Below are 72,089 nucleotides of genomic sequence, written 5' to 3'. Positions count from 1 at the left end.
ATATTTATTCACTTGTGGTTGAAGATATTATTAATGCAGAATTTGATATTTAGGTTGTGCTATTCATGTTTGTGTTCTAATTCAACACTTTTATTTCCTTGATTTTTTTTTCTTTGAAATTCAGGTTCACTTGCATGAGGAGATTTTTTTAGTGACAAAGCAGTTTGAGGGCAAGATCTGTGATCTCTTCTGCCTCATCAAACCTGTCCTTCTTGAATTAGTTCTGCCTGGAGCACATAGTTCATCTCCCACAGTAGCATGACAGGGTTTTTATATTCGATTCTGTCATTACGCACTCAACTTCACAGGTAAGTAAGCTGGTTTTATTTTTTGTCTTTTGGGATCAGCAAGTGCTCTCTAGGTTTCTCTGGACAATCTGCATTCTCTCAACAGAATTGATCTCAGCTTCATCATTTCTTTTATTCCTATTAATTACATGCCAAGTAATAAGTAAGTTCCTGCAATTTCAGCATTATGCCACCATCACACTTTTACTCCCACATTTATTGCCTTTACTAAAAACACAAGGAAACAAGAAAACAAAAATTATTAATCTATGTGGCAAGCAAAGAGAAATCAGATTTTCTCCTGCAAACACAAAATATTGTATGCACTTGGTGGTGCCATGTACATATATACTCCTTAATGCCTACAGTATTCTCACAGTCTCTTAAAAACTTGTTCTCTATATCAGGGGTAGAGCTGGATTGTTATTTCCTACTTATTATATATCCATATTTTCTACTTCCACCCTAAAATGAAAAGGAAAGAAAATATTTTTTTAATTGAACCTAAACATGACAGTGTGCTCTTGTTCACAATTTGCACAAGAAGCTCTTAAATGAATTCAGTTGTTCACAGTGATCTTCCTAACTGGTTCACCAAACTTACAGCATAAAAAAATAAGGAACATGAATGCCCAGTACAGAACTAAATTATGACAACTTCATTAAAAATTATAAAAAATAAGATAAAATGAGATTAAATTAAAACAAATAAATTAATAAATGGAACAAAATATAGAGATTAACATAACTGCACAAATCTCTGTTAAGTTTCTAATGGTTTAACTCCAGTAAGTAACTAAGCCCTATGCAGCTGCTCAATCACTGAATCCTTCAGTGAGATGGGGAGAGATTCACAAAAGTGGGAAAAACTGCTGGGTTGAGATAAAGACAGTTTAATAGGAAAGAAAAAGCCATGCACAAGCAAAATGAAACAAGGAAACCATTCACCAATTCCCACAGGCAGGCAGGTGTTCTGCCATTCCCAGGAGAGGAGAGTTCCATCACACAAAATTGTAACTTGAGAAGACAAGCATCATCACTCTGAACTTCCTTCCTTTCTCATTTTTCCCCTACCTTTGCTGAGCATGGTGCCATATGGTCTGGAATATGCCTTTGGTCAGCTGGGGTCAGCTGTCCTGGCTTTATCCGCTCCCAGCTCCTCTGCACCCCCAACCTTCTGGCTGGTGGGGCTCTGTGAGGAGCCAAAAAGGCCTTGACACTGTGCAAACACTGCTCAGCAGGAACAGAAAGATCCCTGTTATTGATGCTCTTTTCAGAACAAACACAGAACATGGCCCCATAAGAGCTACTGTGAAGAAAATTAACTCTACCCAAACCAAAACCAGCACAACAAAAATATATTGCTAGATGTAAGTAACCTAGAATCAGAAGATGAACTCTGAGGCTTCTGCAACCTTGTTTCTAGTACATTTAGAAATAAAGGGGGAAAAATTAATAAGCAACTTGGGAGTAGATACAGAATTTTTTCTTACTTTTTGAGGAAAAAAAAAAAATCTGAAGTAAACTTCCCTCTTTTGACTTCCCTCTTTTGATTCCCAACTTTTTTTTAAGCTGTAGTCCTATCAAAAATAGAATTTTTAAGTGAAAAGAAATTTGTTTTCAATATAGTAAAATGAGTATGTGGTTATCTGAAGAGAAGGACTAACTGGTTGACTAACATATATTACTATAAATTAAAAAGTCTCACATGCAAGTTGTATGGTGGGCTGTGTCATACAGAACATCTGATGGTTATTTTGATTTTACTACTAGATTACTAAGATCTGAAGGTCTTTAGTTTTCTCTCTCCACTCAGTATCACCAGATTAACCTTGTACATTTTGAAATAGATTTTTTTACTCTCAGTTGGTTCTTTTAGACAGTGATCCATTTCTCCGTATTACTGCATGATATGATGAGCTGCTTAAAGGGGCTAACTGTGTTATTACTTATACCTCAACAATTTTTGGAAAAAAACATGCTATTAGGGCTTCTGGAGTCTTTAAATAATCTCAGTCTGTGTTATTTTTATTTATTTATTTTTATTATTTACTGTTTTTATTTAATTATTTCTGCTTTACTTCTTATGAAAGTATTTTAATCAGGCCTTTTTCTGGGCATAATTGATCCAGTTCACAAACAATTCATTTTTAACAACCTCCTTTTTATCATTCAAAGTGCGTGGAGTAATCATCTAGACAACAGAGAATTCTCCATGGTTGAATGATTGACTTTTCCAAAATTGTGAAAAATACTGATGTAATTTCAGGAAATTAGGAGACATCCCTTTGTGCAACATCATTTTACAAACAAACAAACCAATGAACAAACCAAACCCAGAATCCTAAAATTCTAAGCATTATTGTATAGTGTACTGAAAATTCTAATGCTTTTTTTCTCCATAAAAGTGTGAATTTTATTAAAACAACTGGGCTGGGGTTTTTTTATTATTTTTAATCTTTCCAGTCCTTACTGTTCTTACTAGATATGACTAATAAAGAGAATGCCAAATTTAAATGCATACAGTTTATGATGGAAATAACAATCTTTCTTCAGTTTGCTTTTGAGGTATTTATCTCAGAGAGAAGTATCAGTAATTGCTTTATATGATATATACACAGAGTGAAACTTAATTGCTAATTTAAATGTACACCAAATTGGAACGTTTTGTATCTCAATTAAAATTAATGTCTGCAATTAATTCAGGGTTATTAGTCACCATCTTGTTCCCTGTTCCAGCTGCTGATATTTTCAAGTAAATGAGACAGTGTTTGGCAAATCTATGTCACAAACAACACCATCAAGGGATGCTGTCAGCTGTTGGTTTGTCAGAAGGATGTTAAAACCTTTCTATCTGCCTTACTGTTGCCTTTGTGAGGGATCTACCAATCACAAATGCTGCCAGATCACCAACTGCATAATGTGAAAAAGGTTCCATGAGTCCTGAGATAAGCAGAGCTGCTCAACTCCTCATGTGTATTAAATTAATCTTTCTCATTAACATGTAAGGAAATAAAAAATCAGATTTGTTTGTACATATTTGTCAAGAGGACTAATATTTCCTTTTATAAAAATTACTACCATATTCTTGAGAGTAAAGGATATTACAATAAGAAATTTAAGAGTCATCTTTATTTTGTACTTTTTTCAAGAAGTCATTTGTTCAGAGCTTTTGCACATATTTTTTAAGCTATGCATTCTAACCCAAAACTAATTCAGATCCAGACAAATGTGAAATTCTTATTTGTCTGGGGAAACATCTCATTAAATATGCATTTAGTCTCACCCTTACTTTTACATGTGATTATTACACTGCATTCATTTTAAAACTGATGAAATGCAAAGCACAGACAAAATTTTACCTGAAGTCAATGGGAGAGACTTATATGAGACCCTTACTACTCATATCCCACACCCAGTGTTCTAGTGAATAAATGATATCTTCTTTCCAATTTGGACAAAAATCTACGTTTAATTTCTCACATTTACTTGGTAGTAAGATGCCTTAGGATTGTGCTGTGCAACGTGGTAAAATCTTGTAAACATCATAAAGCTGTATTTTGTCACCTTACGCTATTGTTTCATGAAGCTAAAATCTAACAAAAACTTCAACATGTAAAAAATATCCCTTTTATTTGGGCCACTGGCAAAACATCTGCCTTTAATTTCCAAAATTACGTATGCAAATAAAATTTCTCCATGTGAAATAGAGAAAGATATTAATTTGGAAAACTTCAGTAGACATGTCATGTAACATATACATTTAGGATGCACAAGGTTAGGTGCTACTAGTTTTTTAGGCATATGAGTAGAAAATACCACTTTGTTTTTTGGTGTTTTCAGACAGGCCTGAAACTGTGCTTGGCATTTCTGTTCAATTTGCAACATTACAAGCACAAAAGTCTGTAAAATCTCTGGTATTTAAGATAACTTTATCTGTATTGCCCACGACTGTCAATAGATAAAAAGTATCTTTTTGCACAGGAGATGTCTAGGTTCATACAATTTATTTCTTAAATTCAGTTTTCCATAAAATCAACACTTTTCTATCATAATTTCATTCTATGTCACAACTACAGCTACAATTTGCTTCTGTGGGTTTAGGCTGTGCTCAGTAATCAGCACAGTTGAATGATACATCACAAGAAATTGAACCAGGGCAGACCTTCTTTTAGTCCTGCAATCTATTAAAACTTCTGTTTTCTGTGAAGGGCTCCTAAATGCTTTGTGGGTGTTTGCTGTTAAGTTTATGTTTCTGTTGCTTTACAGAAACTCAGACCTGCAAAATACCTGTAACTCCCTTAACAAATGTGCAATACTGCTCCTATCACTACTTTCTGCCTGCATGCTTTTGAAACTTACAGACCCTTTCTAAATTTTGAGAAGTCCAGTAGTTGATATGATAAAATATGTTATTTTTACTTACCCACTTTATCTAGCCAAAAATCTGCGAGAAGGAAATTCTTGTAGTAGATCATGCCATGTTTCTGTAATGGATGTGTTTTCCCCATTGCACAATCAGAAGAAATCAGAAAGCAATTTTATCTCCCTTGTAGATTAGCAAAGAGAAATTTCCAGGTTTAGTGAATGAGCTCAATGGCATTTAATATCTCTTTCTTTGTCACATAGGTCAGAGTTTTTTCTATATTTTTGTTCAAGACTGTTCACAACATAGTATGTGAATGAGTACATATGGTGGCTACAGTATGATGACATATGATGCAGAGTATTGTGATTTCTGACAATTGTTATTTCTTGATTTATTTTGTTTGAAATCTTGAGATGCAACCTTGGAAACAAAGAGGTGAAAGGGTAAGAGGGGACAACCATGTGAAGAACAAATTATCAGTGTGACAGGGAGACATCCCTGATGGACAGCCTCAGAAATGGAAAGAATTTGTTCACGTGATAGTGACCTGTAAGTTTTCAATATGAGATGATGGAAAAGGAAAGCCAAATCCTTCCAGTTTAGGGCTGACTATGCAGAGACATCTCAACAGGCAGCACTTTTCTCTCAGCATTTCTTGTGGAGTAATATTTGGAATATGGGATTCAGTTCAAGAAACTATCTTTCAGATAAACATTTGTAAACTGTAGGGACTTGAGAAACAACCATGATAATTCTAGAAATTTACACATCTCTGGCTTGTCTAATGCCTGGAGTGAAACAAGAAATCAATAAGCATTTGAAGGATGAAAACCCAAAAGACAAAATTGTTATTATAAAGAATGCAAGAGAGTGTAAAAAGAAATGGTGTTGTTAGGATGTTGAATAACAATAAAGACAGTTAAACTGGTTATTTCAAAAATATCCCAAGTTCTTTTAAAGCAGCAGTATTATTTTCCTGAGGGAAATGACAAGAACATCTTGCTAAATTTAAAAAAAATATTAATACAAAAAATTTAAAGCTACTTTTTTTATATATCTTACAGAGTAAAATAAAGAAGAAAGAGAGCTCCTGGAGACCAGGGATGTCAGATTTGATTTTTCTTTTCAAAATTCTGTTTTTCTCTGTATTACACTATCTATTCTTGTATTGTTACTGGAATACATTCTCTATTTCAGTATTTCCATATATTCACCCTTTAAAGTAATTTTAAAAGTTATTTTAGTTACCTCTACTAACATGTTACTTTAGTTATTTTTGTTGCTTTAGTTACCTCTTCTTAATACCTCTCCTTTCCATGGCAAAGAAAATTAAATCATTCAATTCTGAAAATTTAGGTTAAAATCCTATTTTAATGCTTTCAAAATACAATCTGGGATTTGTTGGAAACATTTCAGCCCTCTTCAAAAATGGCTTTCCCTAGAATTGATATGCTGATTTCATTTTACATGAACATCAGAGATCATGTGTTATTAATGATTAAATCCTCATGAATACTTGAAAAATTATTGTGTTAACATGTCTTATGTTAATCAGAGAAAACAAGTTCCTTGCAATGCTGAACCGTCATTGGATACATGTCTGAGTCTGAATACACAAATTTCATTTTACAGTTAGACACTCTGGATCACTTTAATAATTGCCTTCCAAAAACGAATGAAAATAAAAGAAATACAGTACTAAAATTTGCAAAATTGAATTGTAGTTACTTACAACTTAATTATTATTGTTTCAACTGTATTATTTTTATTGTTTTTATCTTCTATTATATGAACCAAATAATTGGAATTTTTATGAAGTTTGCAATTATTCTGTATAGTTTTTAATTTCTGACACATTACAATAATTCCAAAATACAGTGATCAAATGTTGCAAAAACACTTCAAACTGAATGAAAATATTTGAGTTCATCTAACTATTGAAATTTTTTTTTCCTTCTCAGTGATGGTTGAGATCAGCTTCTCAGTGTTAGTCTTTTCTAGCAGAATTCCACTGTTTGACTAATTCTAAAAACAGCATAAATGTCACCACTGTTTAATTGGTCTGAAGTTCAGTGACAAAATATGCAGCAATTGGTAGGGGATATGAGTATTAGAAAACGTTTACTGGTGCCAGCTGAAGGTTTATTGCAATAGCTTTATCACAATGAATGAAAGTTTTTCTACAAGTATCTCTTTTGACCCACATAGTAATGTTTTTAAAACATAAAGCAGATATAATGAAAGTTAAATCTTCACCTGATAAACATCACAAAAAAGAAAACATTGTTTCTATCTGCAAAAATCTGGCTTTCCGTTTCATATTGAGTTCTCTTTGCAATAAGATGACAGATTTCTTTCTTAAAAGCAAGCACAACTCTATTTTGTATAGTTTCTATGTTTATGAATATACTACTGATGTGATGTGGCATAAATTATATCTCAAAAAGAGAAAAACAATATACCCAGAGGAGCTATAAGAAACAAATATGAGCTCTGCAGAATTCTCCAGACTAGTTATGTAAAGTTATTCCAAATAATAAAATTATAAAACTAGTTACTGGGTGCCTGTGCTTGTGGACACTGAGCTTAAGACAGAGTAAAAGTCTTACCATTGAAAGAGCAAGATGCTTTTTTTTCTTCCCCCAAAATCAGACAAGGCCCAGGTTGCTACTCATGTGTTGCATTTTACCCTGGCAATCCACAACACTTATTTCTTAAGAAAAATAAGTAGTAAGAATTTAATCTGTAAATTTTATTAGCATTTCAGAGAAGAGCTATTACTAATTGTATGTTCAATGTAGAGCAAACTCAAGCTAACACTTTAGTCAAGACATGTCAGTCTTGACCCAGAATTCATACTGAACCAGGTAGAACCTGTTTTTCTAGGTAAAACACACTTCCCATATTTAATTTTAGGGTTTATTATGGTAGAGTCCTTCGTGCAAACTAGCAACTGCACACCCAGGAAATAAGATGGACGTATATTACTGCACAAGCAATATAATTTCAGAAAACATAGTGATAGTAAGGAGAAATACATAACTTTCCTGACTTTCCTGATCGGTCAATAGGAAATCCTTCACATAATTATTATAAAAATATTTCTAGCCAATGGTTATATTGCTCTGAAAGACTCTAATTGTTCAGATGGATGTGGGGAATAGTTCTGAGGCAGGTTATTTTTAGTTTGTTACCCCACTCTTGGATCTGATTCATTTGATCTCCCAAATCCCGTGTTGCTTGAACCATTCACTGTCGAGTGGCAGTGTTGTCTCGTGAGCAGCAAATTAACATTGAGAGTGACCACAAAGAGATAAATTTGTACATCAGATCAATAACATCTTTGCTTGCAACATCAGGGAAAAAGGAAATTACCGTAACTGGTCAGATCAGGGGAATGGAAGAGTTTAAATGAGAAATTCAGAGAGGAAAACCGGAATATATCTTGACAGACAAATCTGCTGAAATGAATGTAACTTTAAAGAGAGAACAAGTATAATTATTTTTCATGCCATTATTTCCTTGCAAAACTACAAAATATTTGTCATACATAGCACATGAAAAAAGGGTACAAAGACCAATGTAATTTTTTTCACTTGCTTCTTCTTTCTATTCTGATAAAATATTTTAAAGAATTTAAGAGTACTTAAGATACACACAATTAAAAACTTCTACTGTTGGAAGAGCTGTCTTAATGAACTATGTAATTTTATATGTTTAAGTGTTATGCCTTTGAACTGTAACAAGAACAGTCAATACTAATGCCACTGAGAAACTCTAGAAGTATTGTCATGATTGGTAAAGCTGCACTTATTTTAATAAAGAAACACTAAAACTGAAGCAAGCTAAGTCAGTATTTAAATTTTTAATCATGTTTTCTAAAAATTACAGGAAACAATTAAAAGTATCTAAGGAAGCAATTAGCAAAAATGTTATTAATTTGTGATAATTAAGTTTTTTTCTAGTTTAAAATAGCATAAGAACTCTTCTGAATTTTGATTGCTTCTTATTTGCTTCAAGATTCAATTGGGAGGGGGAGGTTGTGATTTCCCCAATGTTAGTAAGCAGAAAACATAGATGTAGTTTGATAAAATGAAGTAGAAGAAGAAGAACATGAGAATGACCAGAAATTACTAATCATATTTCTCTAATTTCCCATCTTAAAGTTGTTTCCACTTTGGAATAGTAAAATTGATTCTTTCAAGAATCATTCATCAAAATCACAGTGAAATTACCAGCAACAACACATACAGTTGTCATAGGAATATCTGCCCTCCAAATAATGCTCTTCATTGGCCAAAAGTAGAGTAACAATATACAAAGTGCATAGGATTTTTTAGTGAATACACCTGTAGTTTGCATAAGAAAATGACAGAGATTCACTGTTGATAAAGGCATGCTCTGGGCCATCCCCACTCTTGGAATTTTAACATGAAGATATCCTGGAGAATTATCTGGTGGAATACATCAACAGAGTACAAAGGGTGTACAGCAAGCTCAAGAGAGAAACTGCATAGGCTAGGACAATTCTCCAGATCCATCTAAATAACAAAAAATTTCCGTAGTAATATAACATTTAGATAGAAATATTTTGATAATAATTATGTGAAGAACTGCCTGTTAACCCATCAGGAAAGTTAGAAAAGCTATGCATTCTCAAAAGCTCCAATCACATATGTCAAAACACAACTAAAAAAAAATTGTTTGTTTTATTGTAAAGGACTGCACTTATATAATAGATCATGCTCCATTTCCATGCCCTTTCTAAAGGCCTATACGTTCCTTTGAACTCAACAAAATATTACAAAGGGATTTCAGTACATAACAGCAGTTCAGAGTCAGAGGGATCATTCATGCTGTAAACTCATTTTGTGGTTAACATGATCTCAGATAAATAACATCCATGCATGTATCTCAACCATCCTCATATCACATTATAATTTCACATGTGGATCATCAGAGTTCTGCTTCTAGACTGTAGTTCTGGAGCTAGATTAGTTTTTTTCTTGTGAGTACAAAATATATGATAGCAAATGTTTACAGCGAAGTTTTTTATATTGCTAGACAAATTAACATTATTCAGAGTACAATTTTGCTGTAAGCCACTTGAGAGTCATTTTAAGAATAAAAAACCTTGTTTGAAAATGTTCAAAGAAAAGTACATCTGAACACTGAAAACCAGTAGACAAGAACTATTTCTGGTTTCAGATATTCATTAGTGTATTTTGTACAGGTGGAAGCAGATATTCTGGAAGGGAAAGTAGCACCGCTTGCTATTTTTTAGTAAGAGGAGGTATGCACATTGCTTCTCTCACTCTGGACACACTCTCTGGATTGGTCTGTGTGAAATACCTATGCAGATGTTTCCAGCTGAAGGCAAATGTTCAGGATACATTAAGCCACTCAGTGCTACCAAACAGGGGAAGATATGGAAGCAAGTTTTCTGGACTCTGGTAGTAACTCACTGACAAAATTTCAAGTGCCTACAGGTAGGTATTAGATGCCTAAAGGTTTACATTGTGGCTTTGTGTCTGATATTTAAACCCAATGCTTGCATCCATCATAAATCCTTTGCGGATTTGAGAATATAAATAAAGTAATGCCTTTCTCTTTCTGCTGTCTCTAAATGCAATCAGATGAAGATCCCACTAAGTCCCTTGACAGACTGCTATGCCCTGTTACAGAAAAATGGTGTACACATTTTTTGGAAATTCATAAAAAAATGTTTAACAAACAAACTGATATTTTTATTAGATACTGAGATGTCCAGAATCTTTCCCTTGAGATTCCCTTGACAGCCCCTTAAAAACTTTTTAATTGTGCATTTTACACCTAAATATTCAAGAAGTAGTTTTATCTTTTTTCCAACTTTGATTTAATGACCTATAACAGAAAGAGCTTCCTCCTTATTTCCTCCTTTCCCTTTTTTTTTTTCAGTGCCATCAAATTTCATTCCCATTGAGTCTTTCTTTCCTGCCACAACCTTCCTACACATTTTAAAATTAGGTCTGTGAGTTACAACTGTTGTTCTCCGTCCAGTTTCCCAAAAATCACTAACTAAAATCTGAAATCAGTTTAGCTTCAGATGAGTAGGAGTTTAAAAAAAAAATCCAAAAAAGAGAGTGCTCGAATGGGAGAACAAGCAGGCCTTGCTTGAAGGAGTTATTAAAATGGAGATTGTGCTATTTACAAAGACTTCTGTCATAATCCCCTATAGCCTCTACAGACACACCATTTTCATGCTCAGAGGAGAGAGGCAAGGCAGGAAAAAAGGCCTTATCTTTCTGTGGACTGCTGTTTTATTAAGAGAAAGCTGGTGTCAGTTAAAATGAGCAGAGATACTGCATTTCTTCAGGTGTAAGTCAGAGCATGGTTTTGGTTCAGTAAATGCCTCAGCACTAAAAATTTAAACACTCAAATGTAATTACAGAATAAAAGGGCAAGCATTCTTCAGTGATGATGAACTCAGGAAATTCTGCACAAATGTAGAAAAACACTGACTTAGTTTGTCTCATTTTGGTTTTGGAGAACACACAAAAAGTATTTTAAGACTCCTTTAATCCAAACTATAAGGGTACTAATATCAGATAACATTTTTATTAGGGCAGAAATCAGTTATGAATAAATTCTTCTCATGTATAAGGATCTACAGTGTACCTTTACTGCTGTGATAAATATTAAGTTGGAGCCATCAGAACCTGATATAATCCTTTGAAATTCAGAAAATTAACTGATAATGAAGTGGGGGAAAAAAATCACACAGTACCATCTGCCATGATCTTTCCTTAATATGGCAGATTACATTTTATGGCCAGGAAAATCTCTCCAAAATTTAAAATCTGACCTTCCAATAACACAGGTTTGTGTCAAAAAAAATGAATAGCAATAAGGTACTGCAGTGAAAGAAGCTTTAAAATCAGATAAAGGAAAAAATAAAAGAAGAAAATAAAAAGGAAACACAAAATGAAGTGCTAGCATACAATTGTAATTGTCTACTTATTATTTTTAATATAGAAGTCATTAAAAATAATGAAATCTTAGCATAATTACTATCTGTGATGCAATTTAAATGCTGTCACTATTAACATCATAACTCAAGAAAACTGTTATGATACTTCTCGGCTATTAGGGAAAAAATACACAAAAATTGATTACTTCACCATTTATATCTGTCCAGGCATCCAGAGTAACAATAATTTTCTAAATAACTTTGACATCTGAAGGTGAGGAAAAAAAATTGGGAAGAAAAAGCAGGTACACCATGTCTTCTTTAGGTTTCTTTGAAAAACTTGTGTATGAACCCGACAAAAAATATTTCGTTATTTTGTACACCACAAGATTTGTCAGTGCTTGATACCTGCAATTATCCAGTTGGTGCCTTCAGTTGCCTACACATTGTATTTCAGCCCAGAGTTCGTAGAAAGTCAGTAGTAACTATGTGCAACTTTTTCACTAGGGAGTCTCTAATCAAAAGTGAGACAAAATTTTGATTTAAAAAGTTTAAACTTTATAAAAGTTCTTTATGTGAGAATTTGTAAAGTTCTCACATTTTCCTAGTTCATTGTTGGTTCATTTCAAATTGGTAAATATTATTTCCAACATGTGTTGTGCTATCTGTAGAAACAAATTCAGTGGGAGACAATAGATGCTGTGGACTTTAAAAAAATCACTGAAAATAGGAGAAAGATTTACAGCCAGATATGGGAAAAGAAAAAAGACCTTGATGTACTGTTATGGGGAAGCTGTCATATTAATTTCAGCTGTGCTCTGAGCCTGTGGAGCATAAACCATTTCTGCTTTCAATCATGCAGCTGCATTTGTAAATGCAGATCCACTGACAGTAAGTCTACCTAAAAAATAAACTTTCAATCATGGCCATTCCTACATTTTACTATGTTCTTAACACTTTGGACCTTGGAAATGGAACTGCTTCAAAATCAAAAGGGTGATTTTCAAGCTATGGGAAGAGAAATAGCTCTCAGCAGAGCAGAGCAATCTGACCAGCAGTTACAGCTGGAAAAAAAAAAAAGGTATTATATATATATAAAGCTGGTGACTATCTGGCTTCTATCTGTCTTGGCTAATGCAGTTCATCTCTGGAGTAAGGGAAACAGGTATCTGGAGATGAGAAAAAACTGCTTCAACTGCAAAAAAATCTTAATGATTTTCAAGATGTCACCAGGATTCTGTCATTCCCTGTACAGGCACACACTGGATTTTTTTATGAACTAGTAGCTAGAATAATGTAGACACATTTAAGATACAGTTACTAGACATGATGCATTTACAAATGTTCATTTATATGTGCCTGTGACTACTGAATGCACAGAATATTAATATTGAAATAGTTCTAAGTTCAAATTTAATATCTAACTAGAGGTCAATGACAACACACTATGCACTAAAGTTTATTTCAGAAGAAATGCAATTTTAAAATATTAAGTAAGTTTTATTTACTTATCATAAACCTTTCCAAAAGGCTGTGTAAAATTTCCTTTTTATACACAGTGCAATTTCAAATGTTTTACATTTGACGCAGTTGCACAAAGATCACAGTTGAAGATGTTTTTATTAATTCTAATTATTTTTCCATGTTTCTAGATAATTATCATTATACATAAATGATATAGATCAATCTTTTTTCCAGAACATATAATCCCATGTATTTAATGACAACAAAATTATTTGTGACACAACACTTCAAGGAAGGAGAAAATACAAGCAGTATCACAGAGCATGCACACATTTAAAAATCCCTGATGTTTTATTAGATTCATGAGCATGATAAGTTTGAATATACAATACTAAACTTGAGAGTTCAGATTTTGACCTTACTTAAAATGTATTCCCCTAAAAAATTAAAACTGCAACTATGACAACTTGAGTAATGTTCAACTTGCTTTATTGAAAACAACCAAAAAGCCCCCAACAAACACAAATTAAAAAAGAAACAAACAAAAAAACCTCACCAACAACCACCAAGAAAAGCCCAAAAAATCTCAAAACCAAACAAAAACCCCAAATATAAATCCTAATAAATTGAGACTTTTAACAATTTTTTATGGGCAAGTTTTGAATCAGACTTTAAGTTATTGAATAAGCTAATGTTATTTAGCGTTTGAACACTGATATGCTTTCTTTGAGACTACTGTTTAAAAGTATCCTTTAATTTCTGCAATTTCAAATAATTCTTTTAGCATAAATGCAGCTGTAACAACTATCAGTCTTACAGCAACATTAGTTTTGAAACCTTTATTTTAATTAAGGGTGCTTTAAGTTTGGGATATTTACTAGCTATGTATAGACAAATTAGCCAGATATCCATGGAGTGGATACTTGTATATGTACTTTTTTTGGTTGTGTCAGACAATGAGAATAAAATGGAAACAATTTTCGGAGGAAGAGTATTAATTTAAAGAAACTAGTGCACATAGCAGTACACAGTTTGAATGGCAAGATACAATTAGGAGGAGTCTTTTAGATGTGGTATAATATTTAATATAATGTATCAATATATATTCCAAGTTGAATTGCTTTAAACTCAAATTTCTACCCCACTCCAGTGGCCTTGCACACTGGAGATCAGATTTCATGTTATTATATATTTTAGTAGAAATTCTTTACTGAGAGGGTGGTGAAACACCAGAATAGGTTGTCCAGAGAAGTTGTGGATGCCCCATCCTTGGAAGTGTTCAAGGCAGTGTTGGATAGAGCCCTTAGTAACCTGCTCTAGTGAGTGGCATCCCTGCCCATGGGGAGATGGGGGGTTGGAATGAAATAATCTTTTAAGGGTCCTTCAAACCCTAAAAATTCTACCACTCTATTAAATTAAATTTATTTTCTAATTATATTTGAAAATCTAATCTTAAATATCATGTTGATTCCTTGTTCTAGATTCATGAGAAATTTTTTACAGTAAAGAAAAAAATGTACCACTAAAATGTCACTATATTAATCAGGTTACGTGGCTAAAATGTAGTCTGACTTCAAAATATACTGACTTCATGCACTGCCTAATTTAACAACAAAGACAGCAGAGCCTGAGTATTGAAGTCACTAACTGAACTCTAACTGACAGGCCTTCAAAAAAAGGTAGATGTTAGGATTAGTTTCCAATATGAGGTAATGGAGTACATTACCAAACTCCGCTTTAATCAACATTTCCCTCTTTTAAATATTTATGCAAATACTTTTCCACATGTGAAAATCAGTTTTATTTCATTAACCAAAAGTTGATTTCGATTGTGGCAGCCTGCCGAGACAAGTAAAAAACCGAACAGGAAAATAAACAGGATACAAATTTCTTGGCAATTGTAAAGAACATTTGAAGATTCTTTTTGAAGATGAATACTTCAGTAACCCAGTAAGCAGAAGTGTTGCTTTTTGAAGATTTTTCTTCTTAGAAAAACACAAAGCAGATTGATGGATCAGAACTAGGACACATACTACTTTCTTTCAAAGAAGGAGAGAGTGTACACTTGTGCTTATGCAAGACAAAGTTTCTGAAAACAGTTAAATGCTAATCTAGTATAATGAGAAAAATTATTGAGTGTTATTGCCTCATAATGATACAGTAATATCTCCTTTCATTCCGTGGAATTGGTTCCTCTGCAAAAAAAACTCAAGTAGGCTATATGTTTCATCTAGTCACCACAGAGAATTTTACTCTTCTTCTAGCAGTACTCAGAATTCACCCTTCTCTTTAATTTTCTTGGGGTAACTTTTACTTATGTTTTTATTTCCTTATGCTGGAACATGGAGAAACTGCTTTAATTTCAAGAAGGTGCTAATTAAAACAGCTATTTATTGAAGTTGGTAAATTTTTCACTCAGAAACAAAAGCTCATTACATCAGTTTTTGAACATCTTGATCACTGCTCTATATGAACAAAAAGTCTAACAACAACAGCCATTAGAAGGAAAAAAAATAGATTAATATTTGAAAAAGTATCATGTAGATGTAATGTTTGCTATTTTTTAGCACTTTGCTTATGCTATTTCATGTTAAAGGTATGTCTTTGGACACGTGCATAAATAAATTTTGCTTCATATTGCTGTACTAATGGCAAGTTATCACCATTACCACAAAACAAGGTTCTGTCACCTTCCATTCATCAATAAAACAGCTATGTAGCTCTATATGAAGGATTAAATTAAGCAGTTGATAGATATGTAGCTCAATATATTGTCATCAAATTTTAATATGAGCCATAAACAACAGTATGAAGAAAAAAATAACTTCCTAAACATTTGGCATTCTTCCACTGCAATTAAACTAGAATACTTTACTATGAAAACCAAAGAAAAATGAACTTCTGTGAGAGTGTAAATCAAATAAACCAAAACTTTTATAACATTTAACTAGAGCTGAAAATACAATTCTGTGTAATCTGTGATTTTATAATGTAACAAACATATCCTACTAGCAGAAAGTGTTCATTAGAGCTAAACAAAAAAATCACAATGAGTAATTTACTCAAAGACCATATTCAGCCTGCAGTGTGTCTGTGAAAAGATAATGATTTCTTTTGTTGCGTTTTGGTTTTCCAGACTTCTGACCTATTATAATTGTCTCCTGTAAGGTAACTGGTAAAAACTAATGGTCGTACTTCACACTGAAATAAATGTTCAGTCTTATAAATAATATAGCTCCTTGCATAGGTGAAGTACACAGTATGGCAGGTGTCACCAACAGATTAGTTGGCCAAAAATAAGAATTCTGGAAAATTCTTTATAAATTTATGGGGTCATTGGGTCTAGATGTAACAGTAGCATTTGAAAGTCCATGAACTCCAAAAGTGATTGGATAGCGAAAAAAGTAACAAGAAAACTTCAGACACAAAGTGAAAATATTAGGGAAATTAACATACTTTCGTCATTTTGGAGGTTATGAAGAAAAATCTCTTTGTTAGACAAGACCGGACCTGGGTCACTTAAAAGAGAATACAGAAATTGATGCATGATGATCCAGTTGCTGAAGATTTCCCAGTTTGTTTGTTTCCTCTTAATTTTGAAATTATTTCCCAGGTACTTTTAATAAAGTGGCCTTTAATGTACTAGGGTTCTGGATGTTACTGCTACCAAAGACTAGGGAGCCCATATATTATGCTCAAACAGCTATTTCAAGAATGCTGTTCAGACAGGGCACATAAATCTCTAATATTCCCAGGAGTCCATGTTTGGGAACTTGCCCCTAGCAGGCTATCAGTTTTATTTCTCTAAATTATAGGGAAAAATATGTGTGTTCAGATCCCATCCTGACAAAAGTCAGTATATAGAGTGTGCACCTGGGTCTTGGATGTGCTTGTGTTTATACAGCTTAATCGTCCTAACCAGATCACCTCACCACAATCAGACATTTTAAACGTTGTACTTTTGCAGTGTTCTTCATACCTACTGTTCAGGAGAGAAATATTAGACATGTGAAGGCAATTTTTCTAATTCTGGAAAATATTAAGAATTTTCCAGTTCACTAAACACATTGTCAGTTGATTTCCTGTGAAAGTGAAGGCAGTATACTTTAAATCTGAGCATAATCTATATTTAAACTGATAGCCCCAGTTATGAGTTGATTTGCTAATACGCAAGTGTGTAAATCTGAATTAGTGATTGACTTTTTCATTCACACTTACTACTGAACATCCTCATTTCAGAAATGCTGGCATCCATCCCCAATTGATGTGGTTAGACACTACTATGAAGTTAAGGCCTGTGTTTCACTTCTTGAAGTTGTTTTCGTCTTGCTTCTTTCAATGGCACATTTTATTTCGGCTATTTTTTTTTTCTCAGATTTCATCAGTTGTTATTCCAAGTGGGCTAATTAAATTCAAGAACTTTCCTGCTCAAATTTACTTTATATGCTATGGCTTCTATTCCCAGACATTGTTCTGTTTATTTCTAAAAGTTGTTTTTTATCCTGGCATCTCTCAAGCCTATATATTCTTCAGGCAATATATAATCACATTTCTCTAACTTGTCTCTTTCTGTGTAATTTGCTTCTCCTCTCTGAAGTTTTATCTCATAATATTCATTCGTCAATTCTTTGGTGTCTGCTGTCCAATAAGTATCAACATAAAACTACTTTTTCCTCAAGGCCCTCTCCCCATGAGTTTTCTGGTATGGTTTTGTTTTTTTTTTTTCCTTGGGCAATGAGACTACCAATGACTCATGTGAATCAGTTATAAAAGAATAAAAAGAATAAAAAAATTAGTTTTACAGAAGAACATTTCCTTTGATCAAATCTCTATGTCTAGGAGGTTTACGTTTGTGCATCCATGGCAGGAGCACCCATAAAATAATCCATATCAGACTTTGCAAAGAAAGGTGTTAACTTTTACAGGTTATGGACATTTGTTCCTTGAATACCATTGCCAGTGATCATTTTAATAGTTCTACAGCACTAAGTCTTAGTAGAGTGGAGGTTTCCAAGTAGGAGATTCTTTCAAAGAGCTTCCAGCATGTCCATACTTTCTTTACCTCAACTGCAAAGTCTTAAGAGTAGCCATTCCCACTGAAAAGGAAGAAGCAGGTCTTTATATCTTTGCATGCAGCCTAGACCTGTCTGTCAGAGTAGAGGAGGGGAAGAAAAGGAGCCTCTGGGGTGACCTTCTTGTGCCTTTTCTGTGTTTCAAGGGGCCCTGTAAGAGAGATGAAGTCTATTAGCAGGACCTGTTGTGATCGGACAAAGGGTAACAGCTTTAAGTTAGAAGAGGGTAGATTCAGATTAGATATAAGGAAGATATTTTTATACTGAGGATGGTGAATTATTGGAACAGGTAGCCTGGAGAGGCTATAGATGTGCCATCCTTGGAAACAATAAGAAGAGAGAAGCAAGCAAACTATCTTCTGTAATTGGTGGAACTCTTTTTAACATGAGGAGGAAGGAATGGACAGGGAATAGGGATTGTCTTTTCAAACAGATTGAAATCTATTGTGGGACAAAAAAGATAAACCATAAAATGTATTGCTCAAAGGAATTTATCAACATGTCTCCACTAAGGCTGCAATTATGCTACTGAGTACAAGAAGTCAGAAACTGTTCTCTGTCTATAAATCCAAATAGTAAACTTGATTTTGTCTTCATATAGTTACATACCTTCCTCTCCTACAACAGACAGACATAACTAATACATGTTGCCAGCTGGGGTGCAAGCAGAGAAACCATAGAGGGGCATGCAAAGTAGTACCCCCCCAGAGTGTTAGCCTTGCTTTCCATGGTTTAGGCATACCTGAAATGTCTGAATCTGGGGTCATTAGTCTGGTAAGGAATGAGCTGTTGAAAAAATGTAGTAACCTGGTGCAAGTATCTCATGCTGGATTCTTAAAGCTCTGTTTTCCGTAAGATCTATTATAGGGCTGTATCTCAAAGTAATGGAGCAGAAGGAATGAGAGAGTAAATATAAATGCCAGAAAGTATTCATGGTTATAGGTTTCTCTGAAATATTTAAGAGTCTGTTAGATTTCATCTCAACATATGTTCTTATGTTTTATATTGTGATTCATCTGTAATCTGAGCATTCTTGAGTCAAACATGATGAATCTTCAAATGAGAGACCAATGCCTTTTTTTGCTCAGAACATGATGATTGTGATCTACACTATAGACATTCTAGCTCATTTTTCAAAATGTTATATATGGTTCCAGTGACATATTCAATCCAAATTGTATTATTTTCTAACATTAGTCTATATGTTAAACAGACAAAACAACCACAAAGGACTGTCACTGTGTTGCCTACCATCTCCCAATTGAATTGCTTTTATATACATATTATCTTCACTCCAGTAATTTTGTTGTTGTTGTTGTTAAGGAGATTTAAATTAATTGAAACCTGAGCCTTACCTTCATTTTTCTTGTAGTTGTGGTGTCCACCATACTCTGTGAACTGATGGAATAGCACTTTAAAGAGCATAGATAGCTTTAGAAAAGGTAGACACTAAACACATGGACATGAATGGGATGTTAGCGAGGAACCAGCTTTGAGGTATGGGTATAAAATGTTCACAAGAACCGATGTTGCTAATTAACCAAAGTCCTGAAATAGGTTTGAAAATAAATGATCAGCCATTTCATATTTCACTAAAGCAAAATTGACTCATTTTGTGAATAAGCAGAGTTGAAATTATACTTATTCAATACCTCTGAAAGTATTATGTTTAGAACAGTAGTACAACTGGAGTCTGTTTGCGGGAAATAAGCAATAATAACTGTAAAGTAAGCAACAGTTACATCACATAAAACTAAGATTACAATTATGGATGTTCTTATTAGTTGCTAAATGTTTATTCTTTGATTTTTGTTCACTCTCAGAGGAAATGAATCTAGGATTGTGACACTGAAGAAATAAATTTTTTTATTAACAGCTGCTCCATACACTCACTGCCAAACTACAGATGAAGCTTAATAATGACAATGGAAAATGCTGCATGCATAAAGATAAATGTCCTCCAGTCAGTGTACAGTTTGTTCAGAAGGCTGAAAGCTATAAGACGGTGCATCAAAATGAACATTCACATTTTACTCAACAAAAATATTCTAGTTTTTTGTAAAGTGTCACATTCAACAACATGATAGAACATACTCAAATATGGGAATAAAAGTGCTAATTAAAAATTCTTTTCCTTCAGTCTCACTATTGTCTCATTAGTTTACCCTCAATCCCTTATAACACCAAATGCCCTTCAACACAATTAAACAATTAAAACATTCACAGTAGGAACTTTTGAACAAAAGTTATTTCAATTCACAATAGCATACTAAATTAATAAGAGAGCTTTTTCTCACAACACACTTTAAAGGTTGTATTCACATTATAACTTGAGACACTAAAACTGGGAAACATTGAAATTTGTACCAAGAGTACAAATTGCAATTCATAGGCTTCTGGAGATCTGTAACCGTGAATATTGTCAATTACATGCAACTCAGTTATAGAAAGTTAGGGAATATCATGTGTCTTTCAAAGGTGTGAAAAATACTCATGTGCAGACTAGCCAACTCATCCCATCTTCACCTCTTATTTCAAGATGATCTAGATGCTCTTTAAAATGCAAGAATGAGAAAACTCACAGATCTGTTTAATTGGAAAAATCCTATGTCCTTGTAATCTTCTGTATGGTTTTAGAAATAGTTAATAGAATCAAAATATTTTGACTAATATAGCCCAGTTCTTTCACAGCAGACTGATCAGAAATAATAGAAAGAAGAAACTTCATTACAGTAAGTGTTTGATTTGATTTGATTTGATTTGATTTGATTTGGTTTGGTTTTACTTTTTACCACACTTAGGTGGTTTCTCAATAATACTAAAATCAATGTGCACAGACTTCTTGCAAAGAATTTATCTTATATGTCCAACTGGTATAACAGACATACAAGATACATGTATTGTAAATACTTCATTGCTTATCAGTGTCTTTCAATTATGCTTCCTTTTTGTCTCACTGGCTTCACTGGTTTTAGTGTTTCTCAGGATAGCATAGGCCACTTCCCCACAAAGAACAGAAGAGATGGAGGAAATAACTTTTGACTCTCAAAAAGCAACATTTGTTTTCATAACATTGAAATAGATTCTACTCATGGTTAAGTAACATCAGTGTTGAAGGCATAACTAACCTTTTTCTGCACAAGTAGGATAAACAGGATGTATAGAAAAATGAGACCTCCAGGAAGATTTTGTAAGGTGTTCAATTTTGCACAATTGAATTAATAATGATTTTTTTTTATTTAAAAAATATAGTGGGAGAAAAGTGCTTGCAACAAAAATTGCACATTAGATATTTATTCACTGCCTCCAAATTTGTTCAACCAGCAGGAGTTATGTAGGCAGTAATTCACTTTATAAAGCACGTGAACATTTTCAGAAATGAAGCCATCAACAACTTTGACAAGATCCAGAAAAAAAAAAAAATTGTTACAGCTGTAGGAAGAAAATTGTTTTTATAATAAAACTTTCATTTGTCTAAAGTCTGGGCGAAAGAACATGGGGTAGATACAATTCAACTTCACACATCTACCAATTTGAAAATCTAAAAAGGTGGATAGTCTAAAGTGGTTTGTGAAATATGACATTTAATAAAACTTGAGAAAGTGGATTTTCAGTATCAATAAATAATTGATAATGAGAAAGGTAGAAAAAACAGAAAAAATTGCAAATTCAAAGGAGTTTGAAGATGGAGTAAAATGGTAAATTTTTGAAATTCTAGCCACTGTTGCAAAATTCTAATTGAATATTATGTGTCATATTTTTAATAAACTATCTTCTAAGACTTTGTCTAATACTATAAATGTTTTTTTTATTCCATTGGAATACTTTACAGTCTCAACATCAAAAATCAAAGAATGAAAAATGTGCTACAAGTAAAATGTTCTGCTCAAAGTCCAAAAGAATGTAAAACATGAACTATCTCAGTTTGTCCCCAAAAAAGTCTACATAGAACTCCTAATTAAAAAAAAGAAAAGAAAAGGAAAAAAAAAATTAACTGTTGCAACAATAGGTTTGTCTCAACTTTCAGGAATATAATTTTACAGTAGGACCATTGCTATTTTATATCAAAACCCTAAATTTTACTGAGCTTATTGATTCTTGCACTAGGAAACAAATGGTAAGTCTAAAATACAATGAGAAATATATTCAACACAGGAACAAAACTCCTTGATATTATATAGCTTTTTATATTGCGTATTTTGGATATTAATTTATGTCTTTACTGATAATAAAAGACTTGGAAGAGATGAAGACCTTTGATACTTTTTTATCTGTAAGAAATTGATATTTGCTTTCAGTGAACTTAAACATTGCTTCTCCTCATTATGCTACATTGTTTCATTATTTTTCACTACCAAATACATTAAATGAGAAAAAAATGTTTTTCTTATGAGAAAAGGTACTTCTTCCAGAAAATTTTGGTATTGTCTTTGGTATTTTGGTTAGAAAGGGAGTTGTTCTTCCAAAGCTACAGCATTAGAAATATGAAGTTACACCAAATGCTGCAACTTTGTTCTTCCTCATGACCCTTCACTTAAAAATTTATTCCTAATTTTTAGCATGGACCCACAGATGCCACCTGAATATTTCAAACTCCCATATTCCTTTCATTTACCCCTTCTTATCAGTTAAAAATATCAGGTGGCCCTCTCCAAAGTGGTGTGTTGAGTTTCTTAATAGCCTATCACTTAGTAACTGGAGACTTTAATGTTTGACCATGTATCCTTTATCCCTGTTTTTCTAAGCTTGTATCTCTGTATGATTGTGGTTATCACCTCCCTCTTTACTTGTTGCCTTTGGCACTACAAAAGGTGCTTGATTGGACAGAGATAGTGGAGAAGCAGCTTACCCTCACATCATGTTCTTCACCCTATGAATAAAATAGTAACAGGTATATAGATTTAATTTTTCCTTCTTTCTTTTTTTTGTCAGAACTTTGCATTCCATTCATATATCATTGGGAATACTACAGTTAAAACATAAAGGTAGCTTGATGAACCACCCTTAAAAATGTTTAATCATTATTCGTGCTTGAGTATTGATTGGATTGGAGAAGCCCTTGGATCCCACTCTCAAATTGTCTCCCAGCTCTTAACTGTGTGCAGGTTAAGTAAATTTAGCCATATATTTATAAAAACATTCACACAAATATGTTAACTACAAAGGCATGCTATTGGCCCAAATTGCCAACACATCAATGCAACAAAGGGTGGAAAGTCATTTGAGAGAGGTTACGTGCCCTCCAGAGGTTGAATGGATGTCTAAACCCCCTTATCCTGACAAGATTTTTTTTTGGTTTTCATTTTTCTTCTTGGTCTCTTCTTTCTTGAAATATACAAAAGGAAATAGTTGAGATAAACAAGAATGAGTCCCAAAGATGGCCATCTGAACACCTAAAATTCTAAGAACTTGAAATAACTCAAACCAGATGCATGAGTAGACGGATCTAGGTCAATTTCTAATAGATGAAAATGTAAATTCTGAGGGGTTGTCTTAACAAATTCTATTTGTTAGTAGTAATTGTTAATATTAATGTCTAACTAATCAAAATACTCAAATTATTATCTTAAATATTTAAAATACTATACAGAATAACTAAACAAAACTTCTTGAGGAATGTTTTGGAAATCACCTAAAATAAAAACAAAAGACATTAATTCTGTTTTCTTTAGGATCTTTATAAATGCAAGAAGTGTACCAAAATTGGAGTCTCTCTCTACATGTCTTCATGACTCAGAATGAGATTTTGGTGTATAAATGCAAGTGAGTTTTGTCATTAAATTTCACAGTAGACCTCACTTACATAATAAACATGCAATATATGCTTCTACTTCAAGGAAGAAACCATACCTTTTCATATTTCACGTCATAGATACTTTTGTAAGTTTAAGATATTGCCATCTATCAACAAGAATACAATAAACAGTTTGAATTATTTGACCCCTTAGACCATCACAACTTTAGGATCAATCTCATTTGGCACATATTTATCGAAGTTTCTATTAAAAATTGAAAGAAATGTTAATCAAGAGAAATTCAGCCATTATTTCCTAGGTTGCAGTTTGACTCACAGTCAGTTTCTCTGAAGTTGTGAACTTCTCTTTAAGGTATGATGGAAAACACCTCACAGGAATTTAGCTATTAAAGATTAGGAGCTTTCCAAGGGACATCTCATAACAGACCCAGTAATCAAGCTGGTAAATAAATGGGCAAATGTCAGAGACCAAATGAAGAGAAAAGGAGGCATTTTTCTTAAATTATAGATTGTGATGTAAATGGCCTAGAATAATTTTAGAGTAAGATAGATTACATATAAAATGTATATAGAAACTTCTAAGATTAGAATAGGAATTGGAAGGGATTACAATTTCATGACTTTAAGTAAGCTTACAAAAAGAGGCAACTAGCACAAAGGAACTAGGCATTGTCTTTCTTTTTGTTTTCTTATTGCACAGAAGAAATACTGTTAGATTTCAGGTTCACAAACCAGTCTGAAATCACCAATTTTTTCTTTTCCTCTGACTGTAGCAAAATCGCCTCCAGAGCTCTGTAATGTTAGGTGTTAATTATGTGCTGCAATGCAGTACATACTGTGAAAAGCAATATTGCCTTTGTCATCTGTGACTGATTACCCAATTCTGTCTGTGTTTGAAAGAAGTTATTTCCTGAAATTTGCTTTGTAATTCAGTTTGTGTGTCTGCTCATTAGTTTCTTTCAAGCTGCATCATTTTGCATACTTTATCACACAGACAACAGAAATGTAATGCTAGGAAATGTGTTCACTGAAATACACTTGGTCAGCCTTGCTGTGTTCCCATTCAGCGCAAATACACTGTCTCTGTCTCTTAACAACAAGCTTTTCCCTGGCAACAGCTGATGTGAAGTACTGAGAATTGTATCATGAGTCCTGTTCAATGAGCAAAGCATACTTTGATTTAGCCTCAGAAATAATAATTTTTTGATCATTCCTTTTAGAGACATTAGTCTACTAGCACTGCACCCCAATGTACGTGTCTGCCTTGATTACCCACAGTGAGTTTGGTGTGGTGATTTTTCCAGCCTAGCTGTCAAAAGTAACTGATGCTCTGTCTGTAAGTAAACATGCATGTGTTTTACCTCTGCACTGAGTCTTCAGCCCTTGTTCATTAATCACATCAAGTCTAGCCATTGTTTTATACCTGTTTACTCTTTCAGGCCTATTTTAAGAAGAAAAGCCCAGCAGCATTTTTTAAACCTAAAGGTTACAATTCCCACCATGAAACTCAAAGATGATTATCTTTCATAACTTTACTCTTTACTGAACATTACTGCTGCTGTTTGTACTCCTTTAGCGCAGCAAGCTAAAGGGGTTAAACACTCACTAGAGAGTAACAAACAACGAATTTAATGGACCAGTCTGGGAATACCTGCACTACTGGAACATTAGTTAAATTAGCTAAAAATATTAGTTCAGGATTTTTGCTAAGAAAATAGCAGGGACATGAAATGCAATTCTGGAATAACTCTATGATGTCATGGAGGCCTCATGACAAGACGAGTTACTTTCTCTTGGATTATAATTTTCATTCTATTTAAGGAGAGCAAAAGGTGGCATCTCTGTGTAGGCTGCAGACACTTAATTTTGGAAAAATTAATCTACTTGTGAAATCAAGAGCTAAAACTAGTGTCATAGCTGAAGTTTTTCCCTTCAGGACTAGATAATAAACTTCTTGAGTAATGATCAAAATCTTCGATTACCTCTATTTAAGAGTTTAGATTTAATAAACCAACCAGTGTTGCACAGATTTTTTTTCTTCTATCTACTCCTCTTTGAATAACTAATATGTTTAAAGGAAAGGAGATTAAAGAGAAAGTTGTGACTTCCTACACCAAATCACATGTACCCTTAGCAAATAAAGCTAAAAATTTAGCAATGTGGCACAGTACCTTTCTACTCAGTAATACACTCTAACACAATGGCTTCTAGACTGTTTTGTATTGCAAGGTATTTTGTTATTTTATTCTAAGGTTTAACTGTAGATGTCACCCCGTAATGCAAAAGACTGATATTGTATCTATTTCCAGTATTATTTTCCACTTACTATGCTACCAAGCTCACCTGTTATAATGAGGTACTCCATAGCTCCTAGAAGGGAAACACATACAAATGTCCTATGCAAATAAGTTACGTACCTAAAACATAGAAAGAACTTCAACATGTGGATGGTCCATGTTAAAAGAGCATAGGCTACTCACGAGCAGGATTTATGCAAATTTTGATGTAATATTCAGTAGCTGTGATCAAATCTTGGCACTGAACAAGAAGCTCAGGGTACCTACTTGCTCTGTTTCCACTGACAGGTTTACTGTGTGGTCCACAGCCACAAACAGCCAAAATCAAACTTCACAATTATTATGATCAGACATATTTCTAATTAAGTCTGGGGACCCATGAACTTAACATTGGCCTGCAGCCTAAAATTGTGAAAGGAAGAAGTGTCTGCCTGCATTTGTGATGGACTAAATATGGACTGAATAAAAATTCTGCATACATAAATAAAGGACATTATACTAAGAATATTGCATACGTATTTTACAACACTCATTTGTCTATCAACACTAACCCTACTCACAAGCAAAGTATTTCAAGAGCCCCACCTCAGCCTAATGCCTTTTATATCTGCCAGAAATGAACTATTAAACACAATAATTCAATACAGCTATTATTTCTTGACCATCAATACCTTTCAACTCAAAAGATCATAAATATCATCACTTAGTGAGGGTTACAGAAGGCTGATAATTTCTAAGGGCCTTTTTTCAATGCTGCAGTAGATGCAAATGTATTTGTGAAGCTGTGTTCAACATACATGTATTTTATAAATTTAGGTAGGCCCCTATGCAGCTGTGTAATACTAGGTCCTTTCTCTCATAGAGCTGATTTGCCTTTTGTGTGAACCAATACATGCAGGTAACCAGGGTGAACACCAAGCCACAAATGGAAAGCAGAGAGTAGATTTGTTTCATTACCTTGGTAAAAATTCTGGACAGCAGAAACACTTGGGACACAGGCTCCCTTTGGCTTATTTCATCCTAGCCCTGAGCAGAGGTGGGGGACTCACTGCCTGCTCCAATATATCAAAAGGCTTCTGTGCTTTTCACAATCACTGGGCTTTTGAGCTTTCTCTCCCAGCAGGAGTCTCAAGCCTGTCTGTGAAAATGCCTCTCAAGTATCTGATAACATTTATGTTATCTCTGCAGAAATTCTACTTCTCAAAACAGACAGGATAATCAGCACTAGGCATAATACGTGTTTTCCCACACTGATATTCTTAGCACTCCCAGCTGCAAGGCCCCTTAGAATGAGACTATTCCATCCTCACCAAATCTTTCAGTTTTAACCCTTCCGTCCCAACAGTTGTATCAGTAGTAATCTGGTTACTATTGCATAGCTGATTCCACTACAATGGTACACAGGTAAATGGATACCTAGCCTTTAATTGTTCTCCAGGTACAGACCTTAATAGTAGTTGTTTATATTTAATTCTGGTTTGGTAAATTTAGAAAACTGTAACAGGCTGAAATCTGCGTATAAAAATCCCCTGCTCTTGCCTCTGAACAGTCCATGAAGAAAGAAAGCTTTTAGTTAAAAACATCATCCAAAAATAGGGGAAAAGTTCAAAAGTATGCACAGAAATAGGATAAAATTCCAGATAACCAAAACCTACATAATGTTACTATATGCCAAACATTTTGAGAACTAGTAGATATAATGGCTTTATTATCAAGCTATGAGTATTCATTGAACTTTACTCTTAGGTATTTTGCATGGATTTTAATTACTTCATTCTTTAGTGACTGAAGAGAATACAAAAGTACTATTCATGTCCTAAACACAATATTTTGCAGACCATTGCTAGAATTCCATGGAACTAATATATCTATGACTACAGATATCATTCTGTATGTAAATTTTAAGGATATAACTTTGATTTTGGATAAAAATATAAGGTTTAATAACAAATGTTTTCTGTAAATGCTGTTCTAGTTCTGTTCTTTCAGACTGTAGATACAGAAGTCACAGGAAAGTTCAGGTTGGAAATTACTTCAGGAGGTGTCTTGTCCAACCTCCTTCTCATAGGATCATCAGATCTGAGGTCAGAACATGCTGCTCAGGGCTTATCCAACTTCATATTGACATCTCCAAGGACAGACTCTCAAATACAGAGTCTCTGGAACACTTGTTTTGCCGTTTTATATCCTTGAGGAGAAAAGGTTTTCTAAGAGTCTAAAATTTACCTGTTTCTTTTAGTGCCCGCTGCTTATAATTCTCCCATCACTTACCACAGTAAAGAGCCTGACTTTATCTCTAGTGAGCTCCTTACAGGTGCTGAAAAACTGCTGTTAGGTTCTTCCTGGGGATACCTCTTCTTCAGTATGAGGAAGTCCCAGTCCCTCAGCCTCCTCTCCCAGTGAAACTGCTCCAACCCTGACCAGTTAAACTCACTCTTCCAAGCCTGATTCAGTTTACCCATGTCTTTCCTGGGAGGAGTGGGGATAGAGGTGTCAAGACTGGATGCAGTACCTAGATAGTATCTCATCGGTACCAAGTAGAGTGAAAAAAATCCTTCTAAGTGTCCTGGCTGTACCCCTGTGGGTACTATCCAGCATGCTATTTGTTGTCCATTTCTGCAGCCAGGGCCTCCCAGTCCCTTCCAGCCGAGCAGTTCTCAGACAGGCAGGCATGAGCCTGTGTTGTTGCACAGGGGCAGAACTTTCCATTTTTCACCTACTTGATAATTGTGCTATTTGTAACCTCCTCCAGGTCCCTGATAACACTGTTAAACTGGATATGTCATTTTTGTACTCTATGTGTCACCAGCATCCCTTATTTACCACTGCCCTCTGAGGCCAATAATCTATAACACTTCTTACACCTCTTACTGTCTAGCAATCCAGACCCTGCAGTGAAAACTTAGATTAAAACAATAATTGTGGGAGATGGTGTTGAAGGCTCAGCTAAAGTAAAGGGAAATTATACCTTGTGCTCCCCCCTCATCCATATACACACTTACTCTGACACAGAAGTCGGGTTAATGTCACAGCTTCTTCAAAGTGATGAAACACTCATCTAATCTTCATTCTGGTGATAAGTATGGTCAGTTTGATGTTTAGACAGTACTTGTAAATCTGGAGTAGACAAGAAGCAAATTTACAGCTCACCATGCCCTGATGTAGGCAGTGAATTAAAAAATAGCCCAAATCTGTAGGGGTTTTGTTAGGTAGGCTGTTATCTTGTTTTGTTTTGTTTTGTTTTGTTTTGTTTTGTTTTGTTTTGTTGGGTTTTTTTGACACTGCTTGTAGCAGGATACAGGAAATGTGATAGGCTAACAGAAAGGACTTGGGACTCATCAAGTTTTGCCCAGAATTTTCTGTGTCTGTCAGAAGATTTATTTTAGGCTGCATTAGCAGTTATCTAATGACCAGCTCATTATTATTTTCTTTAGGTTTTGTCTAGATTTGTATAGTTGTGTGATGTCAGGCCTATTTGTTGTCAGCAGCTATCCTGAGAAGAACAGCTATTTACAATGCCGATAAAATACAATATGGAAGAAAACCAGCATGAGATTACAGCAGGAGACCTGAATTTACAGGCATGAAGTGTCTGCAGGGTTTTAAACAATTCACCAGGAGCTAATCAATGGTAAAAGGAGGGCACCCTTGGGAGACTTGCAGCAACAGCTTCACATAAAAAACATGTCACAGATGGTCGATTTGATTATGATGTGAACTTGCACACCAATGAAGACCAAGATATTTTGTGGTAGCAAAAACAAAAATGCCCTCCATTATGTCCTGCAGTGAGAAGGAGAAACCATTAACAGCATCATCAAACTCCTCTCATGAAAAATGTAGGACCCTGAGAAAGCTCCCCCAAACTGATGGCTCCCACCTAAGTGAAATGAGCTTGAAAAGAGAGATAGGAAAATTTGCTAGAAACTTCATGTACATCTCTTTTAAACTTTACATAATTTGACCATGAAGTGATGTCATCACTGTAGCCAGACTAATAATATTTTTAACCCTTCTGTCCCAACAGCTGTCCTAAATATGTTTTTTAGGACATAATTCTTTTTTATACAGATGAGATTTTAATTCTAATGAATTTTTTTTCTGTTTGCATTGGTGCAAACAGGTTTTCTGGGTTTTTTGGGGGTTTTTTTTGGGGGGGGTTTGGTTTGGTTTTGGGTTTGTTGGGTTTTTTTTTAAGATTTTGAGTACAAAAAACTGATGATAATTCAAATAACCTACTCTAGAAGTAGAATGAACTGAATTGGCAATGCTTGTTTTTGCTTTTTTCGCCCCAACAGTGGTCTTTTACAGAAGAATGTTCTTTTTAACTGACAAAACTAAGCACACATGTGTGGCTGTAATTGCAGAGGTTTTCCATTCAAATGCAAAACAAAAGGGGGCAAACAAATCTTCTCTTTTTCTCAATGGCTGGGATACAGAATTCTGAAGTTGTATACAATTGTAGGATCAATGTAGAATGTTGACCAGTTGGATAGAAAAAAAAAATGAATGTGTTTGTTGTTTAGATGGCTATAATTTTCTACTTTTCTCCTCATTTTAATCTAGAGTACATCTGCTGCTTAAGAATTAAATTCAAAGTAAATTTCCAACATATGTAAAATCCAATGGTAAACTTAAATTATCCAAAGCTTTGAGGAAGATATACCAAGCTTTGAGAAAGTAGACTGTTGACTTCTTTGTGCAACTCATTAAACAATACAACCCATTCCAATTTAGAGTCTGTAGGCAGGATGATAAGAAACAGCAGCTCTTGTAGTTTTCATTTGTGCTGGATATCAGAGGAATGTGCAGGCTAATGTTAATGAAGGATAACTGTCCTGCACAACCAATTAGAGCTATAGATTCTAATCATCAAAGTAGCTGAATGTGAAGCTATCTGTATTAATGCTGAAGTGTCCTTCATTAGACAGGCACAACCACATTAAAGCAGAATATTTTTTGCTTGTGTTCATATCTTTTCTGCAGCACTGGCTTCAGTTTCACTGGTCAAAAGAGAATAGCTGAGCTGTTGCCAAATTCATAGTCCAGTGATACAGAAAAATATATCTATAATCTGTGCATCAAATATGTAACTGTATATTTTGTTTTTAATTGGTTTAGATGTATGATTATGATTTTATTTCTTGAGGAATACTTACAGATATATTTCAAAATATGCCTGCTTTTCTTATGTTTTAATTTGTTCTATATGTCCTTGTCAAAAAGAAATTAATTTTCTCCAGTGTATGTGCATATGCCCACTTCAGTTAGTGATAAATCTAAGTGGTATCTTTAAGAATACATAAAAGTTGCCCAGATACCAACCATTCTTCAGAACAACTTGAAACAGCTTAAGAAAATTATTCCCTATACTAAGTCATATATATTGATAACAAGACATATAGAAATATTAAATTCATCATCCTAGGCTAAAAAACCTTTTAATGATAGAAAGCACTGCAAATCCTTTAAAAACAAATATTATAAATTATTATAACATTGTATCTCTATTGTAAGTTAGACAGATAAAGCATATAGACTAATTATTTTTGCTTAATTTTTGCACTTGTGAATCCTGTCACACAGAGCTTTTCTGTAAATTTTAGTGGGTACATATACTCTTCCATATTATTTTTTTAAAAAAGAGATATTTTGCAACCACAAAAGCTGCTGTATAATTGCCCATGTTCTCTTTCATTTAGATTTTAATACTGCTCTGTAAAGACATTTTTAATTGAGATTCTTCTAGTCTCTCCCTTTTTATTCTATGTTTTCCTTGGCTGGGTTAAAAACTTGCTGGGGTGCTTGTCACAGAGAGTGGTGGTAAATGTAACTTACATCCAGTTGTGGCTGGACTTCCCCAAGGCTCAGCACTGAGGCCAGTCCTGTTAAATATCTTTATCAGTGGTCTCGATGAGGAGATCAAGTGCACCCTCAGTAAGTTCACAGATGACATAAGCTAGGCAGGAGTGTGGACCTGGTTGATGGTAGGAAGGCTTTGCAGAGGGATCTGAACAGGCTGGATATATTGGCCAAGGCCAATTGTATGAGGTACAACAAGGTGAAGTTCTGGGTCCTGAATTTGGGTCACAACAGTTCTTTCAGTGCTACAGGCTGGGGGAAGACTGACTGGAAAGTGCTCCAGTGGAATAGGACCTGGGGTTGCTGGTTTACAGCCAGCTGAATATGATCCAGCATGTGCCCAGGTGGCCAAGAAGGCCAATGGCATCCTGTCCTCTATCAGCAGCAGCGTGGCCAGCAAGACCAGGCCAGTGTCTTCCCCCTGTACTTGGCACTGGTGAGGCTGCACTTCGAATCCCATGATCACAGCAAGACAGACATTGAGGGGCTGGAGCTTCTCCAGAGAAGGGCAACAGAACTGGTGATGGGTCTAGAGGCTAAGCTTCAGAGACTGGAAAAGGTGATCTGTTTCAAGACGTCTTGGGGTCTTGGAATGTGTAGCAGAGGGTGAGTCAGATCTTGCTCTGATGAAGTGGTACCCTGTCCCCCACACCCCCCAGCCCCACAGCGTCTGTCAATCATGGCACACTTGAGGCAGCCCTAGTTTTGAACAACTCAGGCCCTGAGTGGAGAAGAGACTAGAAGTCCCTCCTGGGAGGAAGGCCAGGATGGGCCAAAAAGGTTTAAGAACTGTCACCACAAGGTGAGCATGTTGTCCTTTAACCCTACATTCATCGTGGAGTTTTACATCATTGGAAACCAGGATTTGATAGCTAAATGACTGTTTTTCTATAGCCTTGCCATCTTTCTGTTTTTATCCCTTTCTTTTTCTTCTCTCTTGTCACAGAATGTTAACATCGAATGGGTTATAATATTTTCTATGTTCAGTGGGCTCAGTCTATGCTGTAACAAGTGATGTTATGCAGTATTTATTCTTTTTCAAAAGTTCGTTAATTTTCTATAATTTGTCAGTAAAGTTTTGTGTATTTTTACCTCATGAGAATATTTGGTAGGATTTTTCTTCTTTGCACCCAGAGCAAAAGAACCTTGGTTTAGCCCTGGATTTGAGTCATGGGGATGCAACAGTAAGTCCTGTGAGGTGCGGCCAAGGGAGTTGGGTTTATTTATCTCGGAGAAAACCCAAGGCTCAGAGGGTAGTTAATCTCTCTACAGCTACCTGCAAGGAGGTTGTAACCAGCTGAGTTTCGGCACCTTGTCCCAGGCAACAAGCAACAGGACAAGAGAACACAACCTCAAGTTGCACCAAAGGAGGTTAAGGTTGGACATCAACTTCACTGGAAGGGTGGTTCAGCATTGAAATGGATTGCCCAGGGAGGTGGTGGAGTCATCATCCCTGGAGGTATTCAAGAAATGACAGTACATGGCACTAAATGGATTGTCTGGACTTAATGATTCTGCAACCCTATGATTTTACCCTTTAATGAAATCAATGGTGTGGACTTGGCAAGACATATGCAGACAATGCATAAACATACAAGCCATGCATCAGAGAATAGCTCCCCTCAGGAAATTTGCCATTGGCTGCAAATTACAATGAAAAGTGGAGAGAGAAATCTTACAGAATTCTCCAAAAGATTTTTAGTCTGTTGGAATTTTAAACACAGATTGCTAAATGCATAATTTCTAAGAAGACTGTGACTGAAATTTGGGACAGTATCTAAGAAAGAAAATAAAGAAAAACTCTAAAATTAGGGCAATAGGTGGGGTGTAAGGGTAGATGAAAAAGAGTCTGAAAGGAACACTAGTAAGAGAGAATGTGAGGTTGAAAGAAGCTGTAAAAACACATGAGAAACACAGAAACCAGGACACATGACCAAAGGTACAAAGGGGCAGCTGAAAGATTTAATAAACCACAGAAATGTGACATCAGTAAGATTCTGTAATTTAAGACAGTGTCATGAGAATGTCTGAAGATAAAGTATTAAGGAATAATAAGCGAATAAGGATTTGCATTAAGAAGGAGTTGAGAAAAATTGAGGGGACAAATGCCATTTTTTTTTTAGTGAAATAAATGAGCACATAAATATAAACAGTGGAAATGGTCAGATATGAGAATGGTACAGTGATAAAAATGCTTATTTAAGAGAATTAGTGACAAAAAGAAATAACAAATAAAATTTCTATTAAATGACCTATTAAAGGACCTATTAAAGGTCCTTAATCTTCATTTTTTCCCCACATTCCAATAACATGTTTAGCTGTGGTAGGAATTAATGCCAGAAAATGTCTATTTCTGTTGAATTGGTATTTGTAAAAGTCACCCATCAAAGTAAGCAATTTTCTATTTCAATTATTTATCTACCATATGGGAAAGACTGGATTTCTTTCATCCATATTAAAAAGTAACAAACCCAACCAACCAACAAAACCCCCAAAACCTTGCTCAGTTTTCTTGGCAGTCTAGGTTATATTGCAGAATTGCAGATAATATTGATTTATATTGATTATACTGATTATATTGATTATATTTATATGCTACAACCAATTATTTAGATTGCTAGGCTCCTATGAAGATCATAAAGTGACCATTGAGTTATTAGCTCAGTATATTCCTCCCTAGCACAGATCCAAACCTGAAAGACTAGCAGCTGACTTCAGTCCCTTTTTTTCCCCTTTTGCACCATGCCTTTCCTCAGTTACTCATGCTTAATTGCCAAATTTAATAGAGTCTACTTAATTCATGGTAATTTTCTCAAGTTATATGTTTTGTTTTGTTTTTTTGTTATGCAGAGCTACCTGTGCAAGATGTAAAAGGAAAGGATTCCTGGTCACATCTGCTGCTTAGGAAGTGATAACAATAACTCTCAGTTCCAGGAAACTTATAACACCCGAGGAAAGTCATACTTACTCTATACCTGAAATCTTCTTCCCAAGAACAGGACAGTAAGATGATACGTCCATGGAAGAGGAATGAATCATAGATGGTGAATTCCCAGACTGTATCACTAAAAGGGAAAATGGGCTCAGACACAGTCACAGAAGCAGAGACATCCAGTTTCCACCTTCTCTGGGAGAGAAAGGATAAAATATAAACCAGTACAAAAAAATATTAGATCTGCAAGAACATTTTTTATCTGGCTCATCTAAAAGCTCCTCCAAAATATAGGATCAAAAATGTACATATCAGAATGAGGGTCTAAGAGACACTGATTCTTTCCATACTATCAGCTATGCTATCATGCATGCATTATGTTATTTCCAGCTTTCTTACAGTCCTTATCTTGAGTTAAGGTTCTAACCCTTCGCCCTTCCCCTCTTAGGCATCTCTGTTTATCTCCACCCTCAAGTTGTCTCTATTATTTTCATTCTAATGTTTAATATTAAAATCATACCTATAGTGTGAGTTCATTTTTTCTAAATATTCTTACTTTTTTTTTGCAAGCAATAGTAGAAAATTCTCAGTGGGTTAATTGTGAAGAAACCAAGACTATCTATGGTACTTTTTCTTTTCTTCAAAAATGTACTTGAATGCTGTGAGAACTGAAGGTATGTGAAAAAAGGTAATTTTTTGCCGCGTAAGCTATCTTGCATTATCTACATGCACTTCTATTAACAGAAATCTTGTGATTTTTATCAAGTATTGTTTAAATGTATAAAATTCTTTACCAATGCACCAGTAGTAATTGGCCTAACATAAAACCAATATGAAGGAGGAATAGAAAAAAAAACTCAGTGATGCACAATGTTTTTCAGCAAGCCATTTAATTAAAGCTTTGAGCCATGCAGAGTGTGAAATCTGTAGTTAAGGTTGATTAGTCTTCAGATTATAAGACCCTCTTGTAATGTCAGTAAATAAGAAACAAATTTCACATGAGAGAGTGACAAATAGCTTTTTGCTGTCAAATGGAAATCCAAAGATATCTGAAAGCATAGCCACAAGGCTGAGATTCTAGTTAATTATGAGAGGGTAAAATTAATGTAAATCATGTTTGTCTTTTCAATCTTAACAATTAAAATTGACAATGGTGTTAGTAGTATTCTCATTAAATTTTGAATAAGCAAAAATCACCCAAACTACTGTAGAAACCTGATTAAAAAAAAAATCAGAGTAATCAATCCTACTAAGGAAAATCATATTTTAAGGAAAATTTTTCAAACTGGGATTTTTTTTTGGAGATGGTCTTGAGAAATTAAAAAAAAAATTGTACAGAGAGAGAACTACTATAGATGAAATTTCTCATATTATAGACATTCATAAATATGGCTAAGGCCTGGACAAAATCTAAACATAACTTTTCATTATTAGCAGATTTTTTTTTTTTGCCCTGTAAATACCCCCTTTTTGTATCCTGCATACTTCTGTGTCTTTAACTTAATGCCCTTTGCAAAAAAGATAACATTTATACTATTGCTAGGCTAAATTTTTATTTAAAACAAAAAGAATTTCCACCTTTAAAAGGCTGAAACTAAGCTGGGAAGTTAATGTCATGCCAGCAGGGCATACATTAAATGAAGGTATTATACTTACATTAATAAGCCCAGTATGTTGAAAAGTGACAACTGTTACAGTGATAGAGGAATGTTAATTTATTCATGCAAGTTTCAGGCCAGATCTGTCCTGGGATGGGTTATTTGAATGTGTAGGTGGAAGCAAAGATTTGCCTACCTGCCTTTATACTCACACCATGGAAAATCACCTAAATTGTTTCATGTTTCACTTTTGTTACATTTTTATGGAGGTTTAAGTCTGTGTGGTAAAATATAACCACACTAGTAATCTATGTATAAATGGATTAAACCTGTGTATAAATATGGTGGAAGGCTGCTCAGAAACCACGTCTTTGTACTAACACCTAGCATTGAGATATGTTGAGAACCTGAGTGATTTTGAGCAGTTCAGTTGATAGGAAATCAACTACCAGAGCAGGTGAAATCAAGAAGAACATTTATTATCTTCCTTTTTGCATTTAAAACCCAACCAACCAATCAACCATTCATAAAAAATAGAAGGTGTTTCTAAGACACCAAAGTTTCTATTGAGAGCCAGAGATGTAGTATCTCTTTGCTTGGTAAAGTATAGCTTTCCTACAGAAAAAGGAGAGACAGCTCAGGTTTTGAATAATTCATAAATGGATTTCCTTCCAGACCTCCAAATATTTCACTTACATGCATGAAACAATAGCATTTATACAGAAATAGCTATTTCAAGCTCTCCAAAGCCTCCTCTGGTCTTTGCACAGAAATTCACTGCAGGTATAGAATAAAGTGAGATGAAATATTCCCTCCAAAACTTTAACAGTAAAGTATTAATAAGAATTTCTATGTTATGGCATGATAACTTTTCATTAGAATTCTCTTGGAATGGTCTGTATTACTCACAAGTAAAACACTGAATTGTATGACTTCTGCAAACTAAGACAGAAATCATAGTGATATCTTTTGCTGCGGCAGTTCATGCATTGCATAGTATACTATAGTATCTCATGTTGTCTTAAAATTCTGATGCTCTTCATTAATTTAATCCACCATGCTTAAACTGATATTTCCTGTCTGTAAAAGGGCTGAGGGTTAATCTTGTGTTTCTCTGTATGTGCTGTTTATCAAACCATGCCTGCCTATCCATCCATTTCCCATAGTATTCATGACTGCTGATTATAATAATACCGGAAGAACACATAGGAAACTCAAAAAATAACGTCTCACATTTTTTATGGAAATAGACTACTGGACAGAAAAATGTCCATTATGGTCTTCTGTGGTGTGGAAAATCCCTTTGGTAAGTTTGGGTCACTTGTGCCCGATCAGTTATGGTGCCTCCTAGTTTCTTTTGTGCACCTTCTCAATGACAGAGCACGAGAAAAGGGGTAAAAGAGTTCTTCACAGTGGACTACTACAACTTTTCAAATATCAAGGTGACTGGTTTAATCACCTCCTCAGCTTGTTCTGTCAGGACCATGAGGTACATCTCATTGCAGCTATGGGTGCATCTCAGCAGGTGCAATGGACTTCTGCAGCATTGAGTTCCTTTAGATAGTAAAGGATCTGTTCTTCTGCAAAGTGTGTTTTTTTCATTCTTCCAATCCCTGCCTTTGCTTTCTGTGATTCAGGTAGTGTGGCTGGAGAACTTACTGGTGAATATTGAGGCAAAAAATTCATTGAGTACTTCAGCCTTGCCTATGTCCCAGGTCGCCATATCTCATGTTTTCTTTGAAAGAGGGCCTGTATTATCCCCAGTTTTCCTTTTATCGCCAGTTTAACTATAGAAGTTTTCCTTTTGTCCTTGACCTGGATGGCCAGGTTTAGTTCCATCAGGACTTTTGCTGTCCTAACCTGATCCTTGATGGCTCACACAATCTCTCTGTATTCCTCCCAGGCTATCTGTCCTTTCTTCCATTGTAGACTTCCTTTTAGTGTTTATATTTGTCCAGGAGCTCCTTGTTAATCCATGGAGGCCTCCTGGTATTTTTGTCTTTCTTCCTCTTTGCTGGAATTCATCACTCCTGAGCTTGGAGAAGGTGGTTTTTGAAGAGTAACCAGATTCCTTGGACCTCTCTTCCTTGCAGGGCTTTAGTCCACTGTACTCTACCAAACAGATCCCAAAGAGGCAATGGTCTACTCTCTTAAGTCCAAGGAGTGAGCTTGCTGTGCACTTTCCTCCCTGTCCTGAGAGTCTTGAATGCCACCATTCCACAGTCAGCTGCCCTTGAGCTTCGCACTAGTGAGAGCAAGGTCCAGCATAGCAACACTCCTTCTTGATTCCTCTGTCACTTGGAGAAGGCATTTATCTTCAGTGCATTTCAAGAAGCTCCTGGATTTCTTACGCCCTGCTGAGTTGTCCCTCCAATAGATATTGTAGTGTTTGGAGTCCCCTATGAGGACCAGAGCTTGTGAATGTGAGGTTGATTCCATCTCTCTGTAGAGGACTTTATCAACTTAATATCCCTCGTCAGGTGTCCCAGTGCAGATCCCCACCATAATGTCACCTGTCCATGTCCTCCTTTTAATCCGGACTCACAATCTCTTGGTCAGCTCCTAATCTATCCTCCAGCAGCACTATATGCACTCCAGCTGGTCATGGACAGAGATGTCAATACTACCTCCTCATCTCCATGCCTTGTCCTTCCTAAAAACCCTGCATCCTTCCAACCCAACACTCCAGTCATAAGAACCATTCCATGACATCTCAATGATGCCAGTAAAATCATGTGTACAGGCATGTACACATCTCTAACTTTTCTTGGTTTTGTCCCATGATACATTTGAATGGAAGAATTTAAGTTGAGATGAAATGACTTTTTGGATGGGGTGGCTGGAATTCTTTTACTACTGCCCTTCAGGTGTTGTCCTCCTGACCTGTGATCCCTTTCCAGGCTCTGGGCAGCACTTTCTGGCAGTAGCATCAAACTGGTGGGAGTGGGATGGATAGAGTCCACTTCATCGACTTGGCAAGCCCACGGCTGTAGCAGCTCTTCTTCTTCTCTGGCAGATGAACCCCACCAGCCTGCTGTAGACCAGATTTCTCATGGCAAGTCCTATGGTTAATAAGTCAAACTCCTGGCTGTGTTTTTTTTTTAACCATTTGTTAATGGTTAACAAACAAATGGTTAATGGTCAATTTGGTTAAACCTCATGTTTATAATGCCTTTTTGAACCCTTTCCCTCTGACCAGGAGGATTGGCACAGCCATTCAACTTATATATGACACTAAAAAAGGTTCAGAACCCAAAAATGTTGCAGAGGAATAGGGACATAAAACAAACACTCAAAAGAAATGTCTTTTAGAAGGTGACAGAGTTGTGTCTCCAGTGGAACTGCATGCAGCTACAGCTACAGCTCAAAAGGTCATGCGCCATTTTTCCACACAAGTGAATGACTGTGAAGAATTCCTATTCAAAGTCAATGAACACGTAACTTTAGAGTGTTGTTGCTGTACAAAGCATGGATTGTTAGCAGCATCTCAATTTCATAGTCTGGAAATGAATTAATGAACATTGTGACTAAAAATGCTTATTAATATATGGATTGCTAAATAAAAAATCCAAGGAGAATAATTCTTCAGTTTCTTTGTGTGGTGCAATACATGTATGTGAACAATATTTACTTTATATTTTTGGAGCTGTGTTTGGCATTTGGGTTTGCTCTTTTCTGAAGAACTAACACCAAAAATGAGGCATATAATCACATCTGTGGTTTCTGTTGGAGACCTAGTGTCTTTTTCATGGACAGGTAGCATCCTGGGTTGGCTGAAAATAAAGGATACAGACAATATTTGAGATTCTATGACTCAGACTGGTACTCAAACTTATCTGTATTAATATTAATCTAAAAGGTATGAGTATTGTGGAGAAGGCGTGACTTATAACTGTGTGTTTCTGATCTTCTGATCTAAGAACCTATAATGTACAGAAAAGACAAAAAAAGAGTAAAAGAATTAAGAATTAAGAAAATGCTTAGTATGGTTCCTGAATGAAGTAAAATTTCTTTTTAAAAACTTAATAACCTAAACATTTTGCTTTATGCTTCAAAGTGAGTGTCAGCAAGTTCCAGTAAATTACATGAAAAAATGCAAGTTGACTGCATTACTCCTTCCACCATACCGGATGAGGCAGCGTCAGTACTTGCAGATGCTTTTCTCTCCTGTTCTTAGGATGATTCATGATGGAGATGTCACTTCCCCATCACCAGGCATTTTCAGTGTTTCACTAATATTTTTTTTTCTTAATATTTTATTGACTTTGTTTTGTTGCAGCAGAAGTCCATTATTTTATGCTTCTAGCTATAGGAGATGTGGAGGATAGGCCTTTTCCTTCCCTTCCCCTTTTCATCAGCTTCAAACATGCTTGAAGACTGTTTCATCCCCTCTGTAGTCCTGTGAATCTTCATGTGCTTCTCAAGTCCTGATACTTTTTAGTGAGGTCATTGGACATTTTCCAAGGAATGTCCAAATATCTTCTTTCTCAGTGGGCAGTGCCCATTTCAGTAGTGTTTTCAGGAAAGCCTTACCAATCCAGAGCAGACCAAAAGAAATTGTACTCAGCAGTAAACGTTGCTCTGCTGTGTATGACCCCCAGACACAGTCAGGTCAGGATGAGAGTTCTGCAAAGGGGAGATTTTCTAGGCTTTTCTGAAGGGAGACAGTGTGTTGAAGGGCTCTACATATATCTCTTTTCCACAGGAGCTTTATTTAAAATTTCTTGCAGGGTATCTTTTTGTTTATTCTTTTTCATAATGCAGTCGTTGTGCCTCTTTCAATATAGCTGGCATTCATTCACCTCCTTGTGACATCTTAATTTTCTGATGTTTTTGTAAATAACTATTGCTCATTTCTGTATATGTGTTATTAATTATTCCTGTGTAAAGTACTTTGTACAGTCATCCAGTTTTCCAGGCCATTTCCTTAAGTATCCAAACCACTTTGAAATCTAATCTTGCTCTCCCCCACACCTGCAACTTTCTCCAGGTATGTTTCAACTTCAAATTTAGTGAGCGTATTTTGTATTTCATTTATATTTCAACCGGGCCATTAATGCTAATGAAAAATAATACGTGTGCAGAGAATGAATTTGACATAGCCTTCTCTTTTGACAGTGATGCCTATTAACTCGCTGGAAATTACTTATTCCAACAAGTGCTGGCTCCATGCTATAAAGCCAACTAATAGAAATTGTCCTTTCTTTAAGAACCTCCTCTGAGACACCTTCAGAAGCACTATTTAAAGTCAAGATTTGATAGGTTTATGATGGTCCAAACAACAGAAAAGGAGATTCTACAAGAGAAACTGATGAACATCTCTCTGAATTCCATTAAACCATTGCTTTGGAGACTCATCTTGGCATAAGGGAAACGGATGCTTACAAGAATGGTTTTATACATAACTTGCCGCAAGGTTCAGCTCTGTCACCCAACTGAATTATGATATATACAAATATATTCAAATAAGGAGAAAATATATTTCCTTGAAATTGCGGTTGAACAAAAGCCTCAAAAGAGATATGATCCTGGATTCTTCTGCTAATTGTGACACTACTTCAGTAACACAAATTCTATTCCAATTTAGTCATGTGAAATGTTAAAATAACTCCTTGTGTACTTGAAAAAAAAAAAAGACCCCTTTATTCCCCAGGTCTAAATATTGACATGACTTTTAATTAATCAACTATTCCTTCTCATGCTAAACTAACCTAATCTGCTGAAAGAAAATCATTATTAAAAAGCATCATATACTGCCTTTTATTCATGTGAAACACAGCCCATTTTAAAAGATGATTGAATAAACAACTTGAATGACTTGCATCATTCTAACTACTAAAAGATTATTTTTTAATTGTGAAATAAATTTACTGTCTTTTCAATGATAAGAAGGGCTTCAGAGAAAAAATTAGTGGCAAGGTCTAAAAAATTCTGTGCGTTTATTCTGCATGCTTTGTGTTGGTTTCAGAACAGCTACATCTTATGCCACAAGCTCTTTAGGTTGCAGAGGAGGGAACAGATAATTTCATAATTAATGATAAGCTCCCATCTAAAGACTTAAAACCTATTGAATTTGTCAATGCAGAAGCACTTAAGAAAGTTAATCTGAAGTAACTTTTAAAGTGGATTAATTAAATTAATTAAAGACACATATTGATCCTTTTATTCAGATTTTCAATGGCTTTAATTCAATGTAGTCTGCTTCAGACTTCAAAATTAAACTGAATTAAGTTAGGGATATTTTGATTCTGAATATGTGTCTACATTGGGACTAATGCATTTTTTCACATCTAGCATTTAACTTGCATGGGACTGCAGAAACTATAAAAAAATCCCTGCAGTGAATTACTTATTTCATGACAGCTGCCCGTGCTCACATACTTTCTCCAGAGATGGTTTAATGTAAGATATTCTCGTCTTGCAATGAGATGGGACATCCAGGTAATTTATTCATATCTTACTTTGACATGTTGGGTATGTCCCTTTTATTTCCACACTCAATTGGTTTGTACAAGCTTTCTCAAGCATGTAAGGCAAATATTTTTTTGGTGCAATTAAGTCTGAAAGAGTTCAAAGAGAAACTGACTTCCAAACACAAAATATATTATTTTGGATTTTTTTTTATTTACGTGTGTTTTTGTGCTGTTATTCTGTCAAACATGAACAGTTCATTTTTTTAAAGACCTTAGAAAGACAGTTTTGATGGAAAATTGTTCACCACCCCCGACCATGGTAATGACAATACTTGTTCTCTTTTGTGAGTATGAAAAGCATCTCAGAAACGCATTAATGAACTAACCTTACTGGACTTGTTTTGGAGAAAAATTGCTCTGTTAGGCAAGTAAGATGAAATCTGATTGTTCTTTAGTGTTTCCACTTAAGTCCTGATTTAGGAATGGTAGTCCATAATTTAGCATTCCCTCTGAAACACTCAAAACCATGCACCATTTCCCCCTCCCCCCATGGTGGGCCGGAAGGGAGGATTGGAATCACAAAAGGGAAAGATCATGGGTTGACATAATAATTTACTGTAAACAGCAATGAGTTAAGAAAATAACAGTAACAACAACCACACTAATGGCACAGTGTACAAGAAAAGAGGTGAATGATTCACATGTGATGGCTCACCTTTCCTGGAAATTCCCTGACTGCTCCCTCCTCCATGCTACCCAAGCCAGAAGAAAATTCAACATTTCCCCGTCCCCACAAAATGATGCAAGGTGGCATAAAATAACCTCTGGGTCCTGGTCATTCCCCTTACTGGATACTGCAAAACATATTCTTGTCCCAGCTGGAACCAGGACAACTCGTCAGAGAAAATTACTAACTTAGAGTTGCTAATATTTTTGTACATAATTTAGGATGGGAATCAGGAAATGATGTAAGAGAATTTAGGAGGAGGAAGAGGAGGAGAAGCAGGAAGAAGAAGCAGGAAGAAGAAGCAGCAGGAAGAAGCAGAAGAAGCAGAAGCAGAAGCAGAAGCAGAAGAAGCAGAAGCAGAAGAAGAAGAAGAAGCAGAAGCAGAAGAAGAAGAAGCAGAAGAAGCAGAAGCAGAAGAAGAAGAAGAAGAAGAAGAAGAAGAAGAAGAAGAAAAGAAGAAGAAAAGAAGAAGAAGAAGAAGAAGAAAAGAAGAAGAAAAGAAGAAGAAGAAGAAGAAGAAAAGAAGAAGAAAAGAAGAGGAAGAAGAAGAAGAAGAAGAAAAGAAGAGGAAGAGGAAGGGGAAGGGGAAGGGGAAGGGGAAGGGGAAGGGGAAGGGGAAGGGGAAGGGGAAGGGGAAGGAGAAGGAGAAGGAGAAGGAGAAGGAGAAGGAGAAGGAGAAGGAGAAGGAGAAGGAGAAGGAGAAGGAGAAGGAGAAGGAGAAGGAGAAGGAGAAGGAGAAGGAGAAGGAGAAGGAGAAGGAGAAGGAGAAGGAGAAGGAGAAGGATACACTTGTTTTTTATCACGTTTTTACTCTTTACCCTAAATGTTGCTTCTTACATCTGATATGTAACCAGTGCATTTCTAAACTTGATAAAGTAAGTTACTCTGCAGTTGGGATAAGATATTATTTTCACTAAAATGGAAGGCAAATCTGTCAAATTTTGATTTGCATACAGAGCATTAATTTACAGAAGCAGTTCAGAAATATAAACATAGCCTCAGAACCAGGCAAGACAAATTGGGGAGGAAAAAATATCAACAACTGGTATAAATAAGTATCTATTGTCATTCAGGTTTTCATATATTGGTATGTAATTTCCATTAGCAGTTGTCTGCAGCAAGTACTTCATGAAATTTACAAAGCAGAAATTGTTTAATTGCCGGTGCTTTTGAACAAAAACTGACAGGAGAGATGTCCTATAATATATACATTCTCTCAGCTATAAGATATCCTTTATCCTTGTCTAAGAGTAGGCTTGAAGTATGTATCTATTTGCGACCTTAGTCCACTAGTTAATGCAGCTTCTCTACTGCTTGTTCCTTTTGTGTAAGTCCTTCAAGAATGTGGAAAAACTTTTTCAAACAAATATGTTCAACTAAAAGTTGTCCTTTTCTTTCAAAAGCTATTGTTATATTTTCATTTCTTCCAAATAATTATGCTTTTCTGCTGTCCATCACCTCCACCTATAGATTGTTTGGCCTCATAGTGACTGATTATTTTAACAGAGATGTCATGTGCAGTAATGGAATGATTTTCCTGTGAATAGAATTTGTTCAGACAGCTGATTTGGTCAGTCAGCTTTAGATCTCTAAATAGAAGCTGTCATTTGCTGTGTCAGGATGATAGTCATAAAATGTGCTTTAATGTGACAAAAACAGACCTTTGCATTTCAGGCAAAATTTTTGTGTAGAGGCAAGAAACTTATTACTGTAAATATTTTCTCTGTGCAGTTATTTGATTTTCAAAAGGTTTGAAGCTGTGATTTTTAATAAAAAACCTGTTATAGTGTAAACTAGGAATAAAAATAGGACAGGAGCAATATTTCTCCTTCCATACTTCGAAGGCATAAGGAATCACTGAAATATCATGTTCAAAATGCAAGCAAATTCATGTTTTAATACCTTTTCTTTCCTTGGTGTTACAGGAAATTTTTCTGAAACCAAAAATAATATGTAATATAAAGGATCTAATGCAACAGCTACTGTCTTGGTTAACATACTACATGAAGAATTTCTGGAATTCAAAGTAAGACTAGATGTATGTCAGACTTAAACCCCAGCAGTTCCTTATAATAATAGTTTTTGATTGAGATTTCAGGCAAGTACAGCCATAATGGATCCCAGAGCACAAAGGAGCAGTGGGCTGTTATGGTTTTGCCCAAATTTCTGTACGGCTGAGAGTCAAGATCGTGTCTGAATGAATTCCTAGTCAAAAGGGTTTGAAAATTACATGTATAGTTAATTTCTGTTGCTGTTTTTATTAAGAGATTATTGCCACTTCTTTTTGTTGGTTATTTTTTGGTTCTACATAGATGATGGTGTTTTTAGTTACATGAAAGAAAGAAAACAAAACCACACAGGGTCAATAGCTCATAGAAAAGTTAAGGAATTTGTTTTCATTCATAAAAATTCAATAGTGAAAGGCAATAAAGAGTTTTCAGTCATAAAAATTCAACAGAGGTAAAAGGAAGAGAAAAGTCTATAAGGTTAATTTTTATCTTTCATTGGCTATTCAATGGGCAAAACAAGAAAGACAGCTCAGTGCTGTTCTATTGCAATTCTATTACAGATAGAGGAGGAAACCTAAGTTTTCTCGAAGTGAAGAAAAGACTACTCAGGGAAAGAAAGAAACAAGGAATTGTTTTCCTCAGGCATTAATATTAAAACCTTTATTAATGAAATAAAAATTTTAACATGCAAAAGCTGTAAATACTCTAAAGATTCAAGTGTGAAAGTGGATTTCTAAATGTGATCTCAGGAAAACAAACAAACAAACAAACAAAAAAACCACAACCCTTTCATTTCAGAACTTACTTTGGATAGGAGTACTAAAATGTCATCTGAAAGCCCTTAAGGTGACAGGATTTCAACTTATGAATACTTATACCTGTTATTCCTGTACTTCTGGAATGTAATAGGCAATAAAATATGCACCAGAATAGATTTTTTAAAATTTATTTAAAAATATGTTTACCATTAGAATGACTGAACTTTTCTGTTTAATGCTACAATGAAATGATTGTGTGAAACTATTTAGTTTCTGACCAACTTTTAAGGATGCTAATTGGATAAGCTTTAACATGATTTTAGCATTAGTACATTTTCTTCTGGTCTGAGGAAATAAGCAAAACAAACCTCAGCTTCCACTGAAAGAAAAAAATATTACTTGAATACAATTCAGAACTGTATTACATAATTGGTTAGAAAATTGATTTTCAGAATAGCCTACGTCAGTGTCATTTCAGGTCTGTAAACACAGCATTGCATGTTAATGGAAAGCTAAATCAAACTAACATCTGCATTATTACCTTTTCCTTATTTGAGTCAAAGTCCTCCAGCCTTCAACCTTTTCATCTTGCAAACATTTAAAGCAGTTCAGACTGTGGTACAGAAGACATAAAGTTGTTGAGATCCACTAGGAAAACCGCACATGGACCCCAAAGAGTGGACAGGCTGCAGTTTTACCAAAACAAATCAATGAATGGGCTTAGAGTGCTGGAGGAGCCAGCTGTCCTACGGGAGCTTTCATTTAAGCCATGTCCTGCCTAAAAAGTATTTGAAATCACTGAAGGAAATCCTCTGTCAGAGATAAGAGTAAACTGGAAATTTATAGAAGAAAACTCTCTTCCTAACCAATTTACAGAAGGATGGTTAGCAAAGCCAGCCTGGTTGTGAGGAGGATCATGGAAACTGTGCACGCTGGGCATTACTCAGGGGATGCTAAAGCTAAAGGAGGGAAAGAAAAAAAATTATTACTTTTTCTTTTCTTTTTTTTTTTATCTTTGTTAAGAATACTAAGTATCACAACTACACAAATTTTTTGTTCTGAATTTTCACTGATGTGCATGTTTTCACAGAGGAAAAATAAGTAATCCCTCTGGCTGAAATACAGTGCTTACTGTTTTGTGGGAATGCCTCCAGGTAAATCCTTGTGCCTGGAATTGCTAAATTTATGCTTTCAGAAATTGCAGCCTACAATCCACCTTTCTTTCATGATCTTTATAAATATAATTCTCTTGGGGTTTTTTCTACCCACATGTTATTTATGTTTGGGGATTCATATATGTCTTCTCCCATCTTATTATACATTAAAACCAAAATGGCTGTTTAAACCAAAAACACATTCAAATTTTTCTCTTGTAATTACTGATTTGTGGGATCCAGCAAGTTCGAAAATCTTCCAACATATCAAAGTAGTAAAAGCTGTTTATGCAGTTCAAGAACTTCAATTTTTAAAAATTTTATAATAATTATTTTGCTTTTATCACTGAAATACAGATAAATAATCATAATTTGATAGAAATTAGCAGACCAGTGTAATGTGTTCTCTTTTCTGATAAAAAAGATCTACCACATTTTTTTAAAGTTTGTGCTAATGTTTTCAGAACAATATCTGTGTTTTATTTACATAAATAAGTTAATCACTTTATGAAAGAAAAAAGTCTTTTATTTTAAATTAATTTAATTCTATCATTTTTCATGAAAGATTTGTGTGGTCCATTATGCTTTATCTCATCCTTTAAGTAATCTAATGGTATTTCAGATAAACTGATGAGTTCAAAATATTTTAAAGGCTTTTTAAAATTTGTTTTCTGTAATTTATTTATCCTTTGGAAATGTCAAAACTGATACAATTTTGTTACAGTTGACTTGTAATACCATCTTCTTGTATTTCTCCTATATGAACATTGTTTCTGTTTAAACAAAAGAAAATCCTAACTCCATTTTTGTCGCATGATAGTTATGAATTTTGGATTTATTCCATTTTTTAATTATTACATTTCCTCAGCTCAGATTAATGAATCGGAAACAGCTTGAGTATGTTTCACTTGCAATTTCCGCCCCCCCCCCCCCCCCCCCCCCCCCCCAGTATTTTTCTCCAAATTTAAGCTTGTTCTTTCATGTTCTCATCTTGCGCTCTTTGGAATATGAAAAGAAATAGGAGACTTAAGGTTGACCTTTCTGCCATGTTGTGGTGTGTTGACTTCAGCTGTATTCCTGGTGCCCATGAAGCTGCTCTATCAATCCTCTTCCCAGACGGAAGAGTGAAAATTAGATTAAAAACAAAATGTAGATTGAGATAAGCCAGTTTACTTAAGAAAAAGTGATCATTTGCACATGAACAATCAAAGACCAAAAGAACAGGTTTATTCTCCATTTTTCATCAGCAAGTGATGTTCAGCCACTTCTGAGGAAACTGGGCTTCACGTAGAGGTTGCTTTGAAAAGCAAACACGGTAAATAAAGAATATCCGCCCTTCCTCCTCCTTTTGTTTGCTTTTATATCTGAGCTGATACATGGTAAGGAATATCACTTTGGTTAATTTCGTCACCTGGTTAATTGCATCTCCTCCCAGGATCTTGCTCACCCCCAGCCCCTTGATTTGTGGAATGCTGAGAGACAGTGCTGATGCTGTGTCAGCACCGCTCAGCAGTACCCAAAACTCTGGTGTGTTATCAACACCTTTCCCGCCACCAATGCAGAACACAGAACTGTTTAGCGCTGACATGGGGAAAGGAGCTCCAGATCAGCCAGACCCAATGCACTGATGCATCAACATTCTACATCTAAGAGCAGTGGGAGCTCCCCACCTTCCAGCTCTGGTGCTACAATTACTGGTGTCTGTCCTGAATCACCAGAATGCACCAATGAAAGCAACCACATGAGAACAGGTTGAACCTAATGTCCAGCACCCAATATCTATTCTACTGCCTGTTGTCACTGTCATTCATGTCAGTGACACTATTCATATTCACACCAATGGAACACTAAATTTTCTGACAAAATAAGTAATTCTACTACAGGAACCACATTAATACATTTTTGGCTTTCTCTAAACTGTAGTTATGTTGTTTTTTAACTACTCCGTAAATAATTCCACTTTATCCTGTTCCTGTGAAAAAATCTCTAAGTGAAAGTAGAAAAAGAAAGCAAAGACTATGTTGCTTAGCTAAAAAAAAAAAAAAAAAAAAAAAAAAAAAAAAAAAAAAAAAAAAAAAAAAAAAAAAGTTTAAAAATGTTATCAAAAGACTGTGGGGAGGGACGTAATTCTTCAATTATTTAATATTGTATTTACCTTAACAAGTCCTGTGGACAACTTCAAGTTTGTCATCTATATTTAATTTAAAAACCATTTGAGACATAATCAAAACTTTAGCTGCTTTTTTGTGACCAAACTACTTTCATAAATGCTTCAACAAAAAAATGTAAATGTAAATGTAAATGTAAATTACATATCCCACTGCACCATATTCTCTTCTCATTCCTTCATAATTGTATTTTCTAAACAAAGCCAACGTAGAAATTCTTAGAAGGTTTTGTTTTCTTCTAAACTGCTTAAAATTACTTTGGATGAGACTTACAAAGTCTCCAGATGTATCCTGCGTGTACTGAAAAATAATTCAAAGACTCATCTGCTGATTACATTCCATTCCTTTAAAAATCTCCAAACCTGAATAAATGAACATCCCACCATTTTTATTTACACTTGCAAACACAAAGCACATGAAATGACCCAATGTTATACTATAAAGTCTGTTAATCCTTGTCAGGTTTCCTTCATACTTTTCCTTAACCCTGCAAATTCTACCCTCGGTAATTTTCCTCTTTTTAGGAAGCTTTTAGAAATGCAGACCTCCTAATCTGTTCTGAATGCCAAATGTAAGAATGACAGTGCTTTCCATGGTGAGGGATTAAACTTGAAACCACTCCCTCAGCAACTTCCACTACACTGACACGACACCTTGTGGGAATACAAGCTTAAAAAATAACACCTTTGAACAGAATTGTTATAGCACCTGGGGAAAGGCTATGACCACAAAGAGTTTAAAAAGGGATTTTCACTAACTTTCATCAGTTGCCCAGTAGTGCTGATTTTTAAATTCACAGTCCAGTTCACAGAACAATGGAAACATCCAAGACAAGGGACTGCTGGATATCTGATATACAAGGACTTTTTCTAACACAAACATCTTCAGATATCTAGATAATGAATGAATAGGTAGCACAGAACTTGCAGGATAGATTTAACGGCTTTTTTTTTTTTTTTTTGAAAATGTCATTTCACAGGAAGAACTTCCTTAACTGTTGAAAATCAACATATGGATCACAGAGGTTACACAATGTTGCAAGACATAATTTAACTATGAAATATGCCAGGGATCAGAAAAGAGGGCTATAGCATTTTAGCTAAGTGCAAGTGGCCATAGAGACCTGTTTATTTGAAGCTGAGCTAAACAGTTGCATTTATATTTTTTCCAAATGTGAAAGTATCATAAACTGTACACAGACTACTTCTATGAGAATAATAGCTTTTACTATGTCTTCTAATCATCTTCTCAGTCTACAATCAATATATTACCTTTATTTATTTAAGGCAATTTCTTAATATCTGCTGAGTTCCAGTTCCTTTATCTTTGCAAAATAAGCAGATGCATCTTTTGAATGGATGAACCACCACAGTTCTTACAGGATTACAAATCACCATGCAATGAACTCTTGTCAAACTCCCACAGTCCACCTACCATTACTTCACATGAGGTAGTCAAGAGTCTTTCCAAAGATTTTTATGAGTAGCAGATGATGGTGAAAATATTAATTATTCTGGTCCTGGGAATTCTGTCTGACTGCTCCTGAACAACAGGTCTCATGGGAGAAACAAGTGCCCCTCCCAGAGGAGAGAGACAAAATGCTTAAGCAGAGATCCTACTGCGCCAAAGAAGAATATACAGGGGCTTCCAAGCGCACAGGATGGGGTTTTAGACCTAGAAAAAACAGAGAAGCATAAGAATCATCATTTAAATTTTGCAGAGCAAGGAAGCTCCTTAATCACCCTATTTCAAACCATCTTTCTGAAATTAAACAATGAGTATCTTTGGTGCTTTGTTAGAATCCTGTGGTAATGTTGCATGCTAGCATAGACCACCTTAAAAATTATGCCTTGGATAGTGTAAAGATACCAGAAGAAGAATTGTTAATATTTTCCAAATTAAATCTAGTATTATTACCTTCATTTTTCTGCTTTCAATAGCAATTTTTGGCAGATACATGTGTCTGAATCTGGAGCACAGTCTATATCACTCTGATGAGCTCAGCATGGTGTTGATACTGTGTCATTTTCCACTTTGTTTGGTTTGGTAACAAACTAAATTATCTCCTTGAAAAGAACTGTGCAGCAAGGCTTTTTTATCCCAGGTTTTCTCTCAAAAGGAGCAACAATAAAAAATCTTCACACAACTACCAGGAGCTGCACTGGTTCCAGAAAAACTAAAGCAAAGGTAGAGATATTGCAGAGTTATTAATAATGCACACATACACCCCCCTCCCAAACCTCAGTTAGGAAGGGGTTTTTTAAGTACTGTTTAAGCTTTCTCACAGAATAACTTTCAATGTCTCTGATTTACCACAGCATTCAAGATACTACAGGACAGTCAAGGGTCTTGTCCTTACCATGTGCAGCAAAATATACAAGAAGAAGTTATCTCAAATGATCACTGGTAACAACTAAAGAATTTAATTTTCTTCTGTCAGACACTTGTTATTTTAAAATAGTTTTGGGTTTATTAGTGGTGTTTTAATACTTTTACAACAGATCTCAATAATAAATAATAAATCGTAGAAACATCTAGCCTCAAAGAACCCATCTTCCCTACCAAAACAAAAACTTATACTCCAGGATGTTTCACAGTCCCATCACTCTTACTCAATATAAGAGCTCCAAGTCTCAAATATTCAGACATCCAAGTCTGAATATCCAATAATCAAGAACAAGTAAATATTAAATGGACCAATGGAAAAAAAAAAAAAAAGCTCCTGAATGACTGAAATTAATTTAAATGAAAGCTTTTAGTTCAGACTTTAATGGAAGTAAAAACATTTTTGCCTCCAAATTTGAAGAAAGAAAATCATCAGAAGTTTATTGATGAATATTTTATTGAAATTCTTGAAAGTAAAAAGAGTTCAACTGGTTGTTGAAAAGGAGAAAGGTTTCCTACTTTGATCAATAATTAGCCACTTTGAGATGTGTTTGTTCTTCACCAAAAATATTTTTATTATATAACTTCAGAAATAAATATCTAAATATTAAACCACAAAATGAGGAATAAAAGGTAAAATTACTATATACATGCATAATGCATTGCAAAATAAATAATAATCACACTAACATAGTTGTAATTTCTAAATATCCTAACCTGCCGATCTTTCATATGCTAGTCCTGTCTCTGCAATCTCTAAAAGTAGTATTACAAAGCTGTAGCATTTTTGTTAAAACTATACTATTTTAAATAAAAAAGTCTTAAGTAAAAACTTCAGCTTATTTTATATGAGGTCAGTCCAATTTTTTCTCCATTAAGAGCTCTAAAGCATTGCTTAACCCCCAATCCCTAAGGAAGAAATGAAATTGGTGAGCTTGAGAAATTGTTTAAATCTTTAATTCAAATTTAAATGACGAGTTGATCCCATTACTAGTGACATTTTAAATTAAAAAAAATATGTAAGTTCTCTTCAATAAAAAGTTAGGTAAAGGAAGATCAGATTTTGTAGCTTGTGAGTCCCTGTGGTCTAAAAAGGAACTAAAGCACAATTTCCCAAATTTAAGAAAATGTGAATATACCAATATACAAAGTGTTGAAAAAAACTGAGTTGTACTAAAGCACAATGGGTTGCACACTTAAACAGGAGGTATGCATTGGAGTAGACATTTCCTATATCACTGAATACCAGGCCCCCTGGATATTATTGCTGTTCACCCCAGCACTGCCTGAGCCACCCCCGTAATCAGAAAGGAAGGTAATGATTGTCCATACATTTGTTCAGTGTTCCTTATCACAATACCTTCTTAAAGGCTGTCAAGGTGATCGATGTTTGGGAGCACAGACAGGCTGTAACAAGGTATCACAATCAGCAAACTGTTTATGTGGACTTTGATTAATAAACTTCGGTTTACAAAACAGAAAAAAGAAAAAAATAGCTCTGGGGACTGCAGAACCTAATGTACTGTAATTTAACACATATTTTCCACACATCAGATTTCTTTATCTCTTTTCCCTTTTCCAGACATATGGACAACTACAGTTGCCTTCCATCAGGTTAAGGTTGCCTCAGGACAATATAACTGATTATTTGACTAAGGATAGGTGGTATAATATGTATTTTATCTGATTTGGGCCCTATGCAGTTTTTTTCCATTTCTCACTGCCCTGACATTAAAAATGAGAGAGTTTACATGTATTTTTCACTTGTGTTAGGATTCAAGTTTTGACTGAAATTTTACACCTTTTGTATTAGTGTCTCAGGAGTGGAACCAAATACACATATCTTGCTTTTTGTTGTCTTCCAGAAACATGTGCTGAGAAACAGTACACCCCAAATTCTGACAAAAATCAATCAGCAGACCAGTCTTAAAATGTCTGAAGTACTGCAATCACTTTGTGTCAAGGTTATTAATCACTGGCACCTGGACACTAAACTGTAAAATCAATTTAGATTTCAGAGTCTGATTTTAGCTGTATTCATATTTTGTGGGGGTTTTTTTGGTGGGTTTTTTTGTTTCTTTGTTGGGTTTTTTTTTTTTTCAGTGGCCAGACATACTCCAGAGGAATTTGTACTGCAATTTAAGGTATCCCAGGATAAAGCTGATCAGGTTAGAAATTCTCTGAAGAAGAAGAAGAATACAAAAATCAGTCCACATTAAAGTTTTCATAATGAAGGTTTTAGAATTCAGCAAATGTTGAAGCTATTCGGAGCTAAAAAATATGTATCATATGAGGGTGTCTAGAAAGCAGATCCACATGTGCAGTCTGTACCACCCAATATCAATTAATGCAAGACAATCTTTTTCATGTCAGAGGACAATATCACTGCCATAGCCATCTGGACCACATCCTCAGGTAAATTTCAGGCAGCTACAACCTCTATGAGTGTGATTTTTTTTCTACCTCTCATCTCTTTCCAAGATTTTATCTGTGCTATGGTGCATAACTAACACATCTTTCCAAAATGCACTGCCAAATATCAAAGTTGAATATAACTTTAAAAGTCTCCAAGTGGAAAAGAGTTTTCCTTAGTCACAACTATCCATATGGGTGAGAAGGTGTTAGTTGTTTTTCTTTCCAAAGCACATTACCACATCTTACATGGGTGTTTCTGTAATTTCTGCCCATCAGAACGTCATAAAACCTCTGAATTTCTTGTAGTCAGTAATTCAAAGCTGGAGCAAAGGTTATGCCAGAAATAACATCATATTTTTTGTAGCTTTTAAAAATATCTTTTAATGATGTCTAGGCTGCAGTGGCATGTCCATATAGTCATAGCCCACAAAGTTTAAGAAAAGTAGGTACTGCCCAATCAAGGCTAATTTTCCTGTGGAAAAGATGGTACTTGTTCTGATTTGAGTTTTCATGAAATGCAGTTATTGAAATACCTTTCTCATGAGCAGAAAAAAATTGTTCTCAAAAGCATTTTCTGCAACCAATATTTTGAGAGCTGGACATAACAACTATGTCTGTGAGGAAGAAAATATATTTTTAATGGGAAATTAAGACAAGGATTAAGGAGCTATTCATACAGCTAACATTGTTTTCCTTAACAAAATGGTAGGACTGGGGATCGTATTAGTGAGTAGCAAGTCAGTACAGGTAGACTTTTACTCCAGCACTGTCCAGTCTGGCTCTAGGGCCAGAATTCCTCAGAATACTAACATCAAGAAATATAGACAGCTCTTAAGTCACCAGACATCATCGTCAATATGGATGGGTGGAAAGGGGAAAATGGATATACACATTGGGCTGAATACTATGGCTATAAATTATTTCAACAGTTAACAGACAGAAAGCCTTCAGAAGAGAGGTACTTCAGTGGCACTTAATCCACTACCACAATACAGACCTTTCTGGTGACAGCTGCTGCTTAGCAACAACTCTTCTATCACCCCTGCTCCCAAAAGAAGAGTAGAGGTGTGCTAGGAATACAACACAGAAAAGAGTACTGCTTGTCTTGTTTAGAATGAGTACATTTTCAGAAGATCACACTAGGTTTAGTTTACTTGAGTTTGTGTTTGAGCAAAACAGAATGCAGGCATGTTAATTCTCACATGCATACCTACCTCTTAAGGAGCAGGAATACCGCCATTTGGAAACCTATTTAATCCTGCATCAGGTAACACATGAACTGAAAAAAAAAAAAAAATGGTGTAAAAACTTCCTGTCTTGTAGTCTCTTTGCTCCCCCTCTTGGCCTGTCTTGAAGAGGATGAGGTATTTGCTTTTGACCAGCCATCACAAAAAGTTTACATTACATGTAAACTTTTAAGCAGCAGGAGCCTCACATCAACCTTGGTGAGCTCTGCCAGCATCTCATTTGGTCCCATAGGTGTATGTTCAACTTGCTTGGTACTCTATCCCTTTCTCCTGCTTCTCTGAGGAGTATTGCATTCTCACAGCTTCTGTCAAATGGCTCTGACCAGCCAGCCTGAGAGTACAATTTTCCTGTGAAAATGAAGGCAAAGAAATCAACCAGCATCTAAGCCCTTTCCATTTCCTTTGTCCCTAGGTCCCTGACCTCATGAGCAGAGGGTAAAAATTTTAGCTATTGCAAAATGCACTGGGTAATACAATACCTAATGTCCTAAAGTCTGCCACTGAGTGAGGGATCTTATTAACCCTTACTTCAGCTGTTAAGCATCAAATGGTCCATGATAACTCATGAACTTCTAACAAAATAAAGTATGCTCTTTGATAGTGTGATAGTTTAATTTTTTTACCAAAGTAATGACAAAGACAGAACTGTGCTATTTCTTTTGTTCACCCATCCATTCCAGCCCAGGAAAAGAAAACTGAACATCCTGGTATATAGAATGAAATGGTATTTTCATGTAACATTTCAAGACTGCAGCTGCTTCTACAAGGATGAGGAAGGATATTCTTCTTCCCATCTTCTACATTTGAAGTTTTCCTATTGACTTAGTCAAACGAGTAGGGGAAGATTAGAGAAATCAGTCCTTGTCTTCTTGTGAAGGAAAGGGTTTTTAGCGCAGTTGGATAAAGGACCAGGAAATGACATGCAGGTGCTCTGAGATATTAGTAGGTCTGAGGCATAGGACTTGTAGTAATACCTCTCACAGTGTCTTTCTCCATGAGAGCCTGTAGTGGTTTGAAAGCAAAACAAATGAGAGGCTCCAAGTCAGACATACAATTTAATAGGAAGAAAGGAAAGAAAGTAAAATAAAATAGATGCAATAATACAAAAGACCACTGACAGAGTCAGAATACAACCTGAGCAGAGTGATGGAAGCAGTCTAGATGAGGTGGTCTTCCTGAAGCAGTGATCCTGTAGAAAGGTCTGGTAGCTCTGGTCCTCTGGGAATCCAGTGGGTAAGGGCTCCCCGTACTGTCCCAAACCCCAGATTATATCCAGGTGAGAATGCTTGGTTCCTCCCCCTGGGTGGAGCATCTCACAATCGGATGATGAGTCATGCAGGGGGTCCTTGATGGCCCATTAAACAGAAATAGTTCGGCCTAGAGGGAGGGGGTCTGGGAAAACACTGCCCCGCCTGGATTCAACAGTTCATGAAGATGGTGATAGAATACTTTGTGCACATACTATACTACAACCCAGGACAGAGCCTGAACAACAGCTTTGGAGACAGGGAAGAATTTTTCTCTAGTTTAAATGAAAATCACTGAGAGCCATGAAGACTTTTCAGCTTTCAAAGAATCATGGAATGGTCTGAGTTCAAACAGACTTCAAAGATATCTAATTCCAACCCCCTCTTCTGTGGACAGGGACACCTTCTGCTATACCCAGTTGCTCAAAGCCCTATCCAGCCTGACCTTGAACACTTCTAGAGATGAGGATTCCACAACTTCTCTCAAAAACCTGTTCCAGTGGCTCACCAACCTCACAGAAAAAAACTTCTTCCTAATATCCAATCTCCATTGTCCCTCCTTCAGCTAAAGGTCATTTCCTCTTCTCCTATCACTATGTGCCCTTGTGGAAAGTCCATATTCAGCCTCCTTGTAAGCTTCTTTCACTGAAAGATCATGCTGGAGCTGCTCAGTATTTCTTCTTGGATCTGTCTCATTTAACATATTTGTTACTCTTGCTGATACTGGAGATGTCTGTCCTTCCTCTTCTTTAATCTATTGTCAAAAGCACAAGGCTTCTGAAATGCTCTGGAACATGGAGTTTCATGCTAGCCTCATTGCTAGCATTGCTTAGGTCAATGAAACACATCCTTAACTGGGTGAACTGTGATTTTCGGTCATCAGTAGGGAGACACATTCACAGCTGCCAAGTAGCGTTGAACTCTCCCTGGGAGTGAAAATTTCTGCACAAGATGGAATAAACTGAAAATTGCAAAAAAGTAACTGGAAGGCATGTGCTGAGCAAGTAGAAAATGGAAGATGCCAAGCTATCTAGGAGGCTTGGTACATGTCACTGAGAGCACTATCATCTTGAAGTAATAGCAGAGAAACATGAAATTTGGTTTATGACTCAGATGTGTATCTAAAAATATAACAGTAAGGCCAGCAGGAAGTAAATATTACTTCATTTTGCTGGCAGGAAAGAAAATTCTGGAAAGTACTCAATTCTTTGTCAAAGAGCAACTTAACACAGAGTTTGAGAAAGCTACTTCTTACTAAAAAATATCAAAAGAATATAGCCCTTAAAAGGAGTTCAGGGAGAAAGAGACACTTTTTTAAGTCAGCGTTAAGATCCGAATATTTTCTAAATCACACATGGTCACCTCTTCAACCTAACTAGACAGTGCTTATTCACATACTTCACATTTTCCTGCTGTCTCTCACTCCTCTCAGAGCTGGTGCAGTTAGCTTTGGCTGAGATCTTCCCAGAGTGTGGATGAGATGAAGTTCTGAAGTAAATTCATATTGAGGTGTCTGTGGCATCTCATTAGGTAACCAAATAGAAAACCAGCAAAAATGGAAGGGAAAAAAAAAAAAAAAAAAAAAAAAAAAAAAAAAAAAAAAAAAAAAAAAAAAAAAAAAAGTAGGTAACTTAAAACTGAAATAAAGCCCTAAAATTAAACACATAATGTGTCTTAATTCAGATACCAATCTGTAAGAAAATGTCCATTTGTCTCCCTTCTACTGCAGAGAAATAAAATGACATCTACTAAAGAGCATGTTATATACATACCTCATATAATACACCTTGCCTTATTCCTTCTTTATAATGTGCCCATTTACAGTGAAAGGTGTCACAGGAAAGAAAAGCTCAAGGTTTGAAATATAAATTTAATACTGTAGTGAGGGAAATGTTCCTTTTTGTTTATAAGTTATTATACACAGAAGAGTAGAGAAAAACTGTTAATGTGGATGGTTGCTTTCCAACAGTTTTGTACCCTAAAATACTTATTCTTGAAGAACACTTTAGTAAAATCCAGGTAAATTACATCCAAAGCCTTTCTCTCATCCACTGTGTGGGAGACATAAGTCATCCAAGGGTGACGGTGGTAGTGCTAGGTTGACGGTCAAATTGGATGAACTTGAAGGTTTCTTCCAACCTTGATGACTCTGTGATAGAAAAAGGTCAGAATAGTCGAGCAGCAGCTGCTTCTCATAAACCCATGCTGAGTGAACCTGATCACTTGGTTATCCTGCATGTGCCATGTGTTGGCACAGAAGATCATCTGCCATATGGCCCTCCCCAACACCAAGGTCACACTGACAAACCTGTAAGTCTCCATTTGTTCCAAACCCCTTGCCACGGCCAAGGATATCTTTCACTACATCAGATTGATTACAGCTCCATCCAGCCTCACCTAGAACACCTCCAAAGTAAGAAAATCCCATACATCTCTGGCAATCTCTTCAAGTGTCTCATCACTCTCATAGTCAAAACATTCTTCATTATATTCAATATAAAATTACCCTCTTTCAGTTGTGCCTTGTCCTATTAAAAAGTCTAGTAAAAAGTCCCACTTCATTTTTCATGTAAGGCTCCTTCAAGTCCTTAAAGGCTGCAATAGGTCTCCCTGGAACCTTCACTTGATCAGGCTGAAGAACTACAGCTCTCTCAGCTTTTCTTTAAAAGGTGTTCCATCCTTCTGACTATTTTTGTGGCCTTGCTCTGGACCAATTCCATCAGGTCCATGTCTTTCCTGTGCTGAGGACCCCAGAACTAGATGCAGCACTCCAGGTGGGGTCTCACATGAGAGCAAAGGGGAAAAATCACCTCCCTTGACCTACTGGCCACTTTCTTGAGGCAACCAAAATACATTTGGCTTTCTGGGCTGCAAGTGCACATTGCAGGGAGATGTCTAATTTTTCATCTACAAATATCCTCAAGTCTTTCTTCTGCACTCATTTTTTCCCACTGAATCTCAATATAAGGTGAATTATTTATAGCTAGCAGGAAAAGAAGCACCATGAAACATAATACTTTCTAGTCCTTCATCAGTTGAGATTTTAAAATCACTTGAACTAATTGTCTGGCCATCCTGGAGGAAGAATTATAAGAAAGGATTATCTTTGAGGCAAAGCTGAATAACATATGCCTGCAAGCCAGGATTGCTGGCATTTTCTTGAATGCATAACCTTTTGAGAAGAAAAAAACTTGCATGCACCAGCTTTATTGGAATTTAAAAAGATGAATAAATCAGTTTCTCTTTTATACATCACCTATCACTGAGATCCCACATAGTATATAGATTTGGTTACATAATAGGATTATTGTGTGAATCTGAATAAATACTATTCTATATGTAAAACAGTCAGTGATAAAGTTGCTTAGTCCACTCTTCAAGTAACATGACTGTCATACAACATCCGGATCTGGAGAAGCTTCTTCTGAGAGTCATAAGACTCAACAAAAGATCAGAAGACTCTCAGATCCTGATATACGATCCAAAAATGCAAAAATGCAGTACTGATATTTATTTTTTTCATTTTAAAACAGTCAAATTTAATAAAATGACCAGTATATCGGGAATGAGACAACCCAAAAAGAATGAACACTAATTATATAGACTATATAAAAAAAAAAAATATAGTGGCTTTGTTTTTACCTTTCTTAATCTGTTTTATCTCTCTTGTTTATTTTGTAACTTAAAAACATCGATAATGAACATAAGAATACGTTATAGAGAATTTTTGGCTCCATGAGGCAGTATTTATAAAAACTATTCTGCTTCATGGCTGTTTGAATTGCTTTCTTATCTAACAAAAGATACAGCAAAGCTATGAAAATATTTTGATTAAGCCTTTGTTGTTTAATTTTTTTTCTTTCTGATTTTACAAAAGATAAAATGGAATATCAATTAATAAATCAGAGATTAGCAAAATAAAAGTTCACTATTCATTTAGGGAATGGTGTCATATATTTTAGCATATGTTTTACATTTTATGATCAATCAGTATTGTTGAGAAGTTTTATTAAAAATACATAGAGATGGCTGCAGTTTTAACATCAAAACATGCATAATTCAGTAAGAATTTGTGTAAAATATTTGAACACACAGAAAAATATTTGAATGGTGAAACCATTTAGAGGCTTTTCTGGTGAAAATTTGTAATGAATCCAAATAGAGAAATGAACAATTATTGCACTGACAGATGAGATGACACTGGAAGGAAAAGCAATTTAAGTCCTTTAAGAGTGATAAACACAGTGGTAGTGAAAACAAAGTGAGGAACAAACTAGATATGTTTCACTGCATTAATACTGGGTGTTAACAGCTACCTAAAATTATGAGTCAATAATAAGCTTGTGATTACATTTTTTTTCACAATATATGAAACATAAGCATGCATGTCAATGAGATCTCTTTGTATTGCTTTGTTCACATAGTGTGCAGTAACCACTAAAGGTGAGCATCTTAAAGACCATTTTTTAGATTAATTAACTACATAAAGTTTTCCATTTGATATGAAATAACAATGGAACAATGAAAGAGAAGAGTATGTTTCTCTAGAGAAAAAAAAAAAAACAACTGAAAAAACATAAACCTGAATAACACAAACTGAGAGGAGTTGCATAGATACATTGGATGAAAAGAAAGCATAATCAGTCATATTTTTGAAAACTAACAAATACCCCCATCTTTTCATTATTTGCAAGCCAATCTCCTGTCTTTTTCTGCCTGGCTAGTTAGGAGCAACTGTTAGTAATGGTACTCCTGGAAACAAGAAGTCAGTCAATATTTGATACCTTTCTGGAATACTTCATAATATAAATGGGAAGATATTAATAGGTGGGTATTATCACTCTTTGGACTCTTTGCAAGTAGCAGTGTCGGGTATTAAGGTGCAGTCGAGTAAAGGAAGCACAGAGAAATGATTCCTTGAATGCTAACAAACACTAAACAGAAACAGCTCCAGATTTCCTGCTCAGAAATCCCCAGGTTTGATGCTGCATAATCCTCCATACTCAGAAAATTTTCTCATGGTGATGCTTATAGCTCCATATCCTGACTTTCTGGTGGATTTTATTGCTGCTAACATCAACTCTTAGGCTTTAAGTTAAAATTAACTAGTATCTATTTTAACTTCTAACATCTTAGTATGAAGTTTGAAGTTTCTGTTAGAGAAAATGAAGGCTTTGTGACAACTCAAAGTAAACTTCCAGACTATAGAATGCAATGCATGAGAAAAATCCCACTGCCTTTTCACGCTACACCTACCAGGAAGAGGGCTGTGCAAGCAGCTAGAACCTGATAATGTAATAAGCCTGCAAAGTATTTATGTGATCATACCCATAAACTACCACAGATAAAGCTTTTATTGACGCTGAACTTTGCAGTGACAGAAAAATATCTAATTGCTCTCCTTCCTCATAACCTGGAAATATGTGCTTAATAATATTTCCTGTCTTTAACAAGGTACTAATGTACCTTCACATCCAAGACAGGAATTCCCATATAAGCATTAAAACAAGCAAGCAGTAAGTATTCATTCTGTGGCAACTAGCCATGTTTTGCCATGATATTCTGTGCACTTGCTGAAGGAAGGTTTGCAGCAGAGGTTCCAGTGAAGCAAGGTGTTACAGCTCAGGGACTCTGAAGAAATTTGCAGAGGAAAATATTGGCTCTACTTTAAAGATCACAAGTGCCCAGAGCTATTCTGTGCCCTTGCCTTCCCTGTCCATCTGCCACTTCATTTCCTCTTCTGAATGCAGAAGGTAAATTAATATGTGGATAAAGTAAACAAACCATTATTACAAGACATTTTTACCTTTTCTCAGCTGGCAGATGATATGGAAAGGTAAGGATGTTGCTGTTGAAAGAAGGCATGTTAAAAAAGATTTATGGTCCAGAGGGTGCTTACAGCTGCACTCAGTGCTTCAGCTGCACACAAAAAGAAGCAAATTAGATGGAGCTGTTTTGCAAAACTAATGCTATGAGAGACTCAGCTGTACTTGAGCAAGGCATGCCTTGTTCCAGTGTAGGTCAGTTCACTAGAGATATGTTGTGTGTGCTAGAGGGACTGCCAGGAACCTAATGAGTAACATGACAATAATGTTTCAAGGAACGTCAAAGTCTGTACATCACAAAGATTCCCCATTTGAGAACAGAGCTGCTTCAGCGCTACAAATATGTGGTGAGAAATAAGTGCATAAAAGGAATGTAGGATGGGTATACTTGGGCATATTCTACAGTAGTTACTTGTCTGTGGAGCTTCTGAAATGAGCACATGAGGTAGGCAGTGAAGCTAAGACACTGCTACTGATAAGGTAGGGAATCATTTAATATGTAATCAAAACAAGTTCACCAAAGAAAAATGCATTTAGGATGAAAAATATTGCAAGTACATTTTCCCCATCTATCTGAGTTGCTAATATCAGCCAGGGCTGAAAGAAACAACTGAAGTCTTAGGACACTTCTGAAGCAACATTTTAGAGCTATTTGGAACAAGAAAGAACTAGTTTATATTATGTCAGAGATTATCTCTTCTTGCAAAATATCTAAAATAACATCTAGACCACTCCCAAATAAAATCAAAACAATATTAAATTCTTTACCAGTGAAATGGAGGATTAATGTTAGTTTAGGTGTTGAGTTTTTGTACTTCTAAGGAATGTCCAAATGCCTGCTACCATTATCTGTGGGTAAATAACACAGAAAAACAGGAACAGTAATAATTTCAATGATGCATAGGCTCTTAAAGCATACTGCATTCATCTTCCACGTTGTTCCATGATCTAAGCAGTCTGCATGTGGCACACTCAAAACCAAATGTGTGAGAAAGAAGCAAAGATGGTTTGCTGCAGTCTATTCTGAAAAGAAGTTCAGAATTCAGATTTCCAGGTTTTTGCTGTGAAGGTGATGGAAAATGTAGCCATATACTGCTGTAATGTTTCTTCCATCAATCTATCACAACCACAAATCTGTAATAAAAAGTACGGAGAAATTCATAGTTTATGGGTAGCTAGTGAAAGGAACTAATTCCACCAGTTGAAGGCTTAAGCCATTTGCTCAGGAAGCATACTGTGTTTAATGTTGTTATTCTGACATCTTACAGTCCATTAAGGCATGAATGATACAGCTTTTTATAGTTCTTGTGTGGTTTTTCAGGGCAAAGGCTCTGTATACTGGAAGAGTAGCCACTACATAGATAATGTGAGCTCAGATTTTTAAACTCATTTCTGTTCTCACCACCTCTACATATCTGACATGCAGCCTAAAGTTCTGAATCCCTGGTGAGAAGGCTGAAGCACTAAGGAAGAACAATACAATGGTTGCTACCACTTGCTTTTTCAGAACAGTTGATACAATACATCATTAGAGTATGATTTTAAGTATCAACTTGAAGAACACCTTGTTTGTTCACATCCTATAACAACACCTTTCAGCTGCTGTGCCACTTGTCCAGCTAACTGCTTTCAAAGCTGCATTTATAAAGCCTTAAATATATATAAGGCTCTATTATCACAATAGTTTGAAAACACATGAACAGAGAGCAGGCAAACATAAATGTGTTTAGAATACTCTCACCCACACTGTATTTATACACACAGGGGTGACAAAAAAACATACATAGGCATGCATTATATTTATAGAAACCAAACCCATGGAAAAAGAAAAAAAAATCCTATTATTTTGTACATCTGGCATTTGCATTGTCCCTCATGAATAAATATGCAGTTATAGAAAAATCCAAGTGTCACATCATTTGTTATTTAGACTTTTTTATTTTAATGAATAAAAATGAATAGCTATTGTTGTTGAAACGGATTTATAATTGAAATACTGTCTGTTCATCTGAAAAGCAGTAAAGATGACAATGCAAACAACATTCTTTCATTTCTTTTAAATGTGGGAATTGTACAATACTTTCCACCAGATTTTCAGATTTGACAGCTGCATGACTGAAGAGTTTCAGATATTTTATCCTCTTTTTTAATCAACTTTAATTTTCAGCATAACTACTTGGCATTATACCAATGAAAAATGCTAATTCTATCAAAGAAAGTTATTCATTATGGATAGTGAAAGTTATATGGGCTGTGCCCCCTAAAAGAATTTTTAGGAAATTTTTAAGTCACTGAGTTTGTCATTGTGAAAAGTTTATAATGTGGACAGCTCACTTTTTGTGTATTTATTTCTATACATTAACTCAGTGACAACTAATGGAAAAAATAGTGTATTACTCTTAAAATAAAGCCCAAATAAAAAACAACCAAAAACCCCACAACAGTAACTAAAAAAATTAACAAAGAATTTCAAAATTTTGTTATCTAATGGTATCTCATTGATGATCTTTGTCACATTATTTTTTTTTCTGATGGCTTTTATGCCATTTGTCATTGAAAAGAATAGCTGACACATTTTATTTTACCCTAAAATACGATCTCAGACTTTTGCAAAAGTTATGCAGAAAAACATGTTCGATGGGGCAGACAAGCATAGGCTCACTATCTGTACACATAATACTTTCTAGTACCATCTTATCCTCACTCCTAATAAAGCATAAGCCTTAACCTTCTCCTTGACAGATTTTAAATTTAAAACCTCCAGCTTCACGTCAAGGCTATCAGTCAGCCTTAAAATTCTACTGCTCATCATAAACAATACGAATAGCTATGTCCTCATTTCTTATGTCAACAGAAACCTTCCCTTGAATCTCAAGCCTTGAACCAAATCTGAGATGAACATTTATTTTGCTTTTTATGTCCACTCCCTCACAATCATTTCTCTAGTCAATAGGCTTCTGAACAACGATTTGGTGGTGATACCTGTAATAGAGGAGTCAAAAGTGTCCCTTCTAAAAAGGCCTCCTGATGTGATCAACAGTATTAATCAAGATTACTTGCAAAAATTCCTACTATCCACATTAAAATCAAGAATTGCAGAGCCTTACATTCCTAAGAAATATAGCAGTATTTAAAATGTGCCAGTACAAATGTACATTTGACATACAAGAACTCATTTCAGCCCCACCTGAAATGTGATCCTGATTTTCTTCTGTACTTAACTGCATAAGCTATTTCTGGGAAGATTCCTGTACCCTTGAAAACTTTTCTTCATGATAATGAATTCTAAGATCAGTGAATTCTTTTTTTCCAGTGTTCTAAGGCATTAGTAAAACTTCTCCTAGTACTTCATTATGTAAAATTCCAAGGAAGTCTGTATAAATTGTAGTCATTTGCCATTAATTTAAGAGGACTGGCCTACCCTAAATAATAAAAAAAAAATAAGAGAAATTCAGTGGGAACAGATAAGGAGGAAGGTGCCCATTCCCACTGGTTTCACCAGTCAAATTCCAGTTTAAATACTATAACAAATTTATAACAAATTTTTTCTGTACAAAAATTTGTACAGAAATGTAAAACAAGTGAGAAAATACCAGGCTTTCAACTAATTCTTCTAGTTGCATAGTTTAATCCAGCAACTTTGCTCAGCAGAATTAGGGGAGGTAAGAGGACATGAGCAAATGAATTGCTTTCCACTCTCTTTAGTCACCCCTGTTTGATGCTGCTTACAACATGGCAGATGGTGCTGCCACTTCCTCTCCATTTGCTCTCTGATGATTTGTACAGAGAATGGCACATTTCAGAAAGTTTTGATTGTATTAATCACAATGGAAGCAGCTCTTAAACTTCCTGTGATACCTCCATGTTGACTCAAGCATTTAAAAAGCAGAGGTTCCGCTTTTCAATAGTGGAGTCAGACAATACACCCATTAAAAAAGATTCAGCTATACTTGGAAGAAGGGAAACTTAATGGGATAGGAATATCAACTGGGTTAGAAAAGAAAGGCAAGACAACATGTACCTTTATGTGTATCCAGTCTAGAGCATCCTCATTCTATTATTTCAGCTGTGCAAGAGACCTGAAAGTAGCACGGGATTAAAAAACTGAAGCTAATTTTAATCTAATATATATCATTTTACTAAGTCCTTCTGATGCAACTTCCAACAAAATCATCGCAGAAATTTTCTTTTTACTTTCTTTTTCAACTTGACTTTAAAATTCCAAATGAAATACATCTGCTTTCTGATTTGCTAGAGGATTCAAACTTCTTGTCTGCGTATTTTTTATTTTCATTTCCTTCTACATAAAAATGGAAAAAAAACAATAAAAGGGAAAGGAACATTATAGAAATAAAAAGACAATGTGATGCACAGAGCAAATATATTATTGTTCACTTTGTTATGTTCCAAAAACAAGTTTTATTCTTTCCGTATCTCATTTGAGCCTTTGTTTAGTGTATGTCTTTTCTATTTTGTGCCTCTGACTCTCCCTTGTAAGAGCAGAATTCTTACTACAGCCACCCAACTTTCATGACAAAAAAAAAAAGAAATTCCAATGAAGTAGTACAGAGTTATAAATCACAAACTGAGTCAAACAAATTGCATTTTTGCACTACCATTCAGAAATAAATGCACTGGTGCTACATTTGGAATATAAAATAAAAGATTTATAGCAAAAGTAAGGTAGAGAAATCTTTCATTATCATCTACCTGGAAGAACTATATTGCATGCCATGATCAACAAGTAGAATTATCATGTTGACTAAAACAACAAGATTGTTAACTATTAAGAGTTCAATAAATCTGTAATCCTGCAATGTGAGGGAAACAATTATTTTTGTGTTCCATTTATTAGGGCTTCAGAGATATGAATATGAATAATTTCTGCATGTATTTTTTGTAGGGCAAGAGAATGATTGTTTTCAGTTTACTGTGACACCTCCTCAGATTTTTTTTTCCTAGAACAAAAGCGAGTGTTTTTAGATTTTCTTATCCTGTACATTCTAAAGGAAACATTAAAGTCTAGTTACCTTAGCATTTTGTAAAGATAGCATATGATATAAAATGACACACCTAAATCAATCTTTATCACTTCTCATAAGAAAGGCATACTGTTATGTGATCATGATGATGAATCCCATACTTAATTAAAAATATGGATGTTACAAAAATCTAAACTACAATCTATAAATTCCAGTTCTGTGCTATTGGGAAAAAGAAAAAAAAAAAAGCAAAAGAAGCTGAAAAAGGTAAAGTATGCTACTCATAGAAAAATATGGGGTTTATTTAGCTTTCTAGAATTTAGAAAGCATTGAATTGAGGGAAAAAAGAATTCTCTACTTTCATCCCATTTGGAGTTGAGAAGCAACTCATAACAGGCTATTTTTTTCCTCAGAATTGAAACCTGGTGATACTTATTTTACAACAATATCAGAACTCATCTTCATTAAAAGCACAAAATTGGGAAGCAGATACCCACTAACTATGTCTAACTGACATTAGAAAAGCAAAAAAAACCCCTTTTTATTTACTTAAGACTTTTATGATTTTACAGAGAAATCTCCATGCCATTGATTCCAAACTTTTTTTTTTTTTTTTTTCCCCTAATGATTCTAAGGTGGTTGTGGGGTTTTTTGGGGTTTTTTGGGTTGGTGGTTTTTTTTGTTGTTGTTGTTGTTTTTTGTTTTTTGGGTTTTTTTTCCCCATGCTAATGATTTAATGTACATAATGAAATAGCCAGCTGAAAAGAAAACTTGACGTCTGCTCAAATATCTTGAAAGGGGTGGAGTGGATCACATCATGGTTAACTTAGACATTCAAAAGTTAGACTAAGTCAGATTGTTCCAGTGCTTCCTTTAATGACACCTGAGAGGAAAGCTTTCTCCAGAGCATTTTGTATTATATGTCTTAGGTGCTTAGAAGAAGACAAATCAGGATTAAGAACAGCTCAATTTCATGCTACTGAAAACACTGAGAGGCAAAAGCAACTTGCTTAGACTCAGTACAACTTACTTTAGAAACTTAATATATAGAGATCGATGTCTCATTTCTTCATTATATCAGTTTTTCTAAGTATAGAAATGAAATTGGTAACAGTCTGTGGCTTGTTTCAAGGCCATGCTCCTATTTACTGCATTAATTTTCATTAAAAATGGAAAGTATAAGGATAATTAAAGAAAAAAACTTATTCTGTTCTTAATGCTTAAAGAAAATGGAAAGTTATGTGTGCCATGATCACCACAGTTTTAAATCAGCACTTGCTCTACCCCAGAAAATTTTACATTCATATATCAAATATATTCCATACCTTTCCTTTCCTCTCTATTACCTTGCTTCCATGTCTTTATGCATTTATCCTCCTTCTCCTCAAACCTGCAGTATGGCACAGTCAGCACTGTGGTTCCTCATCCCTGTTTTTGAGATACTTGTGGGAATGAAGCAAGTAAGGAACAGACAAACTGACCTATCAATTTTTAAATGAGCCAACTTGGTTAAAAGAAAAAAAAAAAAGGGCTGCTGATAAGACTTGTCACTTTCTCCGTTTTTTCCGTTTTTTCTGTTCTATGCGAGATCCTACTGAGAATAAGAGAACATCTTCCTTCTTCTTACAGTAGCCTTGCTGATTGATTCCCCATTTGCATATTGTCCTAGGGAGGTCATCAGTCACAACTGTTTTTTCCTCTAGTAATACAAATCAACAATCTCATTACACTTGCTGAAAATTAAAGTTTCAAATGTAGAAACTGTGGTAACTTAATACAGTGTACTTGCTTCATTCCAGAGAAATATTTCCCATTTTAATTGTATGACACCCACAGTAAAAAGGGAAAAAGAGTTCTTTGAGAATAAAACCCAGAAAGTTACTGGACAGTGACGAAGGTGAATGAACCCTGAGTTTACAGAGAAAATGAATTTAAACTGTCTATTCCCTTCTCCCAAGTCTTGATCTAGCAGTTAAGTGGAGGTTGTGCCAGGGAAATTCTAGCAGCTTGCATTTGTAAAATCTATAATGAATGAAAATCCAGAAATATGTTTGACACTATCATATGTGAGAACACATTCAGATGTTGTATCTTTCTATGTATTTTGGGGCCATGGTTTTTATTGCATACAGCAGGAATATTCTAATTAAGCATAAAATACAACTATTAAGCAATTAGCTTTTAGAAATGTTCATTGACAATTTCAGCAACCTTGCACAAATAATTATTCAAGGAAATTTCCCCCACACTCTAAAATGGATGACTTAAATATAACTAATCTATGCTCATTCACCTGGATGAACGTTATGCAGGCAAATTATTACATCAATAACTTGGAAAATTCAGCTATAATTGAAAAGTCCTTGAAAACACTTGAAGTTATTAAAAAAAGTTCAGCTTATATTTAGTCAATTTATATATAGTTAACATATTCAAAAAATCATTATAAATACATTTAGAAACAAGCATTTATGTCAAAAGTTACACATTCAATGTCAAGAACAAATCTACAAACATTCAGCATGCAACCAATATTGATGAAGGGCTAGGTTTCTTGATGAGATAACAACATGAATTATATGTCACTGCAGTGGATGGGTAAAGAATGAATAGATAAAATATATTGTTAACAAGGAATTATGAAACTATGTGGAGTGGAACCATCCAAACTGGACTTTTTTGGTGAAAAATAATTTACTATTACTAAAACATGGCAACATTAATCTGAATTGTGAACTTTTCATGTAAACTACAGGTCCCATTACAGACATAGTAATTGTATCAGATGAGGGAAAGTGAAACAGTCAGATATTTGCTTGCTTTGTCACCTCACAGTACTCATGTTTTTATGGTGAAAGTGATTGTATAGGGATGGCCTGTTATATTACAGTGCATAGAAATTGGTATGAAATCTTTTTTCTAACCATTAACAGCTGACTCCCAGCATGGCTTGAGACTGGAGAGTCAGCTGTGTCTCTGAGAACCAGAGGGCTTGAGATCAACAACTTCTTATTGAACATCAGGATGATGCTTCACCAGAAATGCTTCATTACTAAAGCCAAGAGCTTTTGGCTTCCCAGTTCTGCTTTTCTCCAGTATATCTGCAAAACATGACTATTCAGATTTAGCTATGCTACTTATTTATCATTCAGTTACATGCTATTTCACTGTCTCTCCACCTTTCTGGTCTCAGTTTCTCCTTTTTTCCTACTGCACTGGTGGCTAAGCCTCTAGTAATTCACCTTGGAATACATACTCTTGGGTGTATACTGCAAAAAATCAATGTCTCTTTCCAGATGGCACCATACAGAGCAAAGCAGATCTGCAATAACTGTAAGCACAGTGCAGTTGCTGAAGTCAACATGGTGCTAGGACAATACAAGCCGAAAAAAACCTGCCAAATAGAAGAACAGAGCTGTTAATATTTTCACAATAGCACCCCTCCCTGCCAACCACCTCCTCAAAGCCCATCCCACAAATAAAATCCCACTTCCAAAAACCCCAACCAAGCAAGTATAGCTCACACCCACCCCCTCCATACCCCAACTATTTATGTTCTATTTTGGTCTCTTTTTATGACTCACAGACACCAAATATTGAATCAGTAATTAGTTGCCTTTTTCCACAAGTTTGTGGTATATTTAGCTAAAGGATCTCCAAAGGCTCCTTCCAGGCTCAATCATCCTTTTGAGTTGTTTTGGGAGAAAAAGGTAGAGGAATTGGGAAGGAAGAAATCAAGCTCAGCATGGGAAAAAAATGGAGGGTGAGGGAAAAGGTATTTTGCACCATTTGTCTCTATTTTAGTTGTCAATAAATTAAATCAATATTGCTCAAGTAAATCAATTTTTCCCATATTGAGCCTGTTTTCCCCATGACAGTTGCTAAGTGATCCTCCCATGTTTATCCTGTTTCCTGCACATGTTTCTCTAAGGAGGGGAATGAGGGAGTGACTGGGTGGGCATTTGGCTGTTAGCCGGGACTAAACCATGACATCAGAAAGACCCATGCCCAGCACACAGGAAAAGATGAAAGGTGCTGAGTTCCATCAGCCTGAAAGACTTCAAAGGAAGCAGAAATGTTGGCAGCCCTAATAAAGACATCAATAAGAGCATTGGCAACTCAGATGAATCTCCAAGAAATGCAGTGCACAACACTGCAATTTAAGAAAAAAAAA

At 35.3% G+C, this 72,089-nt stretch overlaps 1 long non-coding RNA gene across 1 annotated transcript; it reads right to left on the bottom strand.

Annotated features, from left to right (window-relative positions):
• Positions 1–49,901: 49,901 nt before the first annotated feature.
• On the bottom strand, positions 49,902–57,085 carry LOC136302640 (uncharacterized). The gene is made up of 3 exons (XR_010724100.1): positions 56,996–57,085; positions 55,829–55,893; positions 49,902–51,488 (listed from the first exon to the last, which is right to left on the bottom strand). It is a non-coding gene; the product is annotated as an uncharacterized lncRNA (long non-coding RNA).
• Positions 57,086–72,089: the final 15,004 nt, after the last annotated feature.

Source organism: Chamaea fasciata, unplaced genomic scaffold (assembly GCF_029207755.1).
Source record: "Chamaea fasciata isolate MVZ Bird 193981 ecotype frontalis unplaced genomic scaffold, bChaFas1.0.hap1 SCAF_1, whole genome shotgun sequence".
Classification (NCBI taxonomy): Eukaryota; Metazoa; Chordata; class Aves; order Passeriformes; family Sylviidae; genus Chamaea; species Chamaea fasciata.
This window is presented reverse-complemented; position numbering and strand designations above follow the sequence as displayed.